This window comes from Crassostrea angulata, chromosome 8 (assembly GCF_025612915.1).
Source record: "Crassostrea angulata isolate pt1a10 chromosome 8, ASM2561291v2, whole genome shotgun sequence".
NCBI lineage: Eukaryota > Metazoa > Mollusca > Bivalvia > Ostreida > Ostreidae > Magallana > Magallana angulata.
This window is the reverse complement of record NC_069118.1, coordinates 43,254,837-43,326,925: the sequence shown is the minus strand read 5'-3', so window position 1 is coordinate 43,326,925 and position 72,089 is coordinate 43,254,837. Positions and strand designations below refer to the sequence as shown.

At 32.3% G+C, this 72,089-nt stretch overlaps 3 protein-coding genes and 3 long non-coding RNA genes across 7 annotated transcripts in view; 2 read left to right on the top strand and 4 right to left on the bottom strand.

Moving 5' to 3' along the window:
* Positions 1-5,572: 5,572 nt before the first annotated feature.
* On the bottom strand, positions 5,573-8,541 carry LOC128159982 (uncharacterized). Its single transcript, XR_008240221.1, has 3 exons — positions 8,361-8,541; positions 7,868-7,967; positions 5,573-7,463 (listed from the first exon to the last, which is right to left on the bottom strand). It is a non-coding gene; the product is annotated as an uncharacterized LOC128159982 (long non-coding RNA).
* Positions 8,542-21,382: 12,841 nt separating this feature from the next.
* On the top strand, positions 21,383-31,708 carry LOC128159050 (serine/threonine-protein kinase Nek4-like). Its single transcript, XM_052822089.1, has 10 exons — positions 21,383-21,750; positions 24,880-25,167; positions 25,441-25,541; positions 25,905-25,998; positions 26,843-26,950; positions 27,358-27,538; positions 28,505-28,585; positions 28,838-28,898; positions 29,157-29,253; positions 29,378-31,708. Exons 1-10 carry the CDS (start codon positions 21,619-21,621, stop codon positions 29,543-29,545), a joined length of 1,311 nt encoding a protein of 436 aa, XP_052678049.1. The 5' UTR covers positions 21,383-21,618; the 3' UTR covers positions 29,546-31,708.
* Positions 31,709-31,818: 110 nt separating this feature from the next.
* On the bottom strand, positions 31,819-34,271 carry LOC128159051 (uncharacterized). The gene is made up of 3 exons (XR_008240091.1): positions 34,162-34,271; positions 32,266-32,382; positions 31,819-31,917 (listed from the first exon to the last, which is right to left on the bottom strand). It is a non-coding gene; the product is annotated as an uncharacterized LOC128159051 (long non-coding RNA).
* On the top strand, positions 32,712-39,089 carry LOC128159049 (serine/threonine-protein kinase 26-like). The gene is made up of 12 exons (XM_052822088.1): positions 32,712-32,912; positions 34,133-34,405; positions 34,685-34,785; positions 35,171-35,270; positions 35,400-35,507; positions 35,792-36,059; positions 36,260-36,316; positions 36,473-36,595; positions 36,936-36,968; positions 37,395-37,449; positions 37,774-37,873; positions 38,474-39,089. The coding sequence occupies exons 1-12, from the start codon at positions 32,811-32,813 to the stop codon at positions 38,573-38,575; spliced, it is 1,422 nt and encodes a 473-aa protein (XP_052678048.1). The 5' UTR covers positions 32,712-32,810; the 3' UTR covers positions 38,576-39,089.
* Positions 39,090-39,362: 273 nt separating this feature from the next.
* LOC128159048 (uncharacterized) lies at positions 39,363-47,587 on the bottom strand. 2 transcript variants are annotated; one of them, XM_052822085.1, is made up of 15 exons: positions 47,367-47,587; positions 46,547-46,807; positions 45,840-45,940; positions 45,341-45,437; positions 44,917-45,024; positions 44,494-44,628; positions 43,525-44,157; positions 43,327-43,378; positions 43,137-43,216; positions 42,658-42,755; positions 42,481-42,548; positions 42,148-42,171; positions 40,818-40,875; positions 40,375-40,459; positions 39,363-40,131 (listed from the first exon to the last, which is right to left on the bottom strand). In XM_052822085.1, exons 1-15 carry the CDS (start codon positions 47,460-47,462, stop codon positions 40,030-40,032), a joined length of 1,998 nt encoding a protein of 665 aa, XP_052678045.1. In that variant the 5' UTR covers positions 47,463-47,587; the 3' UTR covers positions 39,363-40,029. The 2 variants fall into 2 exon arrangements, with proteins under 2 accessions (XP_052678045.1, XP_052678047.1); XM_052822087.1 differs by lacking the exon at positions 42,148-42,171.
* A 21,209-nt stretch (positions 47,588-68,796) lies between these two features.
* LOC128157731 (uncharacterized) overlaps positions 68,797-72,089 on the bottom strand; it is a 5,959-nt gene continuing 2,666 nt past the window's right edge. Inside the window, exon 3 of the long non-coding RNA XR_008239851.1 lies at positions 68,797-68,924. This is a non-coding gene — a long non-coding RNA (uncharacterized LOC128157731). The remainder of the gene's footprint in view (positions 68,925-72,089) is intronic.

Below are 72,089 nucleotides of genomic sequence, written 5' to 3'. Positions count from 1 at the left end.
GTCTATTCTGGAATAGCTAGTACACGCATTACAGATATTTGATCCACCTCTAAATTTATCGCGGGAAATATAGCGCGAGTGCACTGTGACGTCATCCATGACTTTGATCGTCTTTGTTTACGTTTCTCGACTCAATAGGGAGGTATGGAAGCATGTAACTAATCTTTTGAGTCTCGCCATAGCATATGCGGTACTCAAAACGTGTCTTCAAACTTTAAGTCACTGTAAATTACGAGTCAAAAGTCGGCCATTTTTGGCATAGCACCACGGGTGAAAACATTAGAGAGCATTATGGGACGTAGACAAAAAATTTTGTTTGATGAACTATAGGTTTAGCTCGTTCTTTTTCCCGCGCACACTGGTTCTTAGAGCTCGCTATAAATCATTTCTAAGTCTTACACACTTCACCAAAGTCGTAAATATATTAATGAATCCGCTCCATCGACTAAAATAAATATGAAAATGAAGCCAAGGTTCGGACGGGATCGTGAAACCGTCTGATATTCTCAAGTTCTTCAGTAATTGTCACAAGAAAATGAATATATATCGAGATTGGTCTTAACGATTACAAAGTTATTGATTAATTAATGCTAATCGAATTAAAAAATAAGTTCCGATAAAAAATATGAGGTAGGTTCAACATTAATAATATTATACAGTTTTTCCGATCCTGATTTATCGGTATTGAAGCAGAAAATAGCGAGTCAATAATTATATATATGGAAGTAAAAATATGAGCTGTAATTATGATGTCAAACATTTTTAGTAATACATTATCACTAACTACTCATGTTTGGAAAAATATTCTGAACTCTTGCGACACCGTAGGTACTGGCACGATAACAGTTTCTCACTAATGCGTGCGACTTAAAGAATCTTGTATATGAAAAACATTCATGAACACTAGAGCAAAGCTCGTTGCAAAGCACAAGTGGGTCTTCCGTTAATGTCGGAAGTAAAGCTGGAAGTTCCTGTAAGAAGCAGAGCTCTTAAAGCAATAACAAGAGTAAATAAAATAAAAAGATGAAAAAATCGAATTATTCCTGGTACGACTTAACAAAATCCGAATGATTTGAAGTACGACTTAACAAAAACCTCTCTGATTTCAAGAACGACTTAACAAAAAAAATCCGAATGTGGTCAAGTACGACTTAACAATTATTTTTGGTACGAGTTAATTTTACTTTAAACATTACGCTATTTTTTAAACCAAGGACGCGGAATCAAAATTTCCGGAAAAATCAATTTTTAAACCCCGATATCTCTGTAATGCTTCGTCCGATTTTTAAAAGGCTTTCAGTGTTAGATTCAGTTTAATAAGCTCTACAAAACACATATTCATTTTTGATTTGATCAGAAAATTCATTTTTTCGAAAAATTTGTTTCACTTCCGGTTTCGACCGGAAGTGACAGATTTTCATTTCCGGCCTTATTACAGAGGTAAATCGATCAAATCATTAGCATTGAAAATTTCAAGCCTCTATCTTAAAGCGTTGTTGAGAAACGCCGCGGACAAAATGACTTTTTGAAAATTTTAAAAATGACGTTACGTCAAAACGGAATTGACGTTGTCAAGAAAACTTTAACATCTTTGAGAGATAATAGTTTCACATTATCTCTGAAAGTTTCATTAAAATCGGTTGGAAACTTTTTGAGTTATAAAGCCGAGAAGGAGTCAGAAAAAAAAAGAAAAAGTATAATAATAATAACTAGAGCAAAGCTCGTTGCAAAGCAACGAGTGGGTCTTCCGTTAATGTCGAGAGAAAAGCTAGAAGTAATTGTAAGAAGCAGTGTTCTTAAGCCAAGAACAAGAATAACTAAAACAATATGAAAAAAATCGAATAATTCTTGGTACGACTTAACAAAAATACGATTGATTTTTAGTACGGCTTAACAAAAACCTTTCCGATTTCAAGAATGTCTTAACAAAATAAACCCGAATGTGTTCATGTACGACTTGACACGATTATTTTTGGTACGAATTATTTTTTTAAACCAAGAACGCAGAATCAGTATTTCCGGAAAAATCAAATTTCAAACCCCAATTGTGCATGGTCCGATTTTAAAACGAATTTCAGCGTTAGATTAAGCTTAAAAAGTTCTTTGTTTTTGCTAAATGAAAAATATCAAATTATTGCTTATAAAAAAAGTTATCATAAAAAGACTTACTAGCTTTTTTAGCCCCTAATTTGAGGGGCCAGCCCTTTTTTCTTTATAACAAATAAAAGGTCTCGCAAATGTAAACATTTTTTGTTCGCATGTATTCACAAATTAATAAACGTTTTCGAGATATCTGAACAGCTGTGTTTTAGGGACCGACCCTTTAACTCCTTATCGGGGCCACCAACAAAACATTTTAATTGCCATATTGTTAAGAACATTATTCTTAACATTTTGTGTTCTACATTGTTTTTCAAAATATTTCTCCTTTTTCAGATATTAATGATCAAAGTTTTGAACTTCTGGCCCCTTGAAACCCCTAATTACGTAATATATAACTTAGCTATGGTACTATAAAGATAAACAGCTGTACAGTGAACATTTTGCTTTTATAATTAATAACAAATTTTTGTTCAGTAAAGAGTTATTGTAAGAAGATTCTAGAGCCCTCTTGGCCCCTAACGTTAGAAGCCAGCCCCTTTCTCATGATATCAAATTAAAGGTCTTGCAAATATAAACATATTTAGTTCAACAAGTGTTCACAAAGTGTTAACCGTTCTCGAGATATCTGTATAAATGTGTTTAAGGGGCCGACCCTTAAAATCTTTAGTGGGGCCATCATCAAAAATTTAAGTTGGCATATTGTACAGAACATTATTTTGAGCAACTTTTGTTCTACATTGCTTTTCAAAATGTTTCTCCTTTTTCCGATAAAAATGATCAAAGTTTTGAACTTCTGGCCCCTTGAAACCCCTAATTACGTAATATATGACTAAGCTATGGTACTGTATAGATAAACAGTTGTACGATAAACATTTTTGCTTCTATGATTGATAACAAATTGTTGTTCAGTAAAAGGTTATTGTAAGAAGACTTTAGAGCCCTCTAGGCCCCTAATTTTAGGGGCTAGCCCCTTTTCCTTTATATCAAATTAAAGGTCTTGCAAGAATAAACATCTTTTGCATTACATTATTTTACAAAATATGTATACATTAAAAGATATTTCAGAAAATGTTCAAAAATTTCACGGAAAAATTTGGTGCTTATTTTCAGGTTCGGGCGAGCTTCGAAGCCTTGCACAATTTTCATAAGTGACGGCAATGGGGTACATCTACATACATTTATCTACAATCCCTGAAAATTTCAAGGTTCTATCTTGATTAGTTTCGGAGGAGATGCGTGGACAAAATGACCCTTAAAATTTTACAAAATCGTCAATTTCTGAAACCGGAAGTGACGTCATAAATTTAAATTTTAATAACCTCGAGTATTTATGATACCAAATAAGTTCTGAAAATTTCGTGGAAATCGGTTGAATAGTTTTTGAGATATAAGCCACAGAAAAAGTCAGAGGAAGAATAATAATAATGAAAAAGAATCCGAAGAAAAACAATAGGGTCTTCCGTTGGAAACGGAAGACCCTAAAAAGAAACCGAAGAATAACAAGAGGGTCTTCCGTTGAAAACGGAAGACCCTAATAATGTACAATTTTGTTTATCGTCTAGTTTTTGTTTGTAACGTATATTTAGAAATCATGTCAATGTATAATTTGGAGGTAATAGTAATCACTCTTTCCTTTTATCTACTTGGTACTATTTCATGACCATTTTTGTTCTGGGTCGTTTAAATATATAACTTGAAATAGGAAGTTTTAATTTTTTTTAAAGTATAATCGTATGATTACATCATTTCTGAATCATTCTCAGGAACCAACATCCAGATAGTGACTTTCTGCGTATTTAAATTCATTCGTGTTCATTACATTGAATCGGACCACTAAAGATTTTGACTGTTTAACACCTTTAAAACACATACAACAGTATTAAAAACAAAATCGCCGGTAGGAACATGATAAGAACATGAAATGGTGTTTTTATTAAGTTGTACATTGGGTTAACTTCTTTGTTTACAATCACATCAACCAAGTATGATTCCCTCTATTTCTAAAGAAAATTATTTGTAATTCACAGCTCTGTTGAAACTGACAGGACTGAAATAGACACGCTCCGTTTATCAATTGATCCAAACATTAATCGACCTAGCTAGGAAAAATTTGGACTGCACGAAAGAATCATGATGATGTCAGACTAAACCTCCCATTTAAGATGATTTATCCTTTCCGTTCATTTAACGTATTGATGTACATTAAGAATGATTTAGTTAATTTTACCTACTCTTTACGAACAATTCATTAATCTGTTAAAATGAGGATGTAAATAGAAACAACAAAATATGTTCATTGATTATTCATACGGGTAATGACGGCAGCGATCATCGCAGAAAAAAAATGCATCGCTTGGGCGTGTTATGTTAATTATATTTATTTATTTATTTATTTATTTATTTATTTATTTATTTATTTATTTATTTTTTATCTTTTTTTGCAACGTTACCATCTTCATACCGTGCATAAATCGCCAGAGAAAGAATTTATTTATTTCATTTGGGCTTACTATACACTCCAAGTTTTGCCTCTCCAATTCATAAAAACCAGGTGTGAATCATAGCTCTATAGATACTGACAGAGCTGAAACCCTCACGATCCAGTTCTAAACATTAAATCCATCGGTCGAAAAAAATCATGGGCAGAGATTAAAAAAAAATATATATATGCGGAAAAAGTTAGATTTAGCGCATTTTCAACAAATTCCCATAGTGCCTTCTAAAAATTTGATAACATTCAAGACTACATAGGAAATCGGGGCTGTTAATATTTTTGTTATCTAAAAACAATTGATATAACAGTAAAATTTCATGCAAGATATTTCATCAAAATATATAGTGTTGGAATAATTAGATTCGGCCTCGTTAAGAATAAAAACAAGGAATTGTGTTTTTAAGGGCATATCAGATTCATTTTGTACATGTAAATGCAGCGTTTTATTTAATATTAAGAGTGTGTGAGGAAGCACAAGCACTTGTTAGCTAAACTTATGAGAAATTAAACAATACAAGTATCACTGGATGAAATATCTGGTTTCAGCGCTGCGGAAACCCTTTGGAAACTCTGCGGAAACTTAAGGTTACTTTAAGTTTCCGACAGGTTTCAGCACGGAAACTTCAAGTTTCATTAAGTTTCCGCAGTGCTGAAACTTAGGCTGTCCATGAATCCAAATGGTTTCCGCAACGGAAACTTACTGAAACTTGAAGTTTCTGCATAGTTTCAATCTCCATATACGTTCGGGATACATATTGTTTACAAATGGTTTCCGCGACGGAAACTTACTTAAACTTGAAGTTTCTGCATAGTTTCAACCTCCATATACAATTGGGAAACATATTGTTTACAAAGGGTTTCCGCAACTGAAACTTACTGAAACTTTTTATATTTTTGCTTTCACAAAAGCTGAGCAAGGTTTCTACTTTATGTAAAAACAAAACAATTTCAAGCAGTTCCAAATTTATTTTGTTCAAAAATCTGAAATTCTTTCCAAAAATAAATAAAATACAGCCAAGATACAATAATGGAGAAACATCCATATGGCAATTCCCTTATTAGGGACTTTTATTTAAAAAATGATAAAATTGCACAAGTAAAAAAACTCCCTTAGAAATCTTTACATTTGTATTTTTTTTCATCTCGATTAAATGCCTATCAAATCTCCCTTTAAAAATGCAACAAAGATCTTACTTTTTTAAAAATATGAATGCAATTTACAAAAAAACTGCACGCACATGAATAAACAAAGAAAACTTCACTGTTACATGAACATGATACACTTGTCTCAATTTGTTTTGAACTACAATGAATATGTACACCATAAAATATTTTTGAAAAGTCTAAAGTATCCATCTTTAAAAAAAAAAATACACTACAAGATAGTAGTTGACTCTAGAGGTATGACCCAGATTTGATTTGAATATGTCAATAAATTCCAAAATGAGGTCAAAGTGACCCACTTACAAGTTGGGATAAACCTTTTCTTTGTTAGTAATATAATCTAATGTTTTACAATAGAACAGGATTTGATATCATTTTTTTGATAATCCATTAAGTCCAAAGTGAACTTTTCATTTCCACCCATGATGTACCAACTGATCAGATTTTAATATCATAAGCCTGTCAGTATTTAATAAATGACCCAGAGGGAGATATGAAAAGTTTGTTGGCCAATAAAAAGCTAACAATGGAGCAGTCTGTCAAATCATGTGCAAAAATATGATGTACACATTTAATTAATTATGCTGATTGCAACACACTTCATTCCTGATGAATATTCTTCTTTACACACGGTTTACCTTCCTACATTTCACTACTTCACCTACATTAATATTTTTAAATCCAAGACATGAAGTAAAATATACATTGTTTATATATGACAAGTATTACTACATGTACATGTACTTGCTTTTTGTAGCATGAATGTATAAAATACAAAGTATCACACAGATCATTCACCTTACAATTCTCATCAATACCAGCATTTTACTTATTATATAAAAGCTAATTCCAATTATTTATTAGTTACATAACACAGATTAAAATAAAACCCACATGGAAACAACTTTCCATCCAAGTAATTATGTTATATAAAAATTGTAATTACATGGGGTATATGTTGTCTTTATATATTTTCATATACGACATAATTGAATATTGTTTGGTGTATTTTATCATTTCTATGACCCATGCATTCATCTCCTAATGCAGTGTTTTTACATTTAAGATTGGTTTCTTAATTTTTCATATATTGCTGCAAATAAAAACTAAGTTTTCAATAAATGTTTAAACAAAGAAAATGGAAAAAAAAAGTAGTTAACACTTATCAACTTGGGGGTGTGAGGATATATGTTACATGGAGTCTAATATTTTATGCTATATTTGCAAATATAACAAATTATTTAAGAAAATGAAAGTTAATATCTGCAAGGTCTAATCAATCATTTAATAAGTCAAAACCATGTGATTTTCTAAGATTCTAGCTTACAGACAGACATTGTAATATACTGGTATTTGATCATATAAAAAAAGTACTTTTATAGTTTATAGGTTTTTTGAAATGAGAATACTTTACAGTGAAAAAGTCTTGTTCTGCAGAGGTTTAGTCGGGTCGTAGAGATGTGTCCATTCGAATCAATAAGGAGTGTCCTTGGCTGTTGTTGATGTAACCCGAGTCGTAGTTTATGGAAATAGGCCTTTTTGGGGGACTTTCGAGCATTGTCCAGACCGGTGAAGCACTCATATGATCACATCATGGCTAAAGTAGACTTAGTAGTTCTGGACAGTGGTAGCATTAAAATTCTTCTTCTTGCAATGAACTTGTTCCTTTCACTGGGCTGTACTTTATGTCTGTTCTATTTATCTTAAACATGAATAATAAAGTTTCATTTAGATTTTTAAACAATAAACAGAAGTCATTCAGCCTAACATGTAATAAAAGCATTCTGAATAAAATTCTAAATACAGAAGCTACTATGCAGTTGCCAGTTGCTGTTTAAACTATGTCATATAATGACTACAGTAGTATCTGGTCTAAAATGTTTCGTTTTATGTTTGAAGCTATGTTATTTTCATTTTGATTCAATTATTGCTTGTTGAACAATGGAAAAACTTATCAACAATAAGTGTGTTTCACCCCCCCCCCCCCCCCATCAACCTCCTTTTCAAGAACTTAGACCTGGATTTCCCAAAAATTACTACAGTAAATTATAAACATCCAACAAATGTATAAGTTAATGGTGAACATAATCAATTTCAAAGCAATACCTTGCGTTCACATCGTCCAGCTGGTCAAAACATTCACCCGAATCACCGAACAGAGGATGCAACTAATCACCGGAAACATTGACTTTGTATGCTGTCAATGCTGAAAAAGAAAAAACGTGAAAGATTTCATTTTCCGGATCTAATAAATAATTTTTTTTCGTTACATTTAGAGTGTGTAAATTGAATAATGTGCGAAAGATTCATTGTTCGTCTTGTTTACCAACCAAGCATTCATATAATAGGGACGTTTATATAATTATATATGTGTATACCCTGGATAATCTTGATTATCATGCATATAAAGTTGGTTAATGGTTAACTTGGCCAAAACGTATATTTAAAAGAGATACGGTAATAAAAATTAAAACGCCGAACCAAGTTTGAAAAAATGACGCCATCTTGATTTGATGGCGCGAGATCTCGTTTACAAATGAGAGATAACTTAGAGCCTTGAAAATGTTATTGGGAGTATCTATATTGTGAATTAAGTTACCTTGACATGAGTTCTTCGTTCCTGCATTATCTCCTTGTTGTAGAGGCTATTAATGCTTCTCAATTCTCCATTTTACAACAGCACCTTCTTGTCCATTTTAACCTTCGCTCGGAATCATAAAGTGCGCCAATACTGACCAATCAGAACCCGCTAAATCTTGTAAAAGTGCATCTTGGGATAGTTTAAAATGAATAATGTTTAATCAATATTATCATTTTACCGAATAGTATACTTTTTACATGTATATTTATTTTAAATAAGAACTGTCGGAGTCAGTATTTCCTGGTTAAATACGACCAAGTATTGGCGTGTGTTTGTTACAATTGTATTTGTAACACGTGATTAACCAAAAAAAAAAATGGCCGACCGTTTGTTTACAAATGTCTAATGAAATTAAACAAGTTTTAATGAGACATATGTATCAGATTTTGTCTTTAACTATATTTTATTTACATGTACTGATGATTTTGCCAAACTAAATATGATAGAGCCATATATAGTTTACTGACAAGTTAGTCTTGACTTGTCCAATTTTCACCGCGATTCTAAGCACGGTCATCATGGTCATATTCTTATTCAAAATATAGAGGTGTGAAAATATTATGTTCATCACAAAGCAGGTTCTGCATGAACACACAGAAATCACAAATATATTTAGATGCCGATCAATTAACGGGGTCCTGTTAACAGCGTTCACCCGTACGGTGAATTTACAACTACGATGAATTGATGTCAACTATTTTACAGTTACACATGTGCACTGATTGGTCATGCGATGAACAGTACGTTAAGAATACTTAAGAAATTAAAATACAAACGCGTTAAACAAGCCGGGAAGTAAAACGTACACGTCGGACTGATATATAAACAAAATATAATTTTAATTATTTGGTATACTTTCTACATCAAATGTATACGAATATATAATCAAATTTTAAAAATGGGATTAAAATCACGTGCATCACATGGCTAGTGCTGGATTTTAAACTGATTTTGTAATATAACGTATAACTTCAGTAAAATTATAAATAATGCTTATTATATCTTATAACAGAAACATGTGCATGTTTCATAAACATGTATCAATATCTGTGTTTACGTACAGTACAGAAATTAAATACAAAGTATAGAAATGCACGAATCACATAGGCGTCGAACCGGGGGGGGGGGGGGGGGGGGCTGGGGGGGGGGAGGCTTAGTGCAAAGTTAGACTTAACCAGTAGGCATATAGCCCCCCCCCCCCCCCCACTTTTTCTCGCCGGAAATGTAATTGTTCCTAAATTTACCTTGAAAGATTGAGAAGTTGGAGTAATAGGCATACTAGCCCCCCCCCCCCCCCCCCCCCCCCCCCCCCCCCCCCCCCGACACGGATTAGGAATTTCATGATTTTGGGGGAAAAAATTTGGGTAGGGAAATTTATTTTCGGAAGTATATAGTATAGGTATACCCCCCCCCCCCCACCACCCCACGGATTAAGATTTTCATGATTTTGGGAATTACGGTTTTTCCTCAATATTTCTGAGGATTAGTCTATCCCCCCCCCCCCCCCACACTTTCAATTTGCTTCCGACGCCAGTGAATCATGATAGTCATACATGTAGTAAAGTCTGAAATGCATGTAAATAATTAAACAATTATTATATTAGACTCAAACTCCAAATGGGTTTTACTTGTTATTATCAACTGTAGAATTTTAAAAAAAAAATTCCTGTGTACATGTGTTGGCGTGGTATTAAAAAAGAAATGAATTAGCTCTAAACTTCAGGTTGTACGAATATTTGGTACGATTTGTAAAAATTTACAACGACTTTACCTTAATTTGTTTGCTTAATTAGTTACTGAACCTCAAGGTTCATTCAAATAATAACTAAATGATTTAAGAAGGAGTCTTACAAAATAGGTATATTAATTTATTTTACTAAATAATCATAATTTACTTATCAGTTTTACTAACTCAGGTACACACAAATTGAAAAAAAATTCCCGCCGGGCTCCAGTTATAAACTCACGCTTCGTACTGTGTATATGTTATGTAACAGTCTTTTGTTCACTCCTGACAGAAAAAACCCTGCAATCCACACAGAATATACAGGAAAATCACAGAGGAGGTCACCTGGACAAAGAATGTATACACATGTATACACGTGCCCGAGTACCTAAGATTAATAATTTCATCATATGCATTAAACAAGATCAGACATCAGTTTTTCTTTTCAAATTCAATTAATTACTTAGTAAGGTTCTTAATCGCCTTATTTGCCACATTTGAAGATAGTTACATGTATACATATAGTTTCAGTCACGCTGAAACCTTACTATACATTTTAGTATGTACGGATTCATTGTCATTAGGCTAGAATTAAAATTAAACCTGTTGAAAATAAACGATATCACTATTAAACTCAAATCAATTTTAGTAATAGTTTTAGCAATGCGTAAACCATTTGGAATCTTAACTTAAAGTTTCAGCATACTGAAACCTAGCGGAAATGTTCTGAAACTGATTGATATTTCCATAATAATTTACACAACTTTTCACATGATTCAAATTTAGTTTCAGCATTGCGGAAACCATTTGGAATCTTAACTTAAAGTTTCAGCATACTGAAACCTAGCGGAAATGTTCTGAAACTGATTGATATTTCCATAATAATTTACACAACTATTCACACGATTCAAATTTAGTTTCCGCATTGCGGAAACCATCAGGAATCTTAGACTAAAGTTTCTGCTGACTGAAACCTAACGGATACTTGCTGAATCGATATAATGGTTTCCGCATTGCGGAAACTATACATGAAACTTCAACTTCAAGTTTCAGCAAGGTTTCCATATAGTTTCAGTTTTGCTGAAACTTGATTTTTCATCCAGTGTATTTATCGAATCGGTGAGATTTGTGCAGAACTGCAGATTTTTATCTGTCTTATCTTTAGATAGATTTTTACTGTCTTCTTTCAGCTTATTTAACCAGAAATGGTTTACTATAGTAGTTACTGCATTTTTAGTAATTTACTAGAAAATGATTCAGGAAAATAAGTTTAAAGTTAAAACAATACCGGCAACGGTACTTGATGAATTAAGACGATTCAAGTACATGTATTTGTTATGTTTATTTTTATTTTATTTTTTTTGCTTTCTTAATCCACGAACTATTAGCGTAGATTCATACATATTTTTAAACGAGAGGAATTAATATCCGCGTAAAATCGCGAGAAGCGCATCTTGCGAATTTTAAAATCTCGCTTTTATTTTTGGACATATGTAACCTACATTAAACTATGATAAACTATGATAGGTGAAGCAGACACGTGCACATAAAATTAATAGCAAAATATTTCTGTAAAACTTCACCAAATCATAGCCAATTTGGAGCAATAAGCTAATATGGAGAAAAACAGAAATACATGTAGTTAATCAAATTTGTGTGCAAATAGAGTATAATAAGTGATTATTTAAAATAATGTGAAAACTAAATTTAGAAAAAGGTATCAAAACTATACGCGATGAAAATGACAGGTTGTATATTTTACGCTTTTCAGACGACGTTATTACGTAACGTCATGTTTGTGACGTTATTTCTCTGTTTTGTCAAATATGTCATAAACACCCTTTTCTCATGGGCGCAATCATATACTATTGTTATACTTTCATGTTAAATACTGAAATCTGATTGGTTAAGACGCAGTTAATAATATTTACTATTACCCTCAGCGTTAGCAACGCACTTGGCAACGGGTAACATTAAAAAATGTTACATGCGCGAAAATTATGCGCGTACGGTTCGCTGTAGAATTCACGTTATTCCTATATAAAAGCAGTAAAATTTTCTTAAAAATTTTAAAAAAGACATTCAGTATAACAAAATAAATAGTGCCTGTTTGGGAGGATAACAGTTGAAATTGACACCCCTCGAAAACCATTGTCAACCTCCGCTTCGCGTCGGTTGACAATGGTTTTCTCGGGTTGTCAATTTCAACTGTTACCCTCCCAAACAGACACTATTTATATAGTAGCAAAGCATGGAATATTGAGGATGATAAATCATGCAATAATAGTACATCGTTGCAAGATTACAACGTTATGCACGTTATGCAACAGTCTCATGGTAACAAAACACACGCATGGACCTCTCCGAGAATTATTGTACGACCTTTAAAAATCGTGCTTTACTTTTGCGAGTACACAAAACGTTGTAAGACGTTCGTATAAATGTTCGTTCTTTGCATTTACGATAACTTGGATCGCATTCCGTTGCGTCTGAATAGTATGAATGTCCACTGTTTTGAGGAGACTTAATGCTATCACTTTAACGCATGCAACGAATGCGAAACATCGTGCAACGTTTGCAAGAGTTCGTTTATAGCTAAAACATTTCTAATGCAAAGTGTTCATGCATCAATTGTGAAAGGGCTTGAAACAATCAACAAATAAAACTAAAGGTACTTGATATTTTTTTTATTAAAAGTTGGAATGTAGGTTTATCACTGTAAACCAACTTTTATTCGCGTGCGAGAAGTTTTCGTGAGTTTAGCGAGAGCCTTGTTGTCGCAAAAAATTAATAATAGTCGTTATCCCTTTAAACGTGCTTATATAAAAGGAAACCAATATCAAAGTTTATGAATTATTAGATGTATTTTGGATATGAAAAAGAAAATGATGAGCAGGGTGTTAAATGTACATGAATTTCATGGTTGCCTTAGTACCTATGAAATTTCATTAGTATTCGTGAAGTATAACTAAATGGTTTTGTAACGACATCCTTGAATGACATGGGAATTGAACTATCGAGAGTTAAATGTTCGTTACTCTTTATTTTGGAATAACAACTATTTAAAAAATTATTTTCTCGATTTTAATTATGGAACTTCATACATGTAGCTCACAACCAGTAAGTTATATTTTTCTTTAAATTACCAATCATGTTTTTCTGTTGGTAATTTCTTAGAATGATGGTTTCTTATGGCGCTTTCCATTAACGTTGCCTCGCCGATTGCAGCTTTAAACTGATACTTATCTCAAAATTTGGTCCAGACATTTTGGCTATTTGCAGTTTAAATGTTTTTCGATGAAACAGGGCAAACTTTAGTTACAGATATCCATATTTGTAAAATATGGTAACCTAGATGCCATATTGTTTCCTAATCGGCAATGATAAAATCGCTCGCCGGCGACGCGTGTTCCAGCATTCGGCGACGAAGGCAACACCGGCAAATCCGGCGATGCCAATTAAATGGAAAGCATCCTTATGAAGGCGAATCAGTTTACTAATATATATATTGTTTTTTTATACTGTGATTGATTGTAAGTTTTCTCTACTTTTTACTAAAATCTTACGAGTAAACCTGATCGGAAAAGTTTAACGTAAACAAGTATATCAAAAATGTATGTTCATCGGTATTAAATGAATATAATTTGCGAAGAATACGTACATCAATATGTAAAGCATTATTTGCCAAATCACTTTAATTTTGCGGCCATGCAGAGAAAACACACATAACAAAATTCGGTCTTAAATTCTAAATATGACTTTAACTGAAGAAAATGTTTAGCAGAGTAGTTAGGAAAAATAATACATGCAATATATTTTTTTTCTGTTTCTATTTACACAAAACAAACAATGAAGGTCAAACGTCAATTGATTGCCAAATTAAGGAAAAATATAATATGTCGATAGTTATGTGGTTTCAATTACAGTCGGCTTTGGTAGAAAAACAAATAAATGATTTAAATCATTTGGTATATTGACTGGTTTTTTTTAAATTCAGTAAAGATTAAAAATAGAACTAGTATAACCTGTTTGCACATGAACTGTAATTGAAATTGGTCAATAGGCTAATATGATATCTATAATATGATTGTCTAAATCTAATGAAAAAGTTTATTAAATAAATCCCTCTTTGCTTTGCACATCAATTAACTGCTTTTCTTACCTCCGACTGATTATTTTCAGAACTGGAGGAGTCCTCGACGTGTGTCCTTTTTTTAGAAAAGATCCTTGAAAACAAACTCTTATAGGTTCTCTTGGTAAATTCCCGATTTCTTATCGGATGATTGTCATAAGGTTGCTCTTTTCCCTCTTCTAATTTGTTTTCTCTTGGTTTTGAACCTGATGTCCCCATAATTATTTGCTTGTTATTGCTAGAAAGCAAAATACTGTTTGGCCATAGCTATATATACACAGAAAGTTTTTTAAGGGAAATAAATACACGGAAAGTTTTTAAGGGAATTCCCGTTAGAGGACAAAGTTATGTCAATTATCATACCGCAGCATACAACGCGCGCCATCCAATTTGTCTGCACGGCCTGTTATGTTATAGGACCGACAATATCCAAAAGTAAGCATCTAATGCTTAAGGTGGTATGAGACATCTATCGATATTTAATTTTCAAATTTTACAATATATAACGAAGATTTTACGTTTTAAAAATGTTTTGAAAAATTAATAAAAAATTAATCTTTTCAAAATTCAAACGTTACGTCAAGCGGATTAGTACGTTTTTGATGTTGACGTATTGTGACGTGTCTTGTGACGCGCAAACCAGGTTATACAAAAAATATTTGTTTCTTTGCAATTAAATCCTGCGTTAAGGATGACGTTTACTCAGAATATAAAAAAAATCCACTGATGATAATGAAAAACCAACTATTGTGTGTTATAGACCTTACATGGTAGTGTTATTCTTCACTTTCAAAAAAGTAGATCAATGACCTACTTTTTCAGTTAATGGCCATTGGATATTTTTTTTTAAATTTAAGAAAAATGCATAGAAATGTTACTCTATGATTAAGATTTTCTTAATTGTGAAAATAATACAAATTGCGTAACTCTTCAACAAATGAAATACAGTTTATGAATGGTAGTGACATTAAATGGATACAAAAAATTAAGTTTTCATTCACACTTTTTATAGATATTCTGGTCCGAATTTTCTCTATTAGTTTTCAAATTACTACCCATTTCTGAATCAATATATAAAAAAACTGAATGATGATAATGCTAAAACATTTATAGTAATAAACTAAGTATATTGACCTCTCTCTGCTGGCATAAAATTTATATGAGGTCAATGATCAAAATTTTGAGATATGGTGTCTTTTATCATTTTTAAGCATTGTTCATTATTTTTTGTGTGTGTGCTATACGGTTATCTAAACAAAAAAGCAAGATAAAACCAAGAAAAAATGTGCCAAATTATGTTGACTAACAAATAAATTCTTAACTTTTAATATTATAGTATTACCAAAAAAATTTCAGTGGAAAACGAAATCTGAAAAATTTAGTCCGAATTTCCTCTGTTTTGCCAAAAGTCAAACTGTGTCATAGCCTAATTCCATAATTAAGTAAAAATATCGATTGTTATGTCAATAATAATTCATTTCATAAATACTTTTTGTCTTTAAAACAAATTTTACTCATGAAATTGAACTTTTTAACAATCCGGATTTAAGAATTCAAACCCTGAGTAAACAACGTCCTTAAAGCCAGAATAAAATTATATGAAAATGATTTACTAATAAAAGGACATACATCAGAATAAAAAGAAGACATGTGTCTTTTCATACAATAGCTGATATTGCCTAAAGACAATATTGTAGCGGAAGACAGGGTTCACAAATACATATAAGATATTTCACTTTGATAATGATGATGATTCCAGGATCCTATAAAACAAATACATGACAATAAAGAATTTATACATAGGATCCGTATTAATTATAAATTACACCTTATTAAAACCAATTTATACAATTTCGAGTTATTTCCCTTGATATTTGATTATTCAAAGATACAGGTAAAATATGTAAATGCTAAAAAGGCAATGATTTCCACATTCCATATTATTGTGATAATATTATAATACACAATATCCAAAACATAGCAAATTATGGGCTTGAATCCCACCACAGGATTTATGGTGATTCGCACCGAATAACAGTCAGATCTCTATAATGTATGAACATATCAGTACATGTTGATGTAAATATTCACAATGTATATAAATTGATATTTTTATTTTAATCTTAAATGAATCATGTCAATTCAATTTCTCTCTTTCTTTCGTCTTTTTCTCAAAACTATATATTAGTAATTGGGAGTATATAAAAAGGACTCTGTATATTGTCAAAATGTCAACTAACTGTCACTGAAACCTTAAAGGGGCATGGTCACGATTTTGATCAAATTTTATTTTTCTGCTTTTATTATTGGCAATGCTTTAGGAATGCATTTCTAATGATCAAATAAAATTTGGGTGCCAGTCGATGAGTTTTAAGCAAGATACAGGGCTCACAATTCTTCGTCATGTAAACAAGGCTCGTGCCCTGTTTTGTTTACTTAGGTTCAATATACCAGTAAAAAATCTTTTTCAAGCTGATTTGTCTATCCTCTTATTCATTTTAAGCATAAATAACCAGTTCCTAACGATTAACACATTTATTTGAGGTCTAAAACTGGAATTTTCACTTCAACATTCAAAATGTAAACAAACGCTTTGTTTACATAGCGAAGAATTTTAAGCTCTGTAACTCGCCTGTAACTCAACAAATGACACTCAAATTTTGGTTGCCTATTTAAAATGTCTTACTGAAGCATTGTAAACATTAAAATCAAAAAAAAAAATTTACCAAAATTGTGACCATGCCCCTATAAACCATGAGAATATATTGTAACTTCTCTGAATCACTGCCTTTCTAAGAAATAACAATAATTAAAATATTATTAAACACACTATCACAATAATAATCTCCTTTCTTGATGCCAAAAGATACTTACGTAATCATTTTTTTCTTCCATAGATTTGTTCTTGATTTTCAGATGAATTTCATCCTTCTACCAAGTTTCGTTAACTATCACTAAAAAATCTTCCATAGTTTGTGCATTTGTGTAGAAGTCAATTGAAGGGTCGTTAGTTTCTGTTTTAATTAGTAATAATTGATTTAAAACATGTACTTGAGATAACATCATCCCCGTTTCTCCAATGTATATGTATAATTTTGTTACATTTTATAACATTGCTTGATTCACACATGTACAATCGAAATGAATTTTTAAAAGAGTTTTGGATGTTTCTTTATTGTATCATAGTGAATATTTGGCTGTCCTCTAGAATAGTTCAATAAAATCGGAACACGGTTACATCACTAGGGGTTTTCTCCATAAAACATAAGAATGCAGCAATTGACTTTGTCTACCATCACAAGTTGATCATTTACCTATTTGTTCGAATATCCACGATTAAGTAAGTTGGTTTTTATTTTTTCTTTCATGCAGTTTGAAATATCTCTAGATGAGCCCATTCGGCGCTCTTGGATAGCAAGTCCAAAGGAAATGGATTTTTTATAGATTCAAACTGGATGGATTTTATTTTGTTTTGCCTTGGACTGGAATGTCTCGACGTCATTGGACGAATAGCGTCACGTATTTGCCTTATAAATTTCTGTACACGTCGAGCGTCAACATTTATACGGCAACATGGCTGACGTAACGTTATTTAAGCTGATTTTTTTACACAAATGTTCAACATACCTTTGATTTTTAAGCCCCAAAATATTTAGAGTGACCCCCCTTTGCCTGTGACGTAATATTTTGATCCTACAATATGGCATCGAGGTTTGCACAGACGACTGACGAGAAAGGTAAAAAATTAGATAATTAAGCTATGAATTTTAATATTATGTATTATCTTCTGTTTGTTTACATATCAAACTTTAGGTCCTCTACAAAACAAAACACTTATTAGGTTTGTTACTGACTGTGTAAAGAAATTTGTGGGATCGGTAAAGTCCATAGAAGGCTCGGCTCCGCCTCGCCTTCTATGGACTTTACCGACCCCACAAATTGTTGTATACAGTCAGTAACAAACCTTATAAGAAATATTAAGTACACATGTTTGTCAGCGAGTTTATTATTGAGGCCTGAAGAAAGGAATCCCCTTTCCAACAGAAAAGGCTACATCTATGAACTCAGTGCTAGTTTTTTAAAGCGTGGGTCAAATTGATTTTACGAGGTATATCGTTACGCTTTCTTGAACAATTTAAAGATTTGTTTCAGTTTCTGAGCAACGTCCATCGATGTATCTAATATTAAAAGTACATGTAGGTTGTTTCGCACAATTAAGAACAGATACGTTCATAATCTGCCGTAAATATACATGCGTGGTTTCTGCCAAGTTTGTTATAATTTTCATAACAATAAGCCTGCTTAATTTAAAATATTAAGCACTAGAAATGGCCTTTCAATTGAATTAAAAAAAAATGAAACAATATTAACCGGCTTCGCAGTATTCGTTTAGGCGTAATCAATCAAAATATCTAAATATTTCATCGCTTTTTGCAATTTAAATGATCATAACATCCCTTGATACCAAGTACAATCAAGTAAAATCTAAGACTTCTGTTCCCTAGTTCAGTTGCATTCGTAATTTTGCCCTATATAAGATGATTTGACAAGATGCACTTTACTAGCATTGCTTTAATTTGCACAAGAATACCCACAACCAAATTCAATAAATATTTTCATCGATTTATGTTCACAGATATCATTTTGATGTCATACAAGTACATTTTCCCGTATGTTTTGAAAGAATCACGTTTCAGTAATTTTTCGAATAAGAATATCCGTCCGCTGCCATCGCCCACAATTTTAAATGCCCTATAAATATATACTGTATATGAACCTATACAGTTAAACACGCTGATAACAAAGTGCAAATCACGTAATTCGTTACATCCGTTAGTTTCGCTATATATATATATATATATATATATATATATATATATATATATCACTGGCATCGGAAGCAAATTGAAAGTGGGGGGCTAGACTAATCCTCAGAAATATTGAGAAAAAAGTAATTCCCAAAATCATGGAAATCCTAATCGGGGGGGGGGGGGGGGGGGGGGGGGAGTATACCTATACTTTCAAAAAAAAAAAAAAACAACTTACTTACCCAAATATTGTTTTTCCAAAATCATAAAATTCCTAATCCGTGAAAGGGGGGGGGGGGGTAGTAGGCTTCTGAATCCATCTTCTCAATCTTTCAAGGTAAATCTTTCCTACGAGAAAAAGTGGGGGGGGGGGGGGGGGGAGGGGGGGGGGTTCAACCCTGTTCCGACGTCTATGTATATAAAGACAATTTTAAAAATGAAAGACAACACAGAGTTTCATTTCTAAATTTTTTAAATATAAAACCGGACACTGTGAATTTTTTTGCATTTAACTATATATATATTTATACGTGTATTATAATTAAGGGGAATAAAAATTACTTGACTATATGCGTCAATTCATTATAACTATGTTCGCTGTTAGCGGGTTTTATTGTATATGTACCAATACAAACTATCGTATAAAATATTCAATGTCGGTTGACTGAAAAAGGAAAAAAAAGAAAAGAAAATTGGACTTTAATAAGGGCGTTCAAATAGATTCTTCTTCATTTTTACTTAAGTTTGTAGTTTTGGTAGTAGTTTAAGTTTTTGTTTGTGTAATTAAATTCACTCGTTTGTCCCAAAGTATTAGCAGGCATTGATGGGAATTTGAAAAAAAAAATTATATTGTGTGCCGTTTTCCTTTTTTAAGCTTTACAAACGCGCACTATACACGTGCGCTCGCATAATTATCATCCATCCCCGACAGAGCTTGCTTTAAGTAGACACTCTCCGGGCTTCGGCAGTACAAGTATCCTACCACGGTGTTACATATAGAAGTCAATTGTTATCATTTTGAAGTTCTTGAGAGCTCCCGGACACAAATTGCATTTTCTAGATATGCAACTTCACAAAAACACAAACTTTACATTAAATCTCAACTCATATATAATCTTATTTGACATTTTTGACAAACAAAAAACACATTTATACGCAGGTGAAAGCAAATTGAAGAATATTTTTGAATCTGAAGTGTGATAGATTAGGTTTTCCATTTAATCAGATATAAATGGGTTTATGAATTTCAATTTGAGATCGAATAAAATCCCCTAAAATAAGTTCTTGCAATGCGTAAAGGATTTATATGTTCACTTCCCGGTCTAATTATATCGTCACGCAACGGAATTTACGGCTGATAATTTTCAATACATCCACTTTCTAGTCATATGCTCGAAAACAATGTTCAATTATGTATGCAAAACAATCAAAACGTTTTAAAATGATAATAGTTAAATTATTTATTTTGAAATGCCATAGTGCAATTTTTTTAAACTTGTCTCTTGAAAACTTTTTTTTTATTTTCTTCCATTGCCGATTTGTGTAAAAAAAAAATGAAGTTCATATTTTAATTATAAATAAAGGTCATCGTTTAAAAAAAAATCCGAAGAAAATAGGAACAGAACACTTTTTTTACACGGTGGTCTCTGAGGTCATTTGTGTGCTACAAACTATAAAATTATTATTTTTAAAAAAAAAAAGTTGATGTACCCGTATCTGTAAAAATCGTTCAAACACACGTTCTAAAAATGTTTGTATCTTGGTAAAGTGAAATGTTTATGTATAAATCAAATCTCAATGTTATTTCACGATATAAAAATCTATACCTAGTATGCTTACAAGAGATATTAATGATCGCTTGGTATTTACATTTTGTATTTATGAGAAGACTTCACTTATCTTGATTACCTCGTAAATGTACGATGTTAAATTGTACTAGCATTAGTTCGTTAGTTACTGGAAGCATTTCGCGCTTTGGGTATAAACAGGTATATGCGTAAATACACGTACAATTTATCTAAATTCAGTTATTGATTTAAAAGGAAAATGTACACTTGATACGACAAAAACATGCATGTGCAGTTGCATGTAACGCCTTGAAATCAACATTTCAATTGAAGAATATGATAATTTGTTAAAGACTTCGTAGTAAACAAATTTACGCATACCGAAATTTAAATCTTATTTACACACACCTATCTCTCTTTACGATCGATCTATTTAAATGAGGCACACGGGGTTATATTGATCAGGTATTTTCCAAACAAGGAAGTTTAAAACATTTCACAGAGCAGGGGTATATCTGGAACCATGCCACGTCCTGTGTTGAAAAACATTAACAGTGCAAGGATTGAAATAGTGGATCGACCACTACACATGCGCAGAACGGGATATATACTTTTTCTTTGTTAAAAACAATAACAACACAGGGCAATCCATGTCATTTGCTTTCGGATAGAACATTGTTTCAAGGAAAGAAGAAGAAGAACAGGACAGTTTTGTGTTTCCTACTATTACCTTGAGTTCGCTTTCAATGAACAAGAGACCATTATGGATAAACTAGAAGGGCAGGTGTATGGGGACTATAAGCTTGGGAAACTGATTGGAAAAGGGACATACGGACATGTGTATAGAGCCAGAAGGATTCTGAAGAATGGGAGAGCGACGTCCACAGTGTTTGCAGTAGGTACATTTTATATATATGTATATATATATAGTTCTGTTGTCATAGTGTGTCTCTTGACTTTTAAGTGGTTATGTTGGGGAAGGGGTACGTGTAACTATTAAATTCAAACACTTTTTTAAAATGTAAGATTTTCTCGTTAATGAAACCTTCGACACAAAATGAAAACTGGTATCTGGAGCAATGCTTATAATAATCAATAGAACCATTGCATCATTTTTCGCCAGAATTAAGTTGCGTAAATCTGGGTTTTAGATTTAAAAGATACAGTCTGTACTTTTAAAAAAGAAATCCCTGTGAATGAGTTGCATTTACTTGAAATGATGATGATTTTTTTTTTAAACGAAACTTGGATCGGCAGCCAAACTGACTCTACATTAGATGATACAAGTTGGCAATCTGTCAAACCGTTCTATTATTATTGCTTTACTAGTATGCTCAACAATGTTATGTAGGTAATAATCCTTATTGAGAGAAGGGTTAACAGTTTCAATGTATTAATTGCGGTATTATTTTAAAAACTTTGATGATTTACCAGATTTATTGGGTTAATACGTTTGGTTTATGGTCAAACTAAACTCAATCAAATTAGCAAATTGTATTCATGTTGAAATTCATGTTGAAACTGCTATAGGTTTATCTGCTGTGTGTATATTATAATAATCAAACCAGAGGGTGAGTCTTTAACACAAGTCTTTAGTTTTAAATTAAAAAATAAAGTTATAGAAACGTACGCCTATTTCTTCTTTCGTTTATGAATTTAATGAACGTATATTAAGCAAAGATATGTCATTTGTTGAATTTGATGACATCTTAAAAGCCCGAGACAAATAAGAAACCAGTTACAAGGTAATAGAAAGAGCATTATTCAGAACACAATCATGTAATAAATGTTATTTACGTGTTTGCCAGAGCATCCGAACATTTGGGTAAAACACTCGTGTAAAAGGCATTTGCTTTTTGCTACACCTTGGATGCAGTTTTACTTATGTTACACAAAATACACGAATGAAGTACCGGAAAAAAAGATACAATCTAAATCAAATGAATAAAGTCACCGATAAATATGGAAGGGAATTACTAATGTTCCTCTTCTAAAAATTAACCCTTCCTGCAAATAATTTGCAAAAAATGAGATCAGATCCATCCCCAATGGATAATTCACACTTATTTAATCAACCAATAAGAAAATTAATACAAAATTATCTGTCAGACCCCCCCCCCCCCCTCGCCCTTATGATTATTTTAGAACCGCGCGGAGACATTTTACATGTATACAAAAAAAAAACGTATCTTTTTGAGTCTGCGTATATCGTGGCTTGTTAAAAGTTGACTATATTAACATGTATTCCATATTCCTATACTAAGCCCTTAATTTGAGATGTTTTTACGAATTTATCAAATTTATGCCATTCGTTAGTTTCGTTTTAATAAATCTTCGGGAGCAGCAATTGTAGCGCACACACTGCCGCCTGGCGTCATAATGCAGCATTCAATTCATACAACTTGTATTTGTCTTTATTAAAAGTGCCTTATGGTTTGCGTGTTTGAATTCACGTTTGTAACAGAGATAGAAGAAAGAATTTACACGAATAACAAGAGAATATTGCAACATAGAAATAAGCAAGCAATAAAGAATTAAGAAGCAAAGTGAAATTAGATAAGCATGAATATGAAAACAATAAAGTGACATGCAAGTCTAAATGTACCAGTTGAAGAATAAAGAAGTAAGCATAATAAGAATAAAAGCAAGATACATACAATTTTGGCGGTAATTCCCTTCCATAGATAAATACCGTCCCCGGTTAATATTTGACGATAACTTTAATATTGATTAATACACCATTACACAATATATTTGCTGGGTTTTCCTCACGCTTTAGCAAAATTCCCACATTTGATAAGACACTACGTGTGTAATTGATAAAACACCGCGGGTCCTTGATGACATTGCAAACTATACGTAGTTGGGTTTTTTTCAAAATTTTATCAAAAGAGCAGAATTGAATTTAATCGAAATCGGGGAGGTGTTGAATGTGAAATATTGTTGTCTATTTAGTAGACCGTTGGCACCGTTAGCATATTGATAAAAAAAAATGATTGTTTGTGAAAAAGATGCAGGTTCTTTAAAAAAAACTTCTGTTTTTTTTTTCGTTTTTAAAAATTTAATGGCGTGGTAATTTAAACATTATACATTTCCATCTAAAAATACATGAATAAAGATCCATTTAATTCTGCTAAGATTTTATGATTATATTCGACGCTTAAATGATCCAGTTTTTAATGTTTGTTGAGTTTAATGAAATATCGTGGCTAATTTTATGTTTGAGATACATGTTTGTAATGGTTATACAATTTTAATGTCCGATTAACCGACTGAATTTCATTAATTGAATGAACATTGGCTTAATCACATCCAGAATAATGGAGAGAGAGAGAGAGAGAGAGAGAGAGAGAGAGAGAGAGAGGGGGGGGGGGTTAAGTTCATTAAAACATATACAGTTGGAAAATCGATCAATTGTTGAACATGATTAAAATCATTTTTCTATAATCATCATTAACATTTTGATTTGAATTGTAATATGGGCATTTATATACATGCCATTTGGGGAAAATGTTTATTCTGAAGTTTTAAAAAATTAATCCTTTGTGTTATCTTGTATAATTTTTTTCTGAGTAAAGATAATTAATGAATTTAGAAAAAGAGGGCAATATAAGTGTATATTTCTAAGTTCCATAAGGAAATAAATACAGTATATATGCATATGTACCACGAGAAATGAATTTATAATAAATGAACTATAGTATGCACAAATTAAAGAGCCTGTAGTTTTGCAGACCATCCCTCTCCTCTCAAACTTTCTTGGGACAATCTGACTTATGTTTGGAGTACAATGACCCCCCTCCCAAAAAATAAATAAATAAATAAATAAATAAATAAATAAATAGTATAAAATAAATAATCTGTGACCACTTGATCTAGTTTTACGAGGACTCTTGTGCATTTCTTTGCGTGTGAGATAAGATTTTATTGAATGATTTTACTTAATATTTTAAAGTTGAAATGGGTTGTATTTACATGTAATATAATTTGCATTTCAACTGAATTGTGTACATGTATCTTATAGGATGAAGAACTCGCGATAAAACTGATAGACATACAAAACTCCAACGCCAGACACTGGGAAATGGTGGAGAGAGAGATAGAGGTACTAGAGAGAGCAGAGGAGAAGAAACACCCAAACATCGTGTCCTTTTATGGACATTTTAAACACAATGGCGTCCCCTGTCTAGTGATGGAATATTGCGGCGGTGGAACGCTGTACCAGAAAATCCGGGATCTCAAGACAGAGGGGAAATTTATCAAAGAGGAGGACTTCATGTCCTATCTCACACAGATAGCATCAGCTGTAGAGGTAAATTTTCGATACAGGACAACGCATTTAAAAACAATTAAAATTATATTTCTTTGATCCGCTCCAACGAGATCGCTCTGTATAGCGAACTAGTTGGAGCGGAACAGAGATCACGCTTCATAAAGCGAGTAAGTCGGAGCGGATCAAAGATATCATTTTGATTAGATTGATTAAAAAATATCTTCAATTTTAAATTTAAAATATGTTAATGAAATCCACGACATGAAATAAAAATAATACTTTCATATCTATTTTTCTTCTTCATTTTTGAAGGTATTGCATGGAATGGATATTATTCACAGGGATCTAAAAACAAAGAACATTATGCTTACGGCCGACGGACACTGCAAAATAGGAGACTTCGGCGTTGCTAAGTATGAACGATTTTTGAAGATAATTCATGAACAATAAAACTGTTATCTGTACTTTTGAATATTGATTGCTAGAGATATGGGGCATCTCAATATCGTGACACTTTCTCTTGTAATAAACGCTGACTGTAATTACATGTATTAATTATAACTTTTTTTTTACTTCCACAATTTGAGTAACGCCTTTTAGCTTTAAAATGATCAGTTTAAAATGCATTCAGGTCAAATTCTAAACGAATTGAAAAAATATATATATAACAACGGTGATTATATTTTAGAAAATCAAATATGTCGCAATGTCGCAAATTTTCCAGTACAAGCTTTCTTAGATGGAGTTATTTTGCTACATGTGTATTTATTATTCAGGGTTATTGAACTAGCGGGAATAAATACAAAAGGAATCGGGACACCTTTCTACATGTGTCCGGAGGTTATACAAGGGATACCGTATGACCAAAAGGTAACTCATCTATAACAAACGAAGACGATGGATCTGACCAATTTTACAAAGAAAAAAAAATTTAAATGAACGTTTTATCGTAGTTGCTAGATTAACTTCCCTTTCTTCTCTTCGAAAAACGAAAGAGAACAGACACGAAATACAGGTATAAATTGTTGATGTGCATGTATATACACAGCTTACGATGCCGTCGACCATTAAAAATATTTTATACAGATGACATGCGAAACATACTTAGTCTAGTAATTTATGCATGTATTTAAACAGATTTGATGACAAACCATTAGCGGGGTGCTATAAAAGTAATATGACTAAATCAACACGTTTGGTATGTTAACCCTATTACCTGAAAATTGATCATGAAATACATGATTTAACACTTAACACTTGTATATTAAAGTGTATACTAGCATTCGAAATTGATTTTCACTTTATTTCTCCTTATCTCTTTTGACAATCTAGAATCAATAATTTAGGGTATATTTAAATCTATAAAAAATGATAACATGGGAGCTTGCAAATTACATGTACAAACTGCCATTTGATAGGATCAGTACTCAATCACACGAAATATTTAAGGAATGAGAAATCGTTTTCTGAGTATTATGAGGCGATCAAGTACGGTATGTGATGATCAAATCCAATAAAGCCCGAATGGCTATACAATATAATGTACAGAATCATAAATGGACAATGTAAATAAAAATGGACAAAAGTAACATTGCTTTTGATTTTAGTTAGATTAAACATTTGATATTATCAGCCAATATTCCAGTATCTATTTGTTTCTAGTATCTGGTATGTATATAAAAGTAACCTACTTACTTACTTACTTACTATATAGGCAGACGTTTGGAGCCTCGGATGCACCTGTTATGAAATGGCCACCGGCTGTTACGCTTTTGATGGAAAATCCGTACAAGAAATAAACGCTGTGGTGAAATCGGGGAAAGTAAGACGTTTTCCTTTTATGTTCAACATAAAATAAGGATTTGGACTAGTTTTACATTTAACATATCTATAATAACCTTAACAGAAAAAGATAAACAATTCAAGCCTATTCAAAGTTCGATTTTTAGAATTATGATATTATAAAATCAAATGTAAAGGTTTCAGTATACCTAATGCTCGACAGTCTTTGGAAATCTCCGCTGAGAGGTTAGTAAGCTCGGAAATCTACGGATATTTACGGAAACAACAGAAAATCTGGAATCAATGCAACATCGTCTTAAACGTCTCACAAACGTTTATATGGAAATAAAATATGGTGTTATGAAAACTTTAATAAAGACAAAATACAATTTTTTTAAATAAATAAGATTTGTGAGAAGACAACACTTTAACTTTTTTTTTTCTCAGATACCTGAAACAACAAAGATTCAGTACAGTGACGAAATCAAGAACTTGATTATACAAATGCTGAGCTACAATGGAGCGTCCCGTCCAACCATTGGAGGCGTACTTCGTTTTGTTGAAGATTATAAAGAAAAAGGAGCAAAATCTAAAAAATCAAAGAGCAAAAAATCCAAGCGACACAAGGGTAAGTGTTAACTGACTGCCCTTGTTCAGTTGGGTCAATTATTTTGTTTCTCTATTAATGTCATAAAAAATTTATTACATACGCGGGTTTTTAAGTTTGTTTTTTTTAAACAATTGTTACATTGCACGACTTTTATGATTTTTAAAAAGCAGTGTTACATCTACAACTCGACGTTTTTCAAATGTATCAAGTTTTCTTCTTTATATCCCTCATTACAAAATGGATACAATGCAAAGGATTTTAAAAGAAATCATGCTAAAAATCTTTTTACTTTTTATGTTTACCTCAGAAATTACGGTAATTGTTCACTTATAAATGTTTCGCACGTAGAATTTAAAATCAATTATGCAATGTATTTCACATAAGAACATTTAAAAAAAATTCCCAGTACCTTAAATATATCTATACCTTCACCTATAAACTGAAAATTGTGCATGTCTTGATTGAATATCTCTTTGATTATAATTGTTCAAGTACAAACTTGGCAAGGTTAAACCTTGGTTTAGCATATCTAGGCAAAATAAACCTATATATCGGCGTTTACGGATTTGATATTGGAACTCTGCATATTCAGTAGAGCTAGTATCGTAACTTGTACATGTATGTCCCTGAAAATAAACGAAAATCTTAAACTTAAATGCAGTTCTCGCTCTGAGTTTTTATGTCCTATTTCTTGCACCAAGTTTGTTCTTATTTGGAAAATATTTATTGAGATATACTACCTTTATCTTTAAAACATCTGACGAAATTCTTATGGTAACTGTTATCTACTCCAAGGTAGATATTTGGGACATTTAATCTTGAGAGAGCGATATTGTTATATAATTCAAAAGATAGAGAAACAGATCAACTGGTATTGATATATTGATGTATGGCAAAATGGAAGGACAAATAAATGGCTAACGGAATGAATGATGGATGGATGGAGAGATAACATTCTGATTTAATGGCTTACTTTCTTTGTAGATGAAACTACATCGACTACCTCCTCTGTTGACAACAGTTTGAAGCTACAAGAGTCATCAGCTTCCATAGCATCCAGATTCGGTAAGCTAAATTTACAATGTAACCCCTCTCCTTTCATAAACAAACAAATATGAGTAAAAAAAAGAAATAAATACGGACAAAACCAAAAAAAACCCCACAAAATATCCCTTCAACTCCCTCTTCAGAAAAAAAGAGAGACGCCTGCATGCATTCATCAAAATAAAGGAGCAATCTGTTAATCATAATTAAAGTAAATGTACATAGAAAAACATAAAAAAAAACCGTTCACCATTGTTGATTTTCTCTTCACAGACTCTAGAAAGGCATCTGATAACAAGGCATTTCTTGAAAAGGAATCGGCAAAACTTCAGGCGTACGTAAACAAATTATATGTTTCTCAAAACAAAATTAATAATATGTCCTTAGAACGAGAAAATTATGACAATATCAAGTTAGAAAACTTGTCATTTATTAAAACATTTATTTCATTATCTTTTTGAAACAAGAATATAAATCCATATCAGCCAAAGATATATATCGTTGTCTGAGTTAAGTAGACGCGCTGTGAGAAATGGGTGTGTCAAAACTTTGTACAACATTTTTAACAGAAAAATGATTTTTATATTTATAGAACATTGGTAATGGAAATAAAAAGCCACAAGGCTGCTGATATTGTCTCATACATTAAGAACCTACAAAAAAGGGGGGTCTCCGAGAGGGAATTCAAGGTAAGAGAGAGAGAGAGAGATTGAGAGAGAGATATAGAGAGAGAGAGAGATGAATTTGTACATTTACATGTATATGCTTTGATTGTTCTTGACAACATCCTTTCAATATTTTGTGTTGTTTTAGGAAAAGGTGTTGAAATATTTGGACAAAGATATGTTTTACAAACTTTATCCTGTCATGAAAGCCATGAAATGCATTGAAGATGGACGAAGAGACATTCAGACATCCCTCAACATGGAACCGGATGCTTCTACAATGCTAATCTCAACACTCGATTTACAAGACGACTGAGACCAAGGATTGTGCTTTATCCACTCATACATGTACCCACAAGGCATATCCTTCCTTTTAAAATTCCATAGCTTCATACATGTACATAAATCCCACGTGTAATTAAAACAAGCAATCCATATGCATGGGGATTTTTTTGAAGCGATTGTGGAAAAAACAGTATGTTATATTAGTACAATATTCCTTAATTTCGAGGTTAACCATAGCCCGAGAATTTCAATCTGGAAAGGTGACTGAATGGCACATATATGCCATTCAGTCACATTTCAGTGACCTTTCAGTCACCTTTCAATTGACTGAATGGCAGAGATTCATCCTGTGTTACATGTGTATTTACTGTAGTGATTCCATGAAATTATGTGCCACTGAACATGTAAAAAAAAACTATCAATGTACGATTACATTGACCTAACGAGTTTGAAGAGGCTGTGTGGTCAACAAATTATCCATCAGATCTTGCCTTAATTTTCAGATATAATTTTTTAAGATACAGATTTTTATATAGAAGAGAAAAATTTGATATATTTTACCTTAAATATTTGAAAATTGTTTGTTATCTTTAAATAGAGAGCTCTTTTTGTCAATAAGATCAAAAAGCTATAAATAAGGTCTCAACCATCCAGCCCTCCTAAATGAATATGCCCTTTTTTATGTTATCTACTTTTAAAATCTAAACTTATTGACTAATTCCGAATGGTTATGACTGCTTCCACCTTTACATAAGCTCTCTCCAACTCCGCCTCTCTTTCCAAATCCCCAGTTCAAATAAATAATATTGCCAGAAATCTATTATAATAATTTAAAATGCCTTTGTAATGAGATTTTAAATGAACTACTAGTATTATACATATACGTGCATTTGTGCCAGTAACATTTTGTAAGTAATTGTTTTCATCATTTTTAGCTCTGTACCATTTTTACGCCATTATGCTACCGTTACTTCCGTCCTATACCTTTCGTAGTATTACATTTGGTATGTAAATGTTTGTGCTTGTATGTAACGCACCCAGTTTTAAAGAAATTCTCATTATTTACAGACCAGTTATGCCCAAACGCAGATAGCAGAGAACATGTATATGTTTTATTTATTCGAATCTTCAATGAATGTAAGCTAGCTCGTCGTTCTTTGAGAAAATGCATGTATTACATTGTCATGTTTTATGTCTTTATGCAAATAACAATTTTAAATATGCATATTATATAAATTATGCATATTATAACAGTTTGCTGTCATTTCAGGTTATGTGATGTTATTTTATTCCAATCCCAGGACTTTCATTCGTATTTAGATTTTTTTTTAGATATTAATTCTATATTGTAAATTATACAATGCATGTATTTATAATTTATGATCTTTTTGGGGGTTTTTTTATGCTTTTTAGATCACTATGCATTGATTATATTTGCTGCTATGCAATTTGTGTGGATCAGTGCTAAATTACAAATGATTAATATGCCTTTATCGTCATTTTATGTTTTATTTATGATGAACTAGATTTACATGTACATGTACCAGTATGCCTCGGTTCCACGATGGATCTATAGTATACCAATATGCCTCCGTTCCATGTATTTGTTAAATATACCTCGTATAGCTTATAAAGACATGTAGTTCAAGTTATATCTGTAGTGCAATAAACAATTTGAGGCCAGTTTTAAATCTTTAAAAAAAACCATGGCTTTTTAATTCTAAAAATAGACCATCGTCACGCTTCGAAATCTAAAACTGCATTGCATTTTGTTATTTTATGTGTATTCATATTTGTCCGAGTGAATATGAATACGATTCACTGTGTATTTAATATTGTTAATGCAGTATGTATATAAAACTGCAAGTAGGTTTTATCCTATAAATTTTATTGTAGAGACGTGCTTGCTTAATTAGAAGGTTTGAAACAATTATCAGTCTCTAATAGGCGTTGTTTGTATTGTAATATATTTTCCCATTCGTTACAAAGTGCCTTCTGTGATGTTTTTTCGTTGATATGTCATTCATGATTAAGCGACCTGCATTGAATACTCAATTTTGTTGTAAGACAAGAACGTGAAAAATTCTTAGATGTACTTTCATGCAGAATGTTAAAGCTGAAAAACGATCAAAGCTCTCCTATATGAAAAAGCGTATGTATTTGTTATTATGTTATGTCTATTATCTGTGATATGTGATGTGAAAAAGGATCAATAAAAATAGAAGAAAAAAAAATACTCTGAATATTGTATTTGATTGATTTTTATTGCACATAATCATTGATACAGTAAAAAGGAATCAAAATGGGGGAGAATATTGCTGAATTTAACAAAATCAAATGTAGAGCGTATGGATATGTCGTTTTCAGTAACGCAACCCGACTATTCTTCACTTTGAGATAGATCTGTAATAATAATAAAAAAAAATGATAGAGAACATTTCTTTCATGGAAAAAGAATCGTTCATAAATATCTTATAAATGACATTGTACGTATGCATGTATTCTTGGAAAAAGGTTTGTATGGCATCTCGAGACGGATTTTCATGTGTTTTCATTTTTACATATATTAATAACTACTTAATCATGGTTGACAAAGCATCGTATTACTAACAAAACAATGTACAATCATTGTGCATATAATTAAGAGCAAACTTTTGAGATTTTTATTTTTAACTTAACAACATCAATTCTTTTGTGTGAGAAAGCATTGCCTTATTTTTCAAAAAAAAAATTATAATGTTATCCTAGTACCGTATTCATCATTTAATCTGACTGGCTTGACATCGATGGCATGAATGTTCTTCTGTTGGACTTTCTTAATAAGTTCCGAGTTATCATTTCTTCTTATATATTTTGGACAATGTATTCCTGCATAGTTTTATTGAAATGAAGACGTAAACTATTCACATCTTTAATTATTACTTTTGTTTAGGACTGTCACGTCAAAAAAGTACACGTATATATCTATACTAAACTATAATAAGTTAGCATTTTGGATATTGAGGGCATTTAACAATCTATAATCAGCAAAATTAATTAAAAAAGACAGTGGCTTTCAAACCAATCTCTGGAAGGCATGCATGAACGATAAAGCAATAGGTAGTGCAGTGTATTCCAAGTCTATCTAAATTTTTGAACTTTAAACTACACCTTAATTTAAAGCTTTTGTTAACTTTGTATTTACATAGCCGAACGAAATCCCATATTGATCCATGCATAGCAGGGCAGGTTCAATAAAACCAGAACGTACAATATAGAGCACCTACGAAATGCCGCTCAGAAGTTAAAAAACAACCATGTCTACTTTGAATGACTACGAAATTTTGGACAAAATTGGAAGTGGGACTTATGGAGATGTTTTTAAAGCTCGGTTTAAACGTCAAAATAAAAGTACTGAGGTACGTAAACTGATTGTCAGCCATTTAAGTTTTGTGGTGTTGTTGGAAGAATGCGTAAGGTCTGCTGCTATTTAAATCGATTCAAGTCGAAAGAAATTTAAGAAAAAATTCCACTGACTATAAATAGAACTCCAAAGATTTCACATAAAAGTATGTATGTACATTGGTAATTCCAGTTCATGTCGTGAACTGAAATATATACATAATATTTTAATGGTGATGTACACAATTTAATATTAAATGATGTTAATTTTGCAGAGCAACGTGTATAAGTAATTTATATATAATGTAATCGATTATATGAGCAGTGACTCGTAACGGTGAAAAATTAAATGTTAGATATACATTGCATACTATATAACTGGTGTGATTGTTGATTAATGGTGTGTAGTGAACAGACATATCGATTTAATATTTGATTTTTTTTTTTCAAAACAGGTCTACAAATAAATATTTCTAATTATACTTTATATTAGAGTCTAGTTATACTGTTCGCAGTAAAATACATTGTAGTCACATAAAGACAACTTTTTGTCGTTCAAACATGCATAATACGCTAAAATTCTATATGTTAATTTAAACTTAAGCATGTCGAGAGGTCATTGAAAACCAAAACAAAACTTTGTTTGCTAACGAATATTAAGCATCCTAAACGGGAGAGATTAGTTAAAACCAAAAGAATGTTTACATGTAGTATAACTTATTTCCATTTTCAGTAAGAACTGGACATGAAAGGATGTATAGCAAATTAATGATTGACAACATTATAATGTACTCATCTACAATCATAAATAACATTTACAACACTAATATCACTGTTTTTGATTGTTGATGAGTTAATAATGAAAATCTTCTGTTCAAATATCTTGTCATTTTTGATGTTTTAACGATTCAATCTATGTTTGAGTAAGTCTAAAAAGAACACATTGTCAACATTCTATAATTGTAGAATCGTACCATCAATATGATACAAGCGGTTTTTTAAATTTTTAATTAACAATGAAAAATACAAATGGTGGAATTAATTCATCTTTATATTTGTTCTAATAGATAGTTCATGTGGATTGCACATTTTGAAATGATTATGATTGTATTTAAGTGTGAATTCAAATTAACATCTGATCAATATCGTTAGCGTGTGAAATTCTGCCTTCTTTACATTTTAACAAGCCATGCTTTCTTTTCTTTCCATATTACAACAATTCAATTTATCTTCCCAGATTTTTGCAATAAAAAAGATCGACTTTACCAAGGCAAATACGAAAGAATTGGAACATCTTTCCCGCGAGGAGAGTATTCTCAGAAACCTCTGTAACACAAAGCATGAAAACATTGTCAGATACGTCACCTCGTTTAAGACGGATTCGGTGCTGTACATAGTGACCGAGTTATGCGCCGGGGGCTCACTCTACGACTATCTGAGACAGGTCAAGATAGGTTTAGAAGAGCACGAGTTCAAGACTTACCTGGAACAAATCTTAAATGGGGTCAAGGTACATTTGTAACGTTTGTTTGTTTGCATTTTTTCATTTGGTCTTTTTTTAGGGGGGGGGGTGTTTTGTTGTTGTTATTGTATTTTGTTTTGTTTTTTTTTTCTTTCTTTTTTTCTTTCCTTCAGTCATTAAATGTATATCACCCTTTTTTTAGTGAAATTAGTGCACGTGTTTCCTTACCTCTCTCTCCCTCTCCTCTCTCTCTATCTCTATCCTCCCCTTTTGTTTTAGATAACATATTTTTGATTTATTGATAATTCAATTTTACCATCTTTTCAGTATCTCCATTCGAAGAATATTACTCACAGGGATTTAAAAACAAAGAATATCTTGCTCAGTTCAGACTGCCGCATAAAAATAGCCGACTTTGGAGTAGCAAAGTAAGTGTTGTCATTGATGTCGTTGTAGAAATTCATTACAAAAACAGTTGTAAGATTTAAATGCAAGTTGTATTATTTTGATAATCCATTATACTACATGTACATACATTACATTAAATGATAAAGATAGTTTATCATTCATTATTTTTTTTAATAATCAATTCAAAATAACTGATGCTGAAGGAGGTACGCTTTGTGTTTTAATTGCTGTATACATGCAGTTTTTAACGGTTATTTTATTGTAAATGAACTGTCTAATGTAAAACGTACAAAAAACTAAGTGAAATAATTTTTTTTTAAAAATAGACGAAATTGATAAAAATAAGTGATAAGAGAGAACTAAAACCTAACAGTGTAAACACTCTCAAATTGGTTTTGTTAACAGAGAAGTAACCAGCAATAGAGCAACCAATACTGTCTATGTAGGTACAATGCACTACATAGCTCCGGAAATGACGGACGGAAAAGGAAACTATAATTCAAAGGTATTCGACTAACAAGACTGATTACATTCTTATCAAATTGCGTGTGTGTGGCATTTAGACTGTTTCGAAAAATTCTTACCTTCTTTGAAACTCTTACATTTTTGGTTAAATATAAGGCTGTTATTGTAGATTGATATTTGGGCCATTGGCTGCGACTGTTATGAAATGGGAACTTCCAAGTATGCTTTTGACGGCAGAAATGTCACAGAATTAAAAAATGCTGTGGGGAAAAATATGGTAAACAAATAGTGTGAATGTACAAGTAAGATGGGTAAAAAAAAACATCGCTGACTGACTTCTTATGTTAACTTGAATATGTTGTTAAAAATCTTAATATCAGTTATATTTGAATTAAATGATTTAAAAAATGATCGTACTTTTATCATATAAAATACCAATTTGAAATAAAAGATTTAAAAAAATTGATTCTATACATTAGATAGGTTCACCTTCCCGCATTTTATGGTGTAGTTTGAATGAATAGATAGGGACTATAATACTTCATTAGAACTTTATTCCAGTTACCAAATATCAACAGCCTTCGGTTTTGTGAAACAATGCGAGAAATGATCATCCAAATGTTGGCCCTTGACCCCACCAAACGTCCGGATGCAGCTACACTTCATGAAGAGGTATTACGTCACGATTGCCAAAATATGAAGCAGTGTCAAAAAAGTCACAAACAGACTCAAGTATTCTCTCACTCAACAGTTATCCCTGGACAACAAAGGAATGAAGTGTTTTTAAGTAGCCAGAGTTCAAATATATCGACCATTCAACGATGTCCAGGTGATATATGATTTGGTACCTGAAAATAAAAATGTAGCTTACATAAGAAATATTAATAACAGTTCCGTGTTTGCAGATTGCCTGAGATGCCTAATTTCAATTGTTATTGTTTATATTTGTCCTCTTATCTTTTTTCCATTTTTTAACATTATCCTTAAGAAATCTTCTGATTGCCAATGTGCTGTATTTATTCATTTCAGATCATGATAGGGAACCTACTCAGAATACAGACTCTTTTGAAAAACAGAATGGGGAAGGTAAATGTAATGTATTTGGTATTTTACTACGAATAGAGGAAATAAGTAACTTTTTTTAAATGAGGTTTTTTTTTTACAAAAGTGAAAATTGTGTAGATCTAGATTTGTCTGTATTGTTAGCATTAAAAAAAACACTCGATCGAACTGTTTTTACAGACTCGTCCTGTTTGTCACCTCGTCCATATTCGAAAGGCCTGAAATTGACCGTAAGTGGGGAACAAAATACCGACTCGTATGAATTCAATAAGCCCAGAAGTGTGTCAACTTCATCTCTCGGGGGTAAGTCAGATTTTTTTACTTTTTGTAATAGTAAAATATCTTTAATTTTTATAGTAGGATACCTGTATGACTGAAACGCTCTTTTTGAATGAAAACGCTTGTACTTTCTATGAGAATACAAACTACTGTAGCATTTTAAAAATGTTCCGTATACAATTTACTTGCAACTATAATTTCTATTCAAAAAGTCTGATTTTTTTGGATAAATAAATTTAACAAAGAGGTACACGTATCTAATTACCTTCAAACATAACACATAAACTCTGTTACATTGTCATTCCATTCGTAATACAATGAGTCTTACAGTAATGTTTAATTATCTAGTGTCTCTCATTTTTAGATTCCATCAAAAGTACTTCATCTAGTCGCATCGGTAAATTTTCAACTATCTATCTATCTATCTATATATCTATCTATCGATCGATCGATCGATCGATCGATCGATCTATCTATCTATCTATCGTTCCCTTTTTTCTCGATCTATGTTTAGTAAGTACTGTGGAAGCACAAAAAACATCTTACAAGTATAAAGTACTAGTATAATCAAAACCCAATATTAATGACCAATTGCAAACTTTCTGAACAGATCTGGAAAGCTTTAATTTGTAATCAAACAAAGTCAAAAGTCTGAGTTTGTATTATTACGTAGAGTTCCACCGACTCTCTCCAGTTGATTTCACTTAGTCTATCTATCTGTAGCAATCTTCTGTCTCCATTTTACGTAGTCCCTTTTGTCACTTGACAAGATAAACAATATTACGTTAGAACGTATTTATCATAAATGTTCTGTTCTTTGCAGATTCTTCAAGTGATATTCCTACTCTTTACCAAACGTCTGTGGATAAATTTGATAAGTTAGTATTGTGATTAAGTATTTAAACACGATTTTCTTTCTATCAACAACATCAACATTGCCACTTCTCCAAAATAACAACTCCAAAAACTAATTTATACCTAGCAATGATACAGTACCTTTCAATTACTGTGAAATATCAAACTATTTCAAAATTGTTCAGCTGTTTTGCTGTATTTTTATATAATTATATTAACTTTTTTCCTTTTTTATATTTATTTTTTTTAAATCTCTGTAATTTGAGATATTCTTACATTTTATTGAATACAAACCTCAAGTTAATTAGTTGTAATTTCTTAATAAAACACCACTATTCATTTTGCAGACTTCTATACAACACACTGATAAATGAAGGTGGGCGTGATGTTTACAGAAATTTGGGGAATCTTATGCTGAAAGAGAATTGGCAAACGGAGGATTTCGAAGTATGTAACACCTTTTCCATTAATATTAGTTTCCTCATAAAACAGACAATTAACACGGAGACTTTAAATTTTCTAATGTATTTCTTACAATTATGCCTGTCATATACAATTTTGCCAACACTTTCTTTCGATTTTACCACTATTATTCCTTCACCCATAAAAATGTATTTATTTGCTTGTTTGTTTTTTTTTTAATTCAAAATACAAAAATATGACTGATGATAAAGATCCAATCCGAAATCTAATCAAATAACAATTATCAGCTTACACCAATTTATTGTTAAACGTGACATGCTAGGGTATTACATATAACAGTGTTACCATAGTATGTATTCAAACATCACAAATATTTTTTTCCAAAATGTGATAGCTAGAAATATCCCCTGTTTGATCTAATTACAGTCATATATTTCCAGCAAGTTGTGATCAATTTGAATTTTATAATCTAGTTATTATAATTATTTTTTTTAATTATTCTGTTAATAAACAGATAATCCAGAATTCAGAAATGTCTTAAAATTTTACATTGATAGTTTAAAAATATATTACATCTAAAATAAATATGATAAACTCATTTTGTGTTCTCATTGAAAATCACAGCGTTTAGATCAAGTTCTTGGGGAAAGGTTTGCTTGGTTACGAACTCTCGTAATGACGGTTAAGAATTTGGAAGACGGTGTGAAGGAATACTCGAACAGATAGGAGAATGTCTTTCAATTTTCAAGCCTCCCAAAGTGCTTAACGTTTAGTGCTTGTCAGAAGATATATCATCAGAAAAGAATTTCAAACAAAGTGTCTGGATAAGCAACATTTAAATGCGTGTACGCTACATGTGTCACTTTGAAGCAGATGAATCCTGCATTAGTTAGATGTAGACAAAGGATTCAAATTCGGAGAATAAAGGAAAGAGGACAAAGGGACAATCAATTTTGCGGTAAAGAATGCCATTTGTAAAAGTGTGTTTACTTTAACAGGTGTATAGCAATGAGTTTCAGAGAGGATATAATTTCGTAAGATTGGACAATTGTAATCATTCTGAAATAAATAAATCATTTTCAATCAGAGAAAGGCTTCTTTTTTATTTATGCAAGTTGCATAGCAAGTGTGATAACGTCAGTTCACAAAAAATAAGAACAACTCATAAAAATAAACCTTAGGGTCAAAATGATTCAAGGCACTGATGTACATGTATGATTAGATATAAATATATATATATATATATATATATATATATATATATATATATTGTTTATCAAAAACCTGCTTAATATTTGCAAAATATTAATACACAACTTTGGCACTGTAAGAATAATGTTTTATGGGTTCAAAAAAGTTCCTCTAAATAAATTAACAATATGATTGTCATGAAACATCCAATGGTTCAAAACATATTGTTTTATTTATAGTAAAAAGTATTAATTTTCTGTAAACCACTCAGATAATATAGACTATTTCATTATTTCTGAAAATTTTATAGTAATACACTGCATGTGATCAATAGATCTTTAATTTGATTGATAAAAGCAACATTATAGCAATGTAGGAAATGATAATCGTGACAAAAATTCACAATATACATGCATGTAATACAAAACCATTATTTTTGCAGCATCAGACATTTGTAGCAGGGAGAAACTTGTATGGAATCTAACAATAAAATACTTGTATAGTATATTGTAAAAACAAATGCATATACTCTTCAAGCAAAACACTGTATACCGTATAAAGATGGTCAATGTATGTATCACTTTTAACAATTGATGAAAATGGATTTCTTACCAGCAGTGTACATATTAATACAGTCATCATAAATTTCAACATTATGTCAATAGCATATAAATGAACTGGACGGATCTATAATATCTACATGTATTTGACTTATTAAAAAATCATAATGTTAAAATACAATTAAATATCATTGCATTCACAGAGACAATTTGAAGTGTAAGATCCGTTAAAATACTATACAATCATGTATCTACAATAAATTCGATAACAGTTGTTACCCGGATATAAACAAACAAAACCACAAAAATAATTTCTGATAACACTCATTTATGGCAGGAATAACAAAATAGTATTCGTGCATAAGAACTCATAACCGTCAATATATTATCAACAGATCTGCTAATGTTAATGTTAACATGTCGTCTGATCTAGGATGTGACATGAGACCTAATCTCTAGCATACGGAGGTAGAAAAGTTGGTCCCTGTACTTTTCAAACATGGTTGGTCCAAGAATTTCTGTCAGAAAAGCCTGAAAACAGATTCAAATGTTTCTTTGATAAACTTTCTTTTCTGAAGAATCACAGTGTAAGGCAAGTGAGCAACCTTAAACCTTAGCTAAAAAAAATTTAAGGCATTATCGTAAAACTAACATTTGGTTTTATATACAAAATAAATCTCTATAATTTACATTCTACAATTAAAGTGTAGATGGTTATTCTACAAATGCAAAAACATCTAAATGGTATATATTCCTCAAAAATTGTAAATTTACCTTCACTAAATCGTCATTTTGTACATTTGCCATGACGTCATAGCATTTCTGTAGATTGTCTTTGCCCAATGCATCAGCAATCTCACTGAAAAAAAAAAACAAAAAACAAAACATTATTTAACAGTTTCTTCACGTCATTCTAATAAACACAGTCACCAGTATAACTTGGGTTGGATTTGGTTAAAAATTCTAACCAAATATTTATCAAAGAATACTTATTTCTTAAAAATATTTAAAATGTAGGACAAAAGCAACAAAACTGCAAACATGTATACTATTCAAATCAACCATAAATCTATAAATCCAATATTATTCATTTAGGCTATTAGAATACTTGACTGTTGATTGGAATTTATCTGTTAGATCTGATTATTAGTCAGCATGTATAAAGTTGTGTTGTTTATTTTAAATATTAAAGGGAACTTCACTAAAATTTCTTTTACCTTTGAATATTGCTGATTTCTGACACAACTGATTCAGATTCCATATTTCCAATCATTGCTGAAATATCAGTAACAATATTTTTAGATAAAATATTCTGAATCACTAAAAAAAATCAAAATGGTTCTAACTAAAATGACAACACAACAATCGTTTGACATTGATTTATTTGAAACATGGCAAATAATATGTTCTCATTTTAGATTAAAGCTTGGAAATAGTAGAAGAATTTCAGCAGACACAGAATGGAAATGTGCTACATGTCTTCGAATTCTAATATTAAAAAATTTACAAGTAATTTGTAAAAAGTAGAATAGTTGAGTAAAAGTTGTAGTAGAATTCAGTGTGCTTTAAGACTGGTCACATACATAAGAAAAAAGCCAAGTGTATGTGTGACATACAGAGAGAAGAACAGCATTACAAGGAACCTATCATGTAAGAAGTCACAATTTTGCTTGCAAAAGCAGCTTTAGAACTAAGTAGAAATAAAGGTCTAGAATAAACTGACATTTCCTTAGCATCAAAGAACTTAACTTAGTTCAATTTAATGTATTCTTAAAAACTGCTTCAACAACTAATAAAATTACATGTACTGGGTTGTTTAATGAATTTTATGCTGTTTATACTTAAGGTACCTCACTAAACCTAGACTTATACTCTTTAAGACACTACATCACAAGATGGCGATTTAAGTGTTTTGTTAAACTGTTTATATTATATTCGATAAGGTTGAATATTGACGTAGCTCAGTGGTTAAAGTATTGGTCTTCTGAACAGCAGATCATGAGTTCAAATCCGCATGGAGCTTTTGTTTATGTTAACTGAATTAAAATTTCTATCCAAAATTGAACACTTCTATGCCTATTAGACTGAAAAACTTCTTATCTATAATGATATCTATCATAATCAAGTAATTTTCTGCTGATTTCAGAAAATATTTCACGGTGTAGTGAGCAACCTTAACACATAGTGCGACAAAACAAAAGTTTCAAGACAACAAAACATCTCTTGATGGCCAGAAAAAAACACATGAAGTTTATTTACTTACATATTACAAATTTAATACACGGTGACCTTTAATTACAGTCAATTTTTATTATTTTTAATGAAGGGCATGTAATTCATACTGCATTTTTCAACTGTTACAGTAGAACATTGTATTGGCAAAAGTTCAAAAGTTGAGAGAGTGAAGTTTTCATCAGTGACACTGAGGACATGGAAGCCATAGTAATGAATTGAGGACTGTGACATACATGTAAGAAGGAAGACTGTCATCAGAATGAAAGATAATTTTGTGTGGTGACATGCAATGAATGCATTGTGCAGACTTACAAGCTGAAGATGTGTTTTCTTTGTCTGGTAAAATAACAATTAACAATAATGGGAATACACTAATAAGAATAAAGTTTTTAAAATAAATACCTATTAATCTAATGCATTTTTTCTTAATTTTGGTCTCACTTTTTCACAATATATTCCTATTGTAAACTAAGACTTGGATCAATTAAGACTTTTTCTAGTAAGTTTTAACATAAACCAACACCTGATCTCATTTTAAAGTAAATACTACTTCATTTAATTAAAAAGACATGCAGTAAAACTTATGCCGGATGTCTTTATAAAATCTCAACTTTACATGTATATTAACTAGAACTGAAAACTTACCGACAATTCCTTTGACTGTATCCGTTGTCTTTCTCTTTTCAAATGGAACATATTTCTCTCTTACGGTGCTATAAAGGTAAATGTCAATCATTTTCAAAAACTTGCAAGATGAAATGCCAAATTAGATGAGTTCTAATTGCAAACAAATTAATCATGTTCCTATTGGCTGTTATCTACCTCTCTTCCCTCTCGTCACTACTGTTGGACAGGCCTCTCTTAAAGCTCACTTCCTGTCCGCGTGTAAAAAGTCGCACGGAGTCCCCGCCTCCTTTCACCTGTCAATCAAACAACCAAAAAAATTTCAAAAACGTAATAACATTTTTAGGGTATTAAGATTTGTAGGTGTATATTTTATTGTAAGGACTCAATCTTTTTTGATGGGAAGGAGTGGGTAGGATATGAACTTACATTCTGCGTTGTATGTAAAAAAAAAAAATCAAAAGTGTCAGGAGTTGGAGGCAGACTGTATACTTTGTGTTGGGAATTTTACTCCTTTAAGTTTCTTAAGAGGAAGGATTTTAGGGTGCACTATCATTTTTGTGAGGACTCCTATGAGTGGATGGATTTACTTACACTTTTTGTGCTAGATGAGGATCTAGATGACGAAATGTTGTTTTTTTAAAGGGGGTAGGGGAATAAGTTGAGGCTGTACTTACATTCTGTGTTGTGGGTGAGGACTCCCCCGAGGTCATCCCTATCCCTGTATCACTACTGCTGCTCTCGATTCTCTTTTTCTCTGAAATATTTAAAGAACATGCACTGTTCACTATATTTTAAATTTATCAAAGTCGACAAAAAACTGATAAAGTGAAGATGAAAATGAACCCAATAATCTAAATATCTCACCATCTGCAATTTTGGAAAGAATTTTTTTCTTCTTTTTTGTTCTCTGGGTACCCTGCAAATAAGTCTGATAGGTATAGGAAATCTCTTTAAACAATAAAGTTCAAAAAATATTTCATTCTTGCACTTAAAGCTGTAAATAAAAAATTGTATGAAGATGATTTAAGAAACTAAGAATGTGTGCAAATCCCATTTTCATACCTTATTGTCAGATGAGGATTCTTCCAAGGAGGGATCTGATTCTTGCCTCCTGACTGGAAAAGGCGTCCCGTTATACTGGAATGGAGTCAACTGGTCCCTCATTCCGTGCACCATTAGTTTAGCAGCCTGGTCTGGATGAACAGTCAACCTCTCCACATGCTCCCGAACACCAAACACATCATCCTCAAAATTAGAACACTGTGACCCTGTGTCTCCATTTCGATGACCTCTGGCATTCGACCTTTGCACCCTCTCAATAACCAGCGTACTTTCACCATCTTCATCCCCATCATCCCCTAGCAAGAATCTGATTGGATCCTCGTCGTAGTCTGCTGTGTCGCTATGGTTACTGTATGTGCCAGTGTCTGTGTCAGAACTCTCTTGTTTAACTGAACCCAACTTTAGCTTCTTCATCTTTTCCATTGTTCTGCTCACGCTTTTTCGTTGATTTTCTCTCCTGTATGTGTCTATCTTCCGTTTGATGGCCAGCCACGCATGAGACATGGTCTGGTATTTCTGTTCAGCCATTTTCCTCCTCCTCTCCCTCGCTGAGTGTGTCTTGCTCTGTCCTTCCTTCAGTTTGGGCTGATGCTTTTTATGTTGTCTGTCTGGAGAGTTACTTTTATCTATTGGCTGCAGGATATTATCAAATCAAGAACAGATAAATGTCTTTTCAAAACAATGAGACTTCATTCCTGATAATCATAAGAATAAAGTTAGTAAATGCATGGTGGTATCTGATTCAACAGAGGACTTAATTTGGATCGTGAAAGTGGATCATTTTGGAAAATTTTGATTATCTACATCGGATTCCAATATTACCCTCTGTTTGACACATAAGGCAATAAAAACTAGGATAAAGCAAATGGAAGTTATGGTTACTGATTATATCAATCACTAATTCATCCTTGCTGCTATAAATGTTTGAAGTGCAATTTTGGGAAAACACATTCTCTCTCCCTTACTCACCTCTGCCAGCCTCTTTCTGATGTACACGTTACTGACTATGTTTTTCGCGCTGGGTCGGCAGTCTGGTTCCTCGTCCAACATTGAATACACTATGGATTTCAAGCTGTCACTGTAGTTTGCAGGAAAAGGGGGTCTCTGTCAAGATAACAGTTATTATAAGTTCAGGTTGTAGATAAAGCAAAGAAAAAATAGTTACCTTTTTTCAGGCAGTATATTCAATAACTTTAGACAGGTAGCCTATTTTTATTGCAATTTTTTTAGAAAGAGAAAAACATAATTTTCTTCTTTTTAATTAAAACTTGATTAATATAATGGAAATTTTCTCTTTTCAAAACAGCAATACAATTATTAATCAATGCAACAACATGTGTACATCTTATATATGGCCATAAAACTCAAAACTTGACCAAATTTATCACTCACCTCGTCACTGCAAACCTTCTTACAAAGGGCAAACAAGCTGTCATTTCCAAAGGCTTTCTGCAGGGCAACCATTTCATAGCAACAACAGCCAAAACTCCAAATGTCTGACTGTTGAAAAAACAATGAAAAACATAAAATGTCTAGAGCTTTTTCACTGAATGGCTAACAGATGAAGTCTAGAAAATATTGTTTTCATAATGACTGGAATATACTTTTTATATTTTACATAAAATTTATTCAAATTCATATTTCTTTTAAACAGCAAGGGAACCCTTGACATTGAATTCAATCAAGTACATCCAAGACAACAGCCCAGAAGACCAATATGAAATTATATATATTGCATTAAATTCTCCTTTTTTGAAAATAATATATAGTCAATGACATAGAATTGATAATTGATTACATGTACATTGAGACTTACTTTATGGTTATAAGGTAAGTGTTTGAACAACTCTGGACTCATATACGCTGGTGTCCCGACAAAACTCTCAGCTTTACTCTGGTTTAGCTCCAGTAACCTGTTTTGATAAATATAAAAATGCAAAGTAATTTTTTTTAGTTAAACAGCATCCAGCAAGTTAGAATTCACAATTATTCTAAATAAAAAATTTAATCCTTCTTCAGTTTATTTTCAAAGCAGGTAAATCTAATAGTTAAATAAAAGGATGGGTATTGAAACACTGTTAATATATTACTGTTAAACATACATGTACATTTAAATAAATTCATGTATTTTACAGCTTTACCTCCTAATAATAACATCTACACATTAGTATAAGTATACAAAAATCTTTCCTTCTAGCATAAACCACATCTTCCTTCACTTTATATCAAATTTAATGAAAATCTTATCATAAGATATACATGTATATGTAAATGTGAATAAAAGACATAATAATTCATAAATTGATAAACCTTACTTTGCAATGCCAAGGTCACCCAGCTTCAAGGACAGGTCACCCATCAGGAAAATGTTCTTGGCCTTCAGGTCACGGTGTAGAATCTTCTGGCCATGGAGGTACTGGTATTATAAACAAAAATAATCAACACTACAGGTATAACTGTATGTGAAAGAAATGGGGGTGGGGAGGGTTGGGGGCAGGGGGTGGGGACAGGATCTATCACAAGATTTGCTTTTCCTTATAACAACGTGACAATAGTGGACAGATTGGACATGAATTTGAGTGAATATAATTATACTTTTACATGTTTAGAAATTGAGCATTTTTGTGAACCTAAAAGCTTGGGTAACTGGTATTCCTATTCATAATAAATTACATGTATATATTTTTTGTGTTTTCTATATCTATTTGCTGACTGCAAGCTAGCTATATGTACATGTATAAGCAAACATGATAGTTCACCTTTAAAACCCTAGCCTGCCTTGACAAAAAATAATTAGTAAGGTCCAAATTTCAAATGTTAATTTTTCCCAATTGAACTTTTCACTCAACCCCTTTCAAATATTAAGGTCCTTTTTTCAGGAAGGTCAGAATAAATAATTGAAAAAAAGAACTACAAATCTTTGAACTAAAATATCACATTTTTCTCCATTGCAAAAGCCAAAACAGTTTCCCATCAGTGCAGGTTCCTTTCCTAAAATGTATGAGATAAAAAAATATCCTACCTGGAGTCCGGAGGCTATCTGGAACATCCAATGACAGACACGGACCTCCGGCAGACTTTTCCCATTTCTGTTCCGCAGATAAACTTCAAGGTCCCCGCCATCGCAGTACTCTGTTACTATATTTAGACACTCATCGTCTTCAAATGACTCGATGTAGTTGAGGATGTGCTCGTGTCGGACCTTAGAGAGGAGCTCGGCTTCTCTCAGAGCCTGAGTTCTCTCTGACTCCTGACCCTGGAAGTTGATTCTCTTCACTGCATACTGTAAATATACATGACTGTATGTATGAACTTTATTATCTAAAACATTGAACATAAAAGGGGTAATTTCCCTCCCACCTATTTCAATTGTATTTCTTTCACAAGCATGTGAATTATTTATCAAAAGTTATCAAAATGAAGTGGAAACAATAACTTGGGGTGCACTTTAAATATTTTTTTCCCATATCTTGCACTGTAAATTTATATATCCTGCTCAATTGAGGTATTATATCCAAACAGCCTGTTTCAGGTAGGTAAATAAATTGTGTACATATAGGTCTATAGTGATTTACTGGACCTGTTAACATTTGGAATATGATAAGATCATGAATATTACAATATACAATACATATAGGCTGAGCCGAATGTCCACCGAGATATTAGGGGAAATCCCTAAACTTTCCAAACCATTTACTCTTGCGTAAAATGAATTTCATCTAAGATATGTTTTCAAATTATGAACACAGCTGTTCTTTTACATATATTCCACACCATCCTGTGTTAAAATCAGAAGTTGACGAACTGAAAAATCGGAATTCCCGCTGAATATGCTTTCTTACCCTTCGATTCTCCTTGTCCTTTATCAAGTATACAGTGCCAAAGGAACCGTGTCCAAGGACTGCCTCAAACTCTAAAACAACCTCCTCTTCCTCCATGGCATCATTTTTACACAGCGAGATCTAGATACTTATCCAGGGTTTAGTTTCGACATGTTGACATTTAGCCATGTGAATGGTTTCCTCGAGATTGTAAACAATTTCAATCGATGTCACTCAGGTGTTTGATATTGACCACGTCTAATAGGAAAAACCCAGTACTGCAACCTTTGAAATCCGTATTTCAATAAATGGATCTCTCTCTCTCTCTCTCTCTCTCTCTCTCTCTCTCTCTCTCTCTCTCTCTCTCTCGCTCTCTCTCGGGGGGGGGGGGGTAGGACACCCCCCCCCCCACTTTTTGTCGCACAGCAAAGAATGTCTTTAAAATATAACGTTACAAAACCGAATTATAAAGGTGTTGGTCCCCATGTTTTTGGGACAGTATGAAAAATTGAAGTAAAAATAAGAAAATGAACATGAAGTTATAAGTGTTCTACGCTACCCCCCCCCCCCCTTCCGGTTAAGGATTTTCATGATTTTGAGAAGTAACCCCCCCCCCCCCCCCCCTGTTTTTTCGGCTTGTTTAGATTGTTTGGTTGATCGAGTCTACCCACCACTTTAAAAAACGATGCTACCTTAATTGTGCTTGACTGTCCCCCCCCCCCCCCCCCCCGGATTGCTACGTCCACGCTTCAATAGACTATAAATATATATGTAACAGGCTTGGGGCGAATTACATTGTAAAGCAATGCATTACATTACCATTACTTCATGAATTTGGGCATTAAATTACCATTACCATTACTTGATTTTCTTGAAGTAATGCATTACATTACCATTACATGAGTAAAGTAATGCATTACCATTACCATTACTTTGTTTCAAAAAAGCAAAGCTAATAAAGAGTTTTTGCAAATGTTTCAAATATAAAACACTCTTTAACATATCTAGAGGTTCATGCTCAGTATTAGGTTCAAATTCAATGACTATACAAGATTCATTCTTTATTTGCTCAATATATAATCACCTTGTGGCATTATGAACAACATACGTATTACATAAGTAAAATGATATTCATAGACATTTGGCATGATCCAATGTAGGATACGAAATAGAGACACAGAATTACATGCATAACAAAAAACAATTTATGGAATAATGTTGCGGTTATCAAAAGCTAAACAGAGATATTTCCCCAGATTACACAAATCTTTATAATTTTGGACACTTAATTGTATTAATTCATGAACAGATAGTTTTCCCAGTTATATTTTTTAAGATACGGTGTTTTAATCGTATTTCTTTCTTCCGAGGACACTTTAAGACAAAAGATTGCTGTTGCACTTTATGATCGAAGTTTCAAAGGGTTCATCTTTTAACTGCATCCTGTTAGTTTGAAAATCTTCCCAGCTATACTAAATAAATGTTTTAAAAATACAGGAGCAGTCGAAGTTTGGACTGCAAAGTACTGTTTTATGATCTTTATCTTAGGATATATTAAGTGCAATAATAGAAAATTACATGAATCTTTTATTTTCGATCAGTCCAAACTAATGTACAGTGTACTTAATATACAAGAGAGAGACAAGAGAGAGAGACAAGAGAGAGAGAGAGAGAGAGAGAGAGTTATAAGTAAGTAAAATTATTTTCAAATGGGTTATAATATTGGAAGTGATATTTATTTTCATCATGGATGGACAGTGCATTCATTTTGCTTTTAAAGGTGCATGTCTGTCTCCTATTCTATTGGGACATAGCAAAGGGAAGGGGATTGGGGTGTTCAGCACTTAATTCTTATAACAATAGATTGTTTTGATACGTAGATTATCTCGGGGGCATAGTGTGTTGTTGACACATTTCTTATTGAAGTGCAAACTAATTGGAGTAAATTGTTTAAATGATTAAAAAGTTAACTCTTGATAACAACACTCTTAAAAATGTTATGAAATGTGCTGTTATATTTAGTAATACATGTATTAACAATTCAAAAATGATTTTTTTAAAAACTTTTTTAATAATACAATTCAAACATTTTTATCTCAAGAATTTCTTTCTTCTTTAAAAATAAATTTAATCAACTTCAATTTCAACTATTCATTTATTCATCACATTTTTAAAAGTGAACATGCATAAATAAGCATAGTAATGCAAAGTAATGCCATGTAATGCCAGCATTACACTAGATTTTGGAAAGTAATTAATTACATTACCATAACTTGTAATGATAATTTTGTGGCATAACACATTACTAGCATTACTTTGAAAACATGTAATGCATTGCAATGCATTACCATTACATTTAGCATTACCCCAAGCCTGGTATGTGATGATATAATAATTATAACATAATTCATAAATTATTATCCTTAATTTAAACAGGTTAGCACAATTAGTAACAATAACTACTTAAGTTTACTTTGTGATTGATCCTGTATAAACAAATTCTTTGGAATAAAGAATCACTTTTTTAGCATTATAATATGATCAAATACAGTCTTGAGTGGTCAAATCCAATAAAGCCCGAATGGCTTTATGATAGATTTGATCACGCCCGATCGTATTCGATTTTCTCATAATATTTAAAGAATGATTATTTATTGCTTGTATTTCTATAATTTTTAATAAATGTACGATTAAATATCAGAATTGACATTGATGAAATGTTTTGGACTATACATTACAAAAACTGATTTGCAGTGTTTCATGTACCACAGGCAATTAAAGACACTGGAAAATGAAAGAAATGACGGATACATTCTCGTAAATGAAAGAAATAGGAAGATAATATAGGTAAAAAAAAAATATACCTAACATTATATAAAGGTAATCATTATAAAAAATACATTAATGGGATTAGAATTCAGTGTTTAGTACTCGTTTGAATGATATTACTGTACGTTTGCGCATTAAAAAAACTAAAGAATTGCACAGATCCATGCAGCTGGTCCCATAAAAATGCTGTTGTTACTTTAAAGGTTTGCTTAAATTTTAATTATTCTGTTTATACTTTTTGAACATATAAAAGATCGCCGATGCTTTGCATATTGTTGTCCTTGAATTGACGACGTAAATAAAGCTAAAAAACATTCATGCAGACACGTGACATATCTTTTTAAAATTATAAACTGGCGCAATTTTTCTATTATATGAAATAATCACGAACAGGCATCCATTATAACGCTAAAAATCTCAGCAGCGGCTTCTCTTTTGAGTTGATTTTACATTGAATTTCATAAAAATTCTGGCTGCCCTTTTCTGTAATATAAAAAGCTTACCAACATATCAATCCTTGTTTGGGGAGAACACCAAACAGTGCTATACAAAAGTAAAATGAGGGAATTTTAAAAATAATGCAGCATTTGAGATTCTAATCCGAAATGTTTGACGTTTTCCTGGCTTTTTAAACGATTTTGATATTTTATTTTCCTTGTATGTAAAAAATCAAAATCGTTAAAAACGCCAGGAAAACGTCAGATATTTCGGACTATCGAGATTCAAAAATTGTACTTAAAATAGATATTAGTGACTTCAGTCTGTCCCAAGATATTCATGCAGCATGTTTGGACGAGTTTTAGTGAAAAAGAAATTACACATACTTGTGAAAGAAGTGTAATTGAAATAGAGGAAAGGGAAAATTCCAAGATATTTTCATTCAACTTGAAGTATTATCAGTTTTCACTCGGAAAAATACAGAATGTATAGATATATACTATAGTATATTGACAAGGGTTCAAAAGTGGACAGTACAAATCGACGGAACTGAGAATTATTTTTTTTTTTCACTTCAAAAAGTGATTATGAGAAAGATTGCAACAATACGTAATAATATTGCATATTCTCCTTATTCTAGCTACGGTATTTCCCTCTATAGCTTTGAAGCGTTATCCTCGTTACAAATGTGTGTTAATTTTACGTTGTTATTGGGTATATTTATTTGAATGATAAGTTCAAGAAAGTTCCTTGACAACCCACCAATACAGGTATGACTTAGTGATAAATAAAAATAACGACTCTAAGTTAAACCTTTGCACAAATTAGTTCAAACTATGTCTTCTGTTTGTCTAACACTAAAACTCCATTATATCAGATAAAAAATGGGTAACGGAACTAGTATGTTTACATTGCAACTTTTTTAATGTTCTAAGGGACTTGTGTTCTACCAACCTCTATGTATACATGGAATGTCAGAAGGTCTAATACTATTATTAATAGTTTTTCACATTTAAATTATTATTTTCACTTTAATGAAACGATGACATTGCTTTGTAACAAAATTTGTCCTGGTTTGTCAAAGTTATGTTGATCCACATGTCAATAGAAAAAAATGACACCAACACAATTATGGCGTATGTTATGTCTAAATAAAAAATGTGTGTAATTTGATGTGCATAGTTGTATATACAGTATAAGTCGTTATCATTAATCTCATTTCTCGATCATATCGGCGCAACAGAACACACTTTCAGCTAATATGTTTTACGGTGCGAACGTTGGGGCGAGCGCAGCATGTGATCAAATAATGAATTATGATAAATCAATAAAAATAAAAGTATCAACGTAACGTAATTGAATTTGAATGCAAAATAAAATATAAACATGCCTATTTTTTCTAGTAAAATTTTCATAATTCATCAGTAGTTTATGAGATTGTTTATTTATTTGAATAGAATTTATCTCAGATACAATGTTGTTGAATAATAAAGATTTTAACATATTTATTGTTTTTAATTTTTAACATGTTTATTGCAGTTTATTTCCTCTTTTCTTGCAGCAGACATTTTTCTTAAACTTACATATAAAAAATTGACTTATCATAGAGTCCCCCCCCCCCCCCCCCCCGTTTAAAAAAAATATATAATTTACGTATAAAAAAATATTATGCTGATCACATAAGAAAAACTGTTTTGGACCCCCCCCCCACCCCTCCCGGGAGGATGTAATAAATGTGAAAATAAAGATACCATTGAGCAGTTAAAGAGCTAAATGCATACTACGCACTCAACATTCCTCACCCGGATTAGAATTTCCCTGATTTTGAGAATTTCTTTTTCATTTTGCTTGTAAATATTTTTTGAATGATGCTGCCGCGCCCCCTTTTAAAAAACGTTGCTGGAAATTAATTACTGTAAATATATAGTGAATAAAATAAATGTGAGCACTCATCCAAATGAGAGCAAGTTACAACTGTTTCCTATTAAAAAAATAAAAGATGTCCCCATTCGTTAGCTTTGCAAGATTTTGAGAAGATTTTGGTGTTTATATTTCAGCAGATTTACAATAACTACTTAGAGTAATTTCCCCTTATTGTGACGTCAAAGTTCACGCCGGTCAAGTGTCGTCTGTCTCTTTGAAAAAACCCTGAAAAAAAAACTAAGTGAAATATACTGTTTTGTTTACTTAAAAAGCATGATATTCTTGAAATTACACAATTTATCTCTTTCTCAAAAGTTTTACTTTGATTCTCACGAGAAGGAATCAAGTCTAGTGAGATCGTCCGAAATTGATAAATTGCATTGTGGGTCGAAATTTACTGACGCCGAAAAATTATGTGGGATCAATGTGCAAGAAATCCATTGTGACGTCACTCAAAGGAACGACAACTCTGTTAGTCTTATGTAATGGAATTATTTTATTCACAATGCATGATGTACATAGTCTTTTATATCTTGTTTTCGTGAGAGTGTGAAATGGGAAACCATATTTACAGGGAATTACTGGGACGATTAAAACAAGGCATTACTAGTCCGATTTACTGACGCCAAAAAAATCCGTTGAATGAATGTGCAAATAGTCCGAATTTTCTATTCACACACGCCTTGCCGGTAGAGCTCGTGCGCCGGCGAGCTGCGCTCGCTATAAATATTGCATTATGTAAATAGTGCCTGTTTGGGAGGGTAACAGTTGAAACTGAAACCCCAAGAAAACCATTGTCAATCGACGCGAGGGGTGTCGATTTCAACTGTTATACTCTCAAACAGGCACTATTTATCTTATTATACGGAATGTCGATTTTAAAGAAAACTTAAATGCTTTTCTATAGGAATGACTTGAATTCTACTGTGAACCGTACGCGCATCATTTACGCGCATGTAACAATTCGTTATGTTACCCGTTGCTAAGTGTGTTGCTAACGCTGAGGGTAATAGAACGGATTATCCACTGTGTCTAAACCAATCAGAGTTTAACTGCAACGTCACAAGCGAAAATCAAAGTTCACGCTTGCGGCTGTTACTGTGGCTCTTCCATTAATATGAACTTACCTTTAGGATAAGATAGGAATTTAAGGGTATAAATCACATTTGCAGACAAGGCATGAAGTTAAAATAATGTAAATACAAGCATTAAATCATGATTTTTTGAACTATACAGTCTCATAACTGCAGCGATGCTTGCATACAAATTTTCAATAGCGCTAACGCGCGTTACTCAATTTGTATGCACACACCGCTGCAGCTATGAGACTGTATACTTCAAAAAATCATGATTCAATGCTATATTATATCATTTCATATCGTTTCATATTTTCTATAGATAACTCGTTTATATTATCTTGTATAAAACTGTATACAGCTTTATTCTAGTTTTCCAATTTCCAAACCGGCGTATTTTCAAAGCTCAAAGGTGTTATGACGGCCTCTTTAAAATAAAAAATCCAAATCATAACGTCATAGTCTAAACTGCATCGATTTTAAGAAAAAAAAAGAAAAGGAAAAGATCCGAAGCGTTCCGAAATCCGAACAAAAAGGTGCAAGGTCTTCCAAAAAGGTACAACAAAGGGTGAAATAAAGGGTGATGATACAACAATGTGATGAAAGCACGTGACATTGCTCATATCAATGGTATGTACAAATGTATTTTATACTATGTATTCATAAAAGCATTTATTACCTTTTATTATGAGTATTCAATAACATCTCAAATGTTGCAAATTATTGCGACGGATGGTCCACCATAAACATAACCAGATTGTAAAACAGGGGGAAAATTTGCTATTTTGTAGGTTTTCCGTTGGGGATAATGTGGCTATTTAAAGGGGGAAATCCTACTATATAGTCAGCTTTCTGTGGGGGGAAACTGCTATATAGCAATTTTGTCCATGGAAAAGATGGCTGGGGGAAAAGGAATTATATAACACAGGTGAACAAGTAAGTGAACAGTTCTCTAAATATTTCATACTGTTATTAAGTACTCTCTCCTTCTCTCTCTCTCTCTCCTTCTTTCTCTCTCTCTCTCTCTCTCTCTCGCTCTCTCTCTCTTTCTATCTCCCTCTTTCAGTACCATCATGCCATTATTAAAGTTTACTACATGTAAAATGTCTCAAAAGTTTGTCAGAGGAGAATCAGTTTACTATAAATGCAATAATATTATTTTTCCCTAATTTGGAAAAGAAAATCACTTTATGTTAATATAAAGCATGCATATATCACTTCTACAACTAAAACAACGACGAACAATGGCAATAATATATTCCAAATGCATGCTTAATTCTTGATGATATAATTACTTTCAAGTTAATAATGAATTTGTTTCTTACAGTGAGTCTTTTGACTCTATGTCAGGGGCGGAAGTTATGGAACCATCAGATTTCGAAATGAAACATAGTTCAGACTTTTTGAAGACGTGTACGTCAAAGAAAATCATTCTTGGGAGTAGTTTTGTGGACCTCTTTTCGTAAATTAGAATTGCAGTAGAATTGTGATTATCTATTTAATGTTATAATATTCAAATACATCATTTGTAGAAACATGTAATTCCTGTACAAAATCTGCGTATGGAAAAAAAAAGCATATTAGATTTTTTTTATTTTAATATCCAGAGGGCGAAAACAAATCTTTAAGTAAGTCCTTAAAGGTGGCGTAAAGGTGGTGTAAAGGTGGCTTAAAGGATATACAATATTGAAGCCACCTTTAAGTCACCTTTAAGCTGAGCTTATAGGTCCTTAATGTCCAAACTTCTTTAAGTCACATTTAAGCCATCTTTAAGCCACCTTTAAGCATCTTTAAGTGGCATTTACGCTCCCTTTAATTTGTCTTTAAACCATCTTCCCCAAGTTCCCTTTAAGTTAAGTTTGATCAAACTGAACAATAAAAACATATATTAATGCAAAAGCTCTTTTATAGGGAGGGAGGGGGTTATCCGAGTGATGATATAATTTCCAAGGAAGGAGGGAGGTGTTCTAGGCGGTTTTAATTGTCGCTCCATTAAACACAGATCGCTATCATCACCACCGCTCCGATGGACACAGATTGCCGTTATAAAATTCTTAATTTTTTTTTTTTTTGGTATCAAAATTATTTTAGGGGTTAGTGCAGTCTCTGTATCTTAATCTATGCATGAGATTATATTAAAGTATGCTTGTTTCCTATTGTCACACGCATATTTTCACTGTTTACATGTTTTGTTTTTTTTTACATATTTTCATTCAGTTTCACATAAAGCGTTTATTTCAATAATTCAAATGATCAGAAAGAGGATTTTATAACTTTTAATCTCTAATTGAGTATGCTGTGTAAAATTGTGGAATATAAGAATATGTTATGTTTTTCAATCATTCTATTTATTTCTAAAATCCATGGTTTTAAAAGGGTAAAATTCCTTAACTATTTTTTTAATGGCCAAGACCCATGTACTATAAGCTAATTCTTTTTATTGTAACATTTGCCGTTGTTTATTTAGGATAAGTCACTTTGTGTCTTCTTATACTCATTTTTCTTTATGTCACTAATTTCTTTGTTATCAAATATGTGTGAAGCAATTCACTGTCCATACACCAGGTGTCATACATAAGACTCTTATTTACTCAAGTTGAGCCCCTATAGCAAAAATGTAGTTCTTACTTAGTGTGAATTATTATTACGCGTTAATCGTCTTTTTACTTACATTTTTCTAAACATACGCAATTGTCACTAATTTCATTGGTCAGTTTTTCAAGAACTAAATATTTACGACAGGCGAGAGGTTGGCTATGCGCATCACTTACCCGATTGCGCTCTTTACACCTTTACTTGCTGCCCACTCTCTGCCTCTTTTTAAAGGTATGTGAAATTATGTATTGTGCGTTTTTATATTGTGTAAACTATTTTATTTCATTAACAGTATTTCAATCTAAGATTTTATTATCAGAAAACGCAATATCTTTGGGAATTAATGCAACTTTATATTTTTTTCCAATTATATTGTGTTCATTGAATTGTATGTATTTATAGGTAGCAACATTGTTTTCCTGTTTTCATGGTCGCATGTTTTTATATTATTATTTTTTAAATTTAAAATCTTTTTTAACCCGCAAAATTCTGTATTAATTAACTCAGTTACCTTAAGAGCAACTCGGCACATCTCGGCGTTCGATGTACTTTACGGAATTAGCCGAGGTTTGCCGAGTGCGTTCTAAACAATTAGAACTCTTTTATGTAGGGAGATAGGCTTTTTGTTATTCGTTTGCTAATCTTTCAAGAAGCAAAAATGACGCGTAAAATCCTTTTCTTAATACTGTGTAAGTGTTTTAATTTGTTTAACTTGAGTTTCCCAATATTTCCTTTATGATTTTTTTATGCATATTTATATCATACAGTTAAAGATCATGTGATCATAGATTTATTAGGACTGACGTTAAGTCACTAATGTAAACAATTGTACTTTCACTTTCTTTTTTTTAAATAATCTGTATTCTCGTGTATTTTAGAAGTCTAAACGTTTATGTTTAAATTAGTTACAGTATCAATTTACTTGTTAATAGTATTGTTCATTACGTAATAAACCACGGTCTCCTCATTTTATTGATCGGGTTTTTATTTCATAATGTTAAACGAGACCAGGTCAGTTGTTTTCAGCATACATGCATGTTTTCAGGATGTACTCGATTGCGCTTTTTCAATATACAACTTTGCTTACTGCCCACTCTCCCCCTTTTTTCAAGCTTCACGGATCCAACCTCTTTATTGTATTGTCTCAGAAAGGATAGGGCAAAGTATATATATATATATATATATATATATATATATATATATATATATATATATATATATATATATATATATATATATATATATATATATATATATAATAATAATAACTAGATACGATCTCGTTACGAGTAACGAGTAGGTCTTCCGTTCAATTTTTAAACGATAGGATTAAAATATCAATGGAATTTCAGAATCCCCCCCCCCCCCCGATCCACTCCCTGATAATGTTTACGATTGTCAATATCCTTTCAAATGCTTGACAAAGTGTTTTGCTTTCTCACATACAAAACATTGAAGATTTAAGATGTTAGTCCCCTAAAATCCCTAATTATGTCATCAATGGGTGTTGCAATGAGTTTCACAAACTGACATTGTTACGATCAATAACTTTGTTTCTATAATGCATTACAAAATCTTTTTCGTTTTTAAGAAATATGTAAAAGACTTTACGAGTGTCTTGGCCCCTAATGTAAGGGTCCAGCCCCTTTTTCTTGAGTTCATTCAAAAGGTCTCACAAATTCTAACATATTTTGTTCTTACACGTATCCAAAATTGTTGTTCATTTTTTAGATACAAATGATTGAATATTTTAGGGGCCAGCCCTCTAGATCCTTAATGGGGTTAGACATTGGTGTTTTGATTAATGGAATCGATTAGAATCATAAACGCAAGCATTTTTTCTCCTAAAAAGCTGAACAAAATATGTCTCCTTCTCTATATATATTACGTCAAAGTTTCAGTACTTTGGCCCCTAAAAATCCCTAATTACGTAATAAAAGGGCGTGGCCATGATTTTTCCTGATAGATATTGTTACGGTCAACAACTTTGCTTCCATAATGCATTACAAAATATGTATCGTTTTTAAGTTATTAAGGTCTTCCGTTTCCAACGGAAGACCTTATAGTTTTCGTACGATTTCTTATTAAGGTCTTCCGTTTCCAGCGGAAGACCTTATTGTTTTCGTACTGTTTCTTATTAAGGTCTTCCGTTTCCAACGGAAGACCTTATTGTTTTCGTACTGTTTCTTCTTCTTATTATTATTTTTTTCCACGAATTTTGTGCACGCGATTTCTCGAAAACTATTCGGCCGATTTCGACCATTTTTTCTCAGATGATAGCCAGTGGTCATAATTCTAGAAGTTTTTTGAAATTTTGAAATCGGCACTTCCGGTTCCGATTTACGGCCGATTTCGTCAGTTTTTACGACCCATTTTGTGCAGACATAAACTCAGAGACTATCAGAGATAGGAATATGAAATTTTCAGGATAGGTAGACCATAGGTTGAAGTTGTGCACAATGTAGTTTTTTGGCGCCAGTGGCGCCATATCTATGAGCTCGCCTAGGCTCGAAAATTGGGTACGAATTTCGAATCAAATTTTTCATACGTTTTAATCTGTATCTTTTTATGAGTTGATATTTTGTTAAAACATATATAACAAAAAAGGTAGATAATCCAAAATTCTTTTCAACAAAATCAAGAAATAGGGGCTGGCCCCTTAAATTAGGGGCCAAGACACTCATAAACTCTATTACAAATAACATAAAAACAATAAAGATTTTGTAATGCATTATAGAAGCAAAGTTGTTGATCGTACCAATATCTATTAGGAAAAAAATATTGCTATGCCCATTTATTACGTAATTAGGGATTTTTAGGGGCCAAAGTACTTAAACTTTGACGAAAAATAACTAGAGAAGTATACATATTTTGTTAGACATCATAGAAGAGAAAATGTTTGAATAAATGATTTAAATTGATTCCACATATCAAAACACGCATTTTTGTCCCCATTAAGGATCTAGAGGGCTGGCCCCTAAAATATTCAATCATTTGTATCTCAGAAATGAACAACAATTTTACATGGGTGCAAGAACAAAAAATATTTGTATTCATGAGACCTTTCGTATAAAATCAAGAAAAAGGGGCTGGCCCCTTTTTTTAGAGGCAAAGGCACTCTTAAACTCTATTACAAATAACTTAAAAACGATAAAGATTTCGAATGCATTATAGAAGCAAAGTTGTTGATCGTACCAATATCTATTAGGAAAAATCATTGCCACGCCCATTTATTACGTAATTAGGGATTATTAGGGGCCAAAGTACTTAAACTTTGACGAAAAATAACTAGAGAAGTAGAAATATTGTGTTAGACATCATAGAAGAGAAAATGTTTGAATAAATGATTTAAATTGATTCTACATGTGAAAACACGAATTTCTGTCCCCATTAAGGATTTAGAGGGCTGGCCCCTAAAATATCCAATCATTTGTATCTCAAAAATGAACAACAATTTTAGATGCATGTAAGAACAAAATATGTTAGTATTCGTGAGACCTTTCGAATAAACGGAAGAAAAAGGGGCTGGCCCCTTCAATTAGGGACCAAGACACTGGTAAAGTCTTTTACACATACCTTAAAAACGATGAAGATTTTGTATAATATTATAGAAACAAAGTTGTTGATCGAAACAATATCAGTTTGTAAAACTCATTGCCCGACCAACTGATGACGTATTTATGGATTTTCAGGGACTGAAACCTTAAATCTTTAATGTGCTGTATCTGAAAAAGCAAAACACTTTGTAAAGCATTTTAAAGGATATTGACAATCGTATACATTATCTAAAAGGAAGTGGTTGAGGGAGAATTCTGAAATTTCATTGATATTTTAATCGAATCGTTTAAAAAATTGAACGGAAGACCTACTCGTTACTCGTAACGAGATCGTATCTAGTTATTATTATTATTTTTTTCCAAATTTTGTGCACACGATTTCTCGAAAACTGTTCGTCCGATTTCAATCATTTTTTCACAGATAATGAGGCATGATCTGAATTTTATATGTTTTTGAAATTTTTGTTGTCGTCACTTCCGGTACCGATTTATCGGCGATTTTGTAGTTTTTTACGACATATTTTGTGCAGAGCTGATCTCAGAAATTATCAGAGATATGATTATAAAATTTTCAGGATATGTAAACTATAGTTTGAAGTTGTGCCCTATTTATTTGTTTTACGCCAGTGTCGCCATTTCTTGGAGCTCGCCAAGGCACAAAAATTGGGTACAATTTTTTTTTCAAAATTTTCATACGTTTTGATCTGTATCTTTTTATCAGTTGATATTTTGTTAAGACATATATAACAAAAGTGGTAGGGAATAAAAAGTTCTTTCCAACAAAATCAAGAAAAAGGGGCTGGCCCTTTAAATTAGGGGCCAATACACTCGTAAACTCTATTATACATATCTTAAAAACAATAAAGATTTTGTAATGCATTATAGAAGCAAAGTTGTTGATCGTACCACTATCTATCAGAAAAAATTAATGCCACGCCTATTTATTACGTTATTAGGGACTTTTAGGGGCCAAAGTACTGAAACTTTGATGCAATCTATTCAGAGATGGAAACATATTTTGTTAGGCATTGTAGAATAGAATATATTTGCATTAATGATTCTAATCGATTCCACCAATCAAAACACCAATGTCTGTCCCCATAAAGGATCTAAAGGGCTGGCCCCTAAAATAGTCAATCATTTGTATCTCAAAACTGAACAACAATTTCTGATAAGTACAAGAACAAAATGTGTTAGTATTCTTAAGACCTTTTCAACAAAATCAAGAAAAAGGGGCTGGCCCTTTAAATTAGGGGCCAAGACACTCGTAAACTCTATTACAAATAACTTAAAAACGAAAAAGATTTTGTAATGCATTATAGAAGCAAAGTTGTTGATCGTAACAATATCTATCAGAAAAATCAATGCCACGCCCATTTATTACGTAATTAGGGATTTTGAGGGGCCAAAGTACTTAAACTTTGACGCAATATATCTAGAGAAGAAAACATTTTGTTAGGCATTGTAGAAGAGAAAATGTTTGCATTAATGATTCTAATCGATTCCACTAATCAAAAAAACAATGTCTGTCCCCATTAAGGATCTAGAGGGCTGGCCCCTAAAATATTCACTCATTTTTATCTAAAAAATGAACAACAATTTAAGATAGGTGTAAGAACGAAAAATGTTAGTATTCATGAGACCTTTCGTATGAGACCTTTCGTATGAAACCAAGAAAAAGGGGCTGGCCCCTTAAATTAGGGGCCAAAACACTCGTAAAGTATTTTACACATACCTTAAAAGCGATCAAAATTTTGTAATGTATTATAGAAACAAAGTTATTGATCGTAACAATATCAGTTTGTAAAACTCATTGCCACACCGATCGATGACGCAATATGGGATTTTAAGGGACTTAAATCTTAAATCTTCAATGTGCTGTATGTGGAAATGCAAAACACTTTGTTAATCATTTTAAAGGATATTGACAATCGTATACATTATCTGAAAAGGAGTAGTTGAGAGGAAATTCTTAAATTTCAATGACATTTTAATCGTATCGTTAAAAAATTGAACGGAAGACCTACTCGTTACTCGTAACGAGATCGTATCTAGTTTGTATTAGAGTTTACAAGTGCCTTGGCCCCTAAATAAAGAGGCCAGCCCCTTTTTCTTGATTTTGTTGGAAAGAACTTATGATTATCTACCACTTTTGTTATATATGTCTTAACAAAATATCAACTGATAAAAAGATACAGATCAAAACGTATGAAAATTTTGGATAAAAATTCGTACCCAATTTTGGTGCCTAAGCGAGCTTTAAGAAATGGCGCCACTGGCGTAAAACAAAATAATAGTGCACAACTTCAGACTATAGACTACCTATCCTGAAAATTTCATAGTCATATCTCTGATAGTTTCCGAGATCAGCTCTGCACAAAATTGGTCGTAAAAAAACTACAAAATGGCCGATTATTCGGTACCGGAAGTGACGACAACAAACATTTCAAAAACATATAAAATTCAGATCATGACTCATCATCTGTGAAAAAATGGCTGAAATCGGCCGAACAGTTTTCGAGAAATCGCGTGCACAAAATTTGGAAAAAAAAAAATAATAATAACTAGATACGATCTCGTTACGAGTAACGAGTAGGTCTTCCGTTCAATTTTTAAACGATACGATTAAAATATCAATGAAATTTCAGACCCCCCCCCCCCAACCACTCCCTTTCAGATAATGCATACGATTGTCAGTATCCCTTGAAATGCTTAACAAAGAGTTTTACTTTTTCACAAACAGCACATTAAACGTTTAAGATTTTAGTCCCCTAAAATCTCTAATTACGTCATCAATTGGTTTGGAAATGAGTTTTACAAACTGATATTGTTATGATCAACAACTTTGTTTCTGTAATGCATTACAAAATCTTGATCGTTTTTAAAGTATGTGAAAAAGATTTTACGAGTGTCTTGGCCCCTAATGTAAGGGGCCAGTCCCTTTTTCTTGAGTTCATTCAAAAGGTCTCACAAATACTAACAATTTTTGTTCTTACACGTATCTAAAATTGTTGTTCATTTTTTAGATACAGATGATTGAATATTTTAGGGGCCAATCCTCTAGATCCTTAATGGGGACAGACATAGGTGTTTTGATTGATGGAATCGATTAGAATTTTCAATGCAAGCATTTTCTCTTCTACGATGCTTAACAGAATATGTATCCTTTTCTAGATATATTGCATCAACGTTTCGGTACGTTTGCCCCAAAAATCCCTTTTTACGTAATAAATGGGCGTGGCAATGATTTTACCTGATAGATATTGTTACCGTCAACAACTTTGCTTCTATAATGCATTACAAAATCTTTATCGTTTTTAAGTTATTTGTAATAGAATTTACGAGTGTCTTGGCCCCTAGTTTAAGGTGCCAGCCCTTTTTTCCTTAATTCATTCGAAAGGTATTACGATTTGTAACATTTTTGTTCTTACACTTATCTAAAATTGTTGTTCATTTTTGAGATACAAATGATTGAATATTTTAGGGGCCAGCCCTCTAGATCCTTAAAGGGGACAGACATTGGTGTTTTGATTAATGGAATCGATTAAAATCATCAATGCAAACATTTTCTCTTCGACAATGCTTAACAAACTATGTCTCCTTCTCTAGATATATTGCGTCAAAGTTTCAGTACTTTCGCCTCTAAAAATATCTAATTACGTAATAAATGGGCGTGGCAACGATTTTACCTGATAGATATGGTTACGATCAACAACTTTGCTTCTATAATGCATTACAAAATCTTTATCATTTTAAAGTTATTTGTAATAGAGTTTACGAGTATCTTGGCCCCTAACTTGAGGGGCCAGCCCCTATTTCTTGATTTTATTGGAAAGAACTTTTGATTCTCGACTACTTTTGTTATATATATTTTAACAAAATATCAACTCGTAAAAAGATACCGATCAAAAAGTTTGAAAAATTTGTTCGAAATTCGTACTTAATTTTCGAGCTTACACGAGCTCACAGAAATGGCGCCACTGGCGCCAAAAAACTACATTGTGCACAGCTTCAAACTATGGTCTACCTATCCTGAAAATTTTATATTCATATCTCTAAAAGTTTCTGAGATCAGCTCTGCACAAAATAGGTCGTAAAATTTTGAATGAAAATTCGTACCTAATTTTCGTGCCTAGGCGAGCTCAAAGAAATGGCGCCACTGGCGTAAAACAATACAATAGTGCACAACTTCAAACTATAGACTACCTATCCTGAAAATTTCGTATTCATATCTCTAATAGTTTCTGAGATCAGCTCTGCACAAAATAGGTCGTAAAAAAATAGAAAATCCGCCGTAACTCGGTACCAGAAGTGACGATTTCAAAATTTCAAAAAACGTCTAGAATTATGACCTCTGGCAATCATCTGTGAAAAAATGGTCAAAATCGGCCGAATAGTTTTTGAGAAATCGCGTGCACAAAATCTGTGGGAAAAAATAATAAGAAGAAACAGTACGAAAACAATAAGGTCTTCCGTTGGAAACGGAAGACCTTAATAAGAAACAGTACGAAAACTATAAGGTCTTCCGTTGGAAACGGAAGACCTTAATAATAAGCACAAACATTGCAATAACTCTCAAATTGACATATACCTGCCCATAGTGAACGTTAAAGATATACAAAAAGCACAAAGAAATTCACCTTATTGGAACTCCACCTCCGCCCCGGCCGGGGCTTGAACTCACGACCTCTGGAACCCATTCTCCTAGCAGTGAGCGGCCACCACGCTAACCACTGGGCCATCTAGGCAAGACAAAAATCTTGCTTTCAATGACGAAGGGAAACTAGCGCGCTAGTCGCTCACTACACGGTCATTTAAGATACAGGTGGAATGCAGTTAAACGACAATTTGAGAGGATCAGAACGATACACATTGCATAGATACATACATTTGATAAGCACAAACATTGCAATAACTCTCAAATTGACATATACCTGCCCAAAGTGAATGTTAAAGATATACATAAAGCACAGAGAAATTCACTTTATTGGAACTCCACCTCCGCCCCGGCCGTGGCTTGAACTCACGACCTCTGGAACCCATTCTCCTAGCAGTGAGCGGCCACCGCGCTAACCACTGGACCATCTAGGCAAGACAAAAATCTTGCTTTCGATTACGAACGGAAACTAGCGCGCTAGTCGCTCACTACACGGTCGTTTGGGATACAGGTGGAATGCAGTTAAACGACAATTTGAGATATATATATATATATATATATATATATATATATATATATATATATATATATATATATATATATATATATATATATATATATATTATTAATTAATCGGTGAAATAAATACATCTCTCTCTCTTTCTCTTTCTCTCTCTCTCTCAGTTCATCCGGTTATTAAACAAAATAGATAAGATAATGAACCAAAATTGCATGATTTAATTTCATAATCGGTTTACGTTATGTATTTTTTTTCAATTTTAATTATTTCTAGATCTAATTCTAGATCACCTAGATATATGTTAAAGAAAAAGACTCTCAACTGCCTTTATTATATCGGATAGGATATTACTGCTTTGTTTGCCTAGTTTTGTTCGTTTGTGTATATCTAATTAGAGTCTATTGTTTGTCCAACTTAAGACACCAATCGAACTAACAGAGAATATACAAGATATACACAACAGGTGTGTCGTGTGCCCAGGTGTACGTCAGGGTTTCTAAAGGCGTTGAAATATTACTATGTACATGTAACGATAAGTCTAGTGAATAAAAGTTTATTTACATTTGTAATGTATTTTCATTGTATTATTTCCTAACTCTGGGTTTTAAAAAATTAACTTCTTCAAATTAAAGATACATGTATGCAAGAGTAAAATCTAGGGGCTAATTAATCACTGTACCGGTGATCATAAATAGGGGTTAATTACTTAAATATATATATATATAAGGGTAAATACGTCACATACCTGGCTTTGTACATCTTACAATTGTATGAACAAGTATATGCATACATCATTTGCAATTGCCACATGCAGTAAATACGTCACCCGTAATTGGTTATATTGTTTGTTATAGAATTGATAGTCTAAAAATGATGTATACAATGAAATATTTAAACATACTGGAAGGGTGCCGTGATCATGAAAACCGGGAAATTGCGAAGAACTAATACCCTAATAGTTTCAATGCATTTAATAAAAGAAACTATTTCCTTGCATTTCATTTAGCTATGAATTAGATGAACGTATATCTAATTGGTTTAAATTTATTAACTGAATATTAACTAAATGACTAACTAGTAAACCTAACGATTTCCATTTCGGTATAATATATTTTTTTTTTCACTGAAGACCAAGTTCCGTATTTGATTCTAAATACATGCATGCATGTAATTTATCAATTATATATAATTGATTGTTACAATCTGAATGGAAGTCAAAATCTTTTAAAGTAAAAAACACATATTCAGTACATTGATTCAATATCCAAGAACATAAAACAGTTTTAGGATATAAAAACTAAATAAAATATGTAAGTTGCCGTGGCTCAGGGGAAGTGAGGTGATGCTGGTAAACGAAGGGTCCCAGGTTCAAATCTTGTCTTGGGCGTTTTGATTAATTCTTTTTTCATTTTATTTTCTAGAACAAGAACAGTTTTTAATACCTTTTCTATCATTATCATATAGTTAATATATTTTGTTGGTAGTTTAAGCACAATATTGAATTAAAAGATTTTTTAATGGCTTAGGGGTGGCTTAAAGGTAGCTGAAAGGTGGCTTAAAGAAGTTTGGACATTAAAGACCTATAACTTGTCCTTAATGGTGGCTTAAAGGTGGCGTAAAGATAGTCTTTAAGATGCCTTTAAGCCATCTTTACGCTTTCTTTAAGCCACCTTTAAGCAACACATATAGCTTAAAGGTGGCTTAAAGATCGTCTTTAAGTTACCTTTAAGCACCTTTAAGCTATCCTTAAGAAGAACTTAAAGATGGTCATTCATCCTGTGATTTATCTCAAGTGCATTTGTAGAATAACGCACTCTGTTTAAAGGGGCATGGTCACGATTTTGGTCAAAATTATTTTTAGATTTTAATATTTACAATGCTTCAGAAAGGCATTTTTAATCGGAAACCGAAATTTGATTTCATTTGTTGAGTTATAAGCGAGTTACAGTGCTTGAATTTCTTAACAAAGCGTTTGTTTACATTTTCAACGTTGAAGTAAACAATTCAGTTTTAACTCGAAAACGTTAAACGTTGGAGCTGTTTATCTATTATTAAAATAAATAAAACGATTAACAAAAAGCTGGAAAAATATTTTTTACCGGAATATTGAACCCATGTAAACAAAAACAGGGCACAAGCATTGTTTACTTGACAAAGAATTGTGGGCCCTGTATCTTGCTTATAACTCTACAAATGACTTTCAAATTTTATTTGATCATTAAAAATTTAATGCATTTCAAAGCATTGTAAATAATGAAAACATCAAAATAGAATTTGAATTTGACCAAAACCGTGACCATGTCCCTTTAAATGGAAATGAAAGTTTTTTTTATGAATTTCTTACTGTAAATTCGGTTTAAGTCACATGTGCTTTTGAATATGTATTTGAAAAATAAAATCCTTTCTTTGGTGATTCATGCGGGATATGAAGGTGGCGACATTGCAGAAATAATACATAACCCGAGTTAGCGCGTTATGTAATTTGTTTCTGCAATGATCGCTACCTTCATAATCCGCATGAATCATCAAAGAAAACATTTTTTGGTTTATATTTACATCTTTCTGTTAGCAAATTAAATGATTGATTTTTCAAAGTAAGTAGAATTAACTAATTTAGTCTTTATGTACATCAGAACGTTAACTAAATGAAACAGCCACATCGTCTCCTGTGGGAATTTGAATTTGACAACATCCTGATTATTTCGTGCAGTCCGTGATTTTTCTTAAGTAGCTGAAGGTTTCAACCAATCAATAAACGATGCGTGTAGATTTCAGTCTGGCTGTTTCTATAAAGTTGTGGATTAACTATAAGTTTCGGTAAGAATAGAGGAAATCATACTCGTTAGATGTAAATAAATGTGAATAAACCCATGAATAAAATCACCACTGACACCTCTGTATGAAACTGGGAAAAGATTCATCAGACAAAGACTATGAACCAAGCATTACTTGTTATAAAAGGTAAATTGATAGCACACATTAGCAGTGTGTCACAGTAAAGTAGATCAATGCACCACAATACAAAACAAAAGGGGATTTTACTTAGATACCTTACTGCAATTTATGCAAATGCTATGATCAAGATTTACAAACACTGGTCTCCTAATATGTCAGTCATTCGTTATCTCTATCATTCATTATGTAGTTTAATTGTTTCATATTAAAATGAAATATTGACTTTGAAACAAGTTTTTGACAGTAATCACAGAGACATTTAAAGGAAAGTCCTAAAGCATTATAATTGTATACAGTCCCTGCAACGTTCTACTTTCCCATTTTTTCGCGGAATCACCGCTCGAACACTTGCACTCTCCGCTCCGTCCGATCGCGCTCACCGTTCACAAAGCGCTCACCATGCGCTAACAGTTCATTCAGCGTTTACTTATCGTTCAGTCAGAAAATATCATATCAAGGCTGGTAACAATAAATACATGTAGTTTTTTTTTTATTTTTTACAGATTACCGACGAAACACAATGTAAGGATAATTCCCGAAGCATTCTGAAAGAATCGTTCCTCTTGCGTTCAAATTGTGTTCACATATCGTTCACCGCGCGTTCACCGTTCACTTTGCGCTCGTTTTTGCGCTGCGTTGGCGCTCCGCGTTCGCTCACTGTTCACCAGCGCCGACCAAATGCCGTTCAGCGTGCGCTCATCGTACGCTCATCATTCGCTTAGCGTGCGCTCACCGTTCACTCAAGGTTCAAGTTGGAAAGTAGAACGTTTCAGGGACTGTACAATTTATACTTGTTAACCTAATATAAGCATTCTTTACAAAAATTAAAAGCATTATTTGTAGCTCTTCAAACACAATACGGGGTATGATACACGATTAATAAAGAAATCAAAGTATTTTTCACATGATTTTATTTTCACTTCTTCTTTTTCATACAGTCTCTCCATTTACCACCAGAGCTCCAACTATTGTACTTCGACACGTAATCACGTTTCTGGGCTTGGTCGAATCTCCTTTTCCGCAGTTTGCCTACATTAATTAAATATTCATAGTGAATGAATGAAAAATATAACACAACATTAATTTAACTTTGAATATTAATCAAAACCAAATTGCATTTTCCTGAATTTACGTAACGTTTTTTACTAGTGTAGAAAAAATTATTGAAATTCATCTTGCTTACGAAAAAAGTATTAAAAAAAACCCTCGTTCGGCCAGAATCCAATTGCTCGTAACGGTTTTTTTCTGATACAGTAGATTCCTTATTTTACGTGAGTACTTAATTCCGCGATTGGACGATTAACCATCAAATCGCGAGAACAAAAAATCTCGAATGCCGAAATTTTATCTTAGTTTCATATAGTGCATGTGTCCCAAAAGAACTAGTTACGGTGTATGCCAAAAATGGCTCTGTCTCTATATCAAACGATATTTTACTAAAAGGTAGACATTAATATGTAACTTCATGAAATAGAACAGTTTTGATAATTTCTTCATAATTTTTGCGTGTGCCACTGCTCAAATAGTGTGTCATTTTAGTCACGTTATAATGACGTCGTATTTAGCATCGTAACGTTATACACGTAAGCGGTGGAATTCATATGAATCACTTTATGATGGTAACTTTGAATAAGACGGTAAATTGTATAATGACCATTACAACATCCATACAATTACAAACTGATATCTATTCACAGTAAATAAAAAGTCCAATATCTCGTGTGTTTCTGGAAAGTTCAAATTATAGTGCTCCATATATAAATCAATGTTAACACATCTGCCTTTACAATTACGTTACATCATTTATACATTCTCTTTTGAAAGGATTCATATTTAAAAAAAATAAATATTGTAAATCATTATAGTCTTTAACAATTAAACATAATCTGATTAATTTCCGTATTTCAATTTGCATTCAAACTACATGCAGTTTTGTTCGGATTTAGTTTCACAGTGTAGTTTCAAAGTACGAAATCGGGATTTTCTTGAAAAGGTAGCAACTTGTTTTTGTTATTTGGTGTTTGCGTCTTCGCATTCGCTAGCATCAACGATGAGTTTTGTTTGAGATATGCATGCCTAAAATCGTTGAGTATTAATGCATTTATGCAATAAACAATCCGATTGTTATCTTTTTATCTTGCACTTTTCGCTCATATTCAGAATGTTTGTGTAATGAGATATGGAAAGAGAAAATATAAAGCGTCGCCGTCATCGATTTACTGAAACTTTTTTTGTTATTTCCGAAAGTCAAACAAAGTTGCGATCAGTCAATACCGTTGGTATTATTTCTATATAATTTAAATCAACACTAACCTGCAGGAACTTTTTTTTCCATTACACATATCTTAAAAACAATGGATTTGGGTAAAAAATTGAAAAATATACATTTGCATGCACATTTACAGGTACCTAGCCTTTCAAGGTATTAACAACCAAACCTCAAAAGCCAGTAGCTAAATACTGTTTATTATAGATTACCTTCATGTTAAATAGTTTAATTTGTGTAGTTTAGACGCAGTTGATAATCCGTTCTATTACCCTCAGCGTTAGCAACAGACTTGGCAACGGGTAACACAACGAATTGTTACATGCGCGTAAATTATGTGCGTACGGTTCGGGGTACAATCCAAGTCATTTCTATATAAAAGTAGTAAAATTTCTATAAAATTAAGACAATTAGTATAATAAATTAAAGTGCCTGTTTGTGAGGGTAACAGTTGAAATTGACACCCCTCGAACACCATTGTCAACCTCCGCTTTGAGTTGACAATGGTTTTCTCGGGTGTCAATTTCAACTGTTACCCTCCCAAACAGGCACTTTTTATATAATAATCCTAATGAAAATCGAGGAGTTAATTTCCGCGTAAAATCACAAGAAGCACATATCGCGGGTTTTAAAATCTCGCTTTTATTTTTCGGACAAATGTAAACTAATTGAAACTATGATAAACGTTTGGCGTTTTTATATTTTATATTCTCGCGATTTGATTCAAAACATTTGAGTCGCGGAATGAAGTACTCACGTAAAATAAGGAATATACAGTATGTTTAGGTATGTATAATACTTTCGACGCATGACTACATGTTTGTAGGCTATCATCGGCTTTATCGGTACAAATATTATTTTTACAGCGCACATATTAGAACATAAAGTAAATAAACATGTGCTTGCAAATAAATATATTCACTGATGCAGAAAAATAGTACATTAAACAGAAAAAAAGATATATATGTTTGACTAAACGCACGACATGATCGTGGCAAGGTGTGAATGTCAGACCGTAAGCCTATAGGACCTTTTCATTGTTATCAATTACTTGTCAACTGAATTAATTTAAGCATTGAAGATGAGTCATGTAAACTTATTTTAAGATTTTATTGTATATTACAGTATACATCAACAACCTTTTGTTTGATGAAATCGGGAGTCCTCTCACAATGTCGAGTAAAAAAAATCGCTTAGCCTCATTTCTTTCACTTAGGACCCGCCTTACTCCAAGAATGTGACGTTAAGTAAACAAACTTGTTCTGTAAATCCGTTTGAAATGCTTCAAATGAAATTTACTGATAATTTCTGAGTGAATGGATCATTCACTGAACATTTCTATAAAAATACGGGACTTATTGTTGTACTAATGATTTTTTGTTGTGTTGTGTAAACAAATGTGAAAAAAGTGCTACTTTGTTACGGAAAGTCTTTTGAGAGTTCGAGAGTGAAGTATGGCGAATATATATCTTGTTTTAATCATTTGCCAAATCAAAGAATCGTTTCAAGAAGCTCAAAGTATGTAGTGTGAATGAGGAAAAAACTATAAAAAATTTACAAGTTCGGGGAAAACAAAATGAAAACATAAGTAAACAGTATACGGTAGGCCTAAATACTGTTGACGGTAGACCTATAGTGAAAACAAAAATGATCACGTCCTATATTCATTATCATGATAATATTTAATTAGAATTTATTAAAGATATCATTTTTGTAATTAAAGTTACCGAAGATAAATTCGTCTTATCTTGTCTGATTATACGGCGAATACAACCGCATCTGCTCGACTGAAACCACCACTAAAACTCGTCACAAAACAGGAAAATTAACTATCAGCGCAGGCCTCGAGCAAAATGTAATTATGTTTAAACCTTTTCTCTTTTTAATAATATTATAATGAAGCATGTTTCGTTTTGCTCGAGGACTGT

Bases quoted from the DNA above. Each gene is read 5' to 3' on its own strand.
- LOC128159048 (XM_052822085.1), bottom strand. From the start codon at position 47,462: ATGGAGGAAGAGGAGGTTGTTTTAGAGTTTGAGGCAGTCCTTGGACAC. The intron at 45,025-45,340 runs GTAAGTCTCAAT...TTTTTTCAACAG, and splicing joins ACTTACCTTATAACCATAAA to TCAGACATTTGGAGTTTTGG. The intron at 40,876-42,147 runs GTAAGTCTGCAC...CTGATATTTCAG, and splicing joins AGAAAACACATCTTCAGCTT to CAATGATTGGAAATATGGAA.
- LOC128159049 (XM_052822088.1), top strand. From the start codon at position 32,811: ATGTCTACTTTGAATGACTACGAAATTTTGGACAAAATTGGAAGTGGG. The intron at 34,786-35,170 runs GTAAGTGTTGTC...TTTTGTTAACAG, and splicing joins GCCGACTTTGGAGTAGCAAA to AGAAGTAACCAGCAATAGAG. The intron at 36,969-37,394 runs GTAAATTTTCAA...TGTTCTTTGCAG, and splicing joins TACTTCATCTAGTCGCATCG to ATTCTTCAAGTGATATTCCT.
- LOC128159050 (XM_052822089.1), top strand. From the start codon at position 21,619: ATGGATAAACTAGAAGGGCAGGTGTATGGGGACTATAAGCTTGGGAAA. The intron at 25,542-25,904 runs GTATGAACGATT...TTTATTATTCAG, and splicing joins GGAGACTTCGGCGTTGCTAA to GGTTATTGAACTAGCGGGAA. The intron at 27,539-28,504 runs GTAAGTGTTAAC...CTTTCTTTGTAG, and splicing joins AAAATCCAAGCGACACAAGG to ATGAAACTACATCGACTACC.